Here is a 72,089-nt window from a genome sequence, read left to right as displayed (position 1 = left end):
GGTGTTTGTAAGCATAAAAGCACTGCACTTTGGCATTTATGATGCAATAGCAACCTACAACCAAGGGAACAGTGTGAAGTGTGAAGTTCTGAAGGCATTAGGATTTACAGCTAGGGTGAACACTGTACGAGCACTAAGAAATATTGACAGAGAAACGATAAGAGGGACAGAATGAAGAGAAAGGCATATGAAGTATGATGGAACAACAGGCCAGAAAAGAAGACAGAAGAGGAAGCTTTTGGAGGATGAAGAGGAAGACTCTGATAATCCATCCTATAGTGCAGGAATGTATTGAGAAACTTTGATAGCCATTTCCCGCAAATTAGAATTTTTCGAATATAAGGAACATTTTCTCAAAATCCACTCAAGCTAGAGAGATGAAATTTTTATACAGCACTCCTAGTGGTCAAACTTACATTGTAACACAGCAATTTGGCAATATGTTCAGTAGTTTCATTTCAGTTTAATTATAAAGCAATTATTTGTAGAAAAATTTGGGTCATTAATAAAAAGAAATTGGAAGGAAACTAGAAAAGATACTCCAAAATCCCTCTGTCATAACTGCAATACTAAACCACTCTATATGTAAAAAAAACTCAAATTTTTCTATTTGGTAGTTTATTCATAAATGTTCCTCAAACTTAGTGATTTTAACATGGGCAGCATAGGCACCTCCGGCTCCCCTTAAGCGATTTATGGAAAGCATGGTAAACCTAAATGGGAATGACCTGACCAGTATTTGAACCATCGTCCACCCAAACGCGAGCCTGTGTCTTACCACTGCATCAGCTCTTTCCGTGTGTTTCTAAATACAGGTTATTTGGGTCTGAGACTTGCATTCGTATCGTCGAAGCATTGATAGACTATAAAATAAAATTATCGAACTACATCTCTCCTAAACATAAAGTCTGATATTTTGCTTTAAATAATGAATCAAAAGCTTTTCTTCGAAAAGCATTATCCGTAAAAAGTACCACACAGCTGCACTTTTATTTTATTTATCAACAGTTCGACACGGTTCGAGATAAACCCACTATCAACTGTCTTATGTGAAAAATGTGCACAATAAATAGTGTTTATGTCATGGTAGAAATACTTCTTGACTGTAGTTCACTGAAAAACCAGACAATTTTTCACGTATTTATCACTGTGAGTTCGTTCCACAGTCGTACTGAACGAGAAATAAACTACGACCAAATGAAGTCATATTGCTCGTAAGACTACTTTCCAATGATCGCACTTTTATTCTATCATGCACTGATCAGCCCGTGACCTTACAAGCAGTATCAGCTCGTTCGATATCACTTTCAGTCTCCCATAGTATGAATTACTGATCGTTTGTAGACTGTTAATTATGTGGCAATTTATCTGGTTTTTCGATGTATGACGGATAACAAGTATTTGTAGCATGACGTCTGTATGTGAACGCTGTTAATTCTCCACAGTTTACAGCCTGTTTATTGATAACTTGTTTATCCAAAAACTTGTCGAAGTATTGATAAATATAATAGCGTTGCAAACTGGTGCTTGTGAATAAACCATTAAAAAACATTTTTAGCTGCAGCATATGGTACTCAGGGACAAAGGTAGTTCCATTGTTTGCTATATAAACTTTACCAGCGTTTCAATAAAAATAGTTAGCTGTATCTTGAACAGTTTTTAATCACATTACCCACTATGCTAATGTTATTTCGTGTCAATTTTGCGACTATCACGTCGTCTTTATCTACCGCTGGTCTCTCTAATTTTAAAATTATGTGGGTATGATATGTTGTAATGACGAACATATCAACTTGCTTATAGCTTTTTTGAGGTTACAGCAGAAATTTCGACGTAGCCCTGTGGATGTCATAATGATCCGCATCAGTTAGCTTTGCTGATAGTCAGATTGCTCCTCATGGATACACATGCATTTAATGAAAAAGGTGTCGCTCAACGGCTAGTTAATGAGGCAGGGATGGCCCTAGTAAACATAAGACCTGGGTGCTGTAGCTCACACTAGATAATAAAAAAGTGTCCATCTAACTACGAAATGTAACAGTGATTTACATTTATCTCTGTTTGTTACAATACTTTCTGCTGACGTACATGAATATCAAATTATTAATGGATCACTTCGATCACAAGCAATGCAGAGTATGAGATAATTATTAACTCTTTACATGGGTCACTGTAAATCCAACGCGTGGATACTTCGGCAAAAACTTGGTAATTCAGATGAATGGGACAAAGCTGGACTCTACATATGATTTAACGGTAGCTAAATCCACTGTGAAAGCGCAGTGGTTCCTGGTGTCTGCCGAAAGAAAGAGAGAATTACCGCCGGCCGGTGTGGCCGAGCGGTTCTAGGCGCTTCAGTCTGGAACCACGCGATCGCTACGGTCGCAGGTTCGAATCCTGCCCCGGGCGTGGGTGTTTGTGATGTCCTTAGGTTAGTTACAACCATTTGAACAATTTTTTGAAAGAATTACCCATAAAACTAACATTTAGGATTGATGTGTGATAAGCCATCAGACGCTCGCAGAAGTATTGGATTGTGAAATGTGCGTACTCCTAACAGTTTGCCAATAAACACACGTGTGTCTTACACCCTACTTGCCAACACTGTGACCTCTCACCCTCCTCCGCTTTCTGATGCGTGAAGCGAAGTGAGCACTTCAACTCAACTGCTGCAACCCATGACACACCAGCTGAAGTCTCTAAGTCAAGTGTTCTCTTTTGAGAACCAACGTGCAATGTTCCCTCTATCGAGAACCGCAATGAAGTGTCATGTGCTCTCTCAAAATGGTTCAAATGGCTCTGAGCACTATGGGACTTAACATCTGGGGTCATCAGTCCCCTAGAACTTAGAACTCCTTACACCTAACTAACCAAAGGACGTCACACACATCCAAGCCCGAAGCAGGATTCGAACCTGCGACCGTAGCAATCGCGCGGTTCCGGACTGAAGCGCCTAGAACCGCTCGGCCACCGTGGCTGGCCATGTGCTCTCTCCCCCAGGATCGTACGGAAGTTTGACCTACCAAGAGCGGGTATCTAGAGTCCTCTCTGTTATCTATCGCTATCTGAGTTCATTCTCTATTCTACAAGTCTGCACAGTTCTAGAGCGCCAATGGTAATGACTCTGCAAAGTTCCTGCCAATTGTATATTTGTTAGCGACTCAACAATCTCCCCTCCAAGCTAAAGTTTAATGAAATTAACCCATTGTTACACTCCTGCTCTTGGAGTTCTGAAAATATTCTAAGTTTCTTTCTCACTCTCCAGCCTGTTCGGTGTTTAAGCCAATGCGACTTCCTCCACATACACACTTCTTGAAAGTTGACATCTTGGCTTCCCCCACTCTGCGATTTGTTTAGGTTAGGCAATGAGGAGGCCTCTTACAACATTTTACGTCGGGGATCATCCATCTCTTGCGAGGTGCTGACAGAGACTTGGCCGAAGGAGAAAAGAATTTCTATTCACTAAGCAGACCAGCTACTTTTCACTGAGTGGCAGGATGTTTATCTGTATCTGACTGCTCCTCGCATAGCGTTCCAGGGACCAAGTCCTCGGCGCGAAACAAAGTTCCTTTGAAGTTTATCTGGTCTGGACCCCATTGCTCGTAAAAATCGCGACTTTCTACATAACGCAGCTGTTCGTCAGCCACATTAAGTATTTCTGACTACTGACTTGGGCCCATGCCACGCAGAGCACAAAGAATGGTGGGAAACCAGCAGGAAGGCACCTTGTCGTCACCAGCTTATAACAACAGCGAGGCCCAACGCCCAGTACCTGCTTCGTCGCGGTTGCTGTGGCTTACACAGTCCACTGAGCAGGCAGCGCTCGTTCCCTAGAGGGTCGTTCTAACGTTGGATCAGTGGTCTGGCCCGTCCAGCTTGGCTCATTATGCACTCAGCAGAAAAATTCATGCAAGACCTCCACCAGAGAAAAGAAAGTAATATAGAGTTAGTTGGGTTCGTTTGGCAGTCACGATGTTATTCGTTACAATTCTTAATTATATTTTTAACCTCCGATAATACTGATTATCAACCAAATTATGATTAGCATACGAGAAGCGCCATTCTGACAGTAGACTGTAATAATTGTTGATTAATAATTATTTTTGGTTCAAATGACTCTGAGCACTATGGGACTCAACTGCTGAGGTCATTAGTCCCCTAGAACTGAGAACTAGTTAAACCTAACTAACCTAAGGACATCACAAACATCCATGCCCGAGGCAGGATTCGAACCTGCGACCGTAGCGGTCTTGCGGTTCCAGACTGCAGCGCCTTTAACCGCACGGCCACTTCGGCCGGCAATTATTTTTGGCCTAGAAGTAAGTTGTCTAAACGTTTAGAAACTATTATGAAATCAAAACCTGATGTCGAGAATAAGTAAACTCTACATACACATTATTCTGATATGGATTCCTAAGAAGTTTTTATTTATTTATTGTCGTATTTATTAAGGGGCTCCGGAACGCCCTATACTTGCAATGTTAAAATAACGCTTATAAATTACATCTTTCCTCACAAAGTATTTGAGGTAGGAAGTTGAACTTTTTACAGATTATTTATTGGAATATGGGCTACAACTTAACACAGGAATTTTACAAAATTTTAGTTCAGTTATTAAAGATGATTTTTTTTCAATTGTAATGAAAATTCACAAATTTTTTTGCAATTTTTTATTTATATATTAAAAAATATACAGTTTTTTGGAAAAAGGCTGTGTTAAATTATGCAGAAGGTACTGTGTAACATTTACTGAAAGTTTGAAACAAATATGTTTGGAAGAGCCTTAGAAAACATGTAATTAGTATGAGAAAATAAAAGTTTTGGGAATCGAGCGACAAAGATTGGATTAACTTTTTAGTGCATTCCAGGTCCATAGGATGGATTATCTTCATCCTCTGCAAACTCCTCCTCCAGCTTCCTCTTGTTCCTCCTCCTGTTTACTCTTGCTTGTATTTCTAGACTCTTTACAGCCCTGTCTGCAGCCCGAAGGCGTTCCTTGTTTAAAGCAAGCATCGCTTTTACCATGTTAGAACCTATCTTCATTCCCATATTTCTAAATACCTTGCACCTTACAATGTTGCCATCATTGAAAGTCGCAACAGCATCATACACACCAAAGTGAAGTGTTTCTATTCCAACAAATACAGTCTTGGGGATTCTTGACCATATAACACTATTTACACTTTCATTGGGGTTTTGAGTTTTCCCGTGAATACACTTTTTCAACAGTTAAGGTGCTGCTAAGTCTCTGAAAATAGGTTTTATCGCCTCCATTATTGCATGAGGCAGACTATGCTTATGAGTGTACACTTCATCAGTTATCAATCCTTTGTTATATTTACACCAACTGTCTTCTTCTTTGGGACACAAGCTATGTTGGGGATTTTCATCGGTTGAAGAAGTATGAAAAAAAAAGAGCCCAAACAGCCTTCTTCGTTTCTTCGACACTTTGTGTATTTCTAATAACTTTACTTTTACTCATTATTATACTTCAACAAAACAGAGACTCAAGAAACAGAATTAATTACGAATATTTTCGAGATAACGACATAGTAAATAAACATGAAACAATCGACAATCACACCAGCGATATATATTGAACCATCACAGGTTAGCCACAACACCTACTTTATCTCACATCACTAAAATGTACCTGATGAACACGGACGTTAATAATAACACCATCTGACAGCAGTTTAACAGCGCCACAGTGGGTCACGCCCATGTAGAACACATTTCAAAAAAAAATTTAAAAATAGTTGTAGTCTTCGGAATTGAATAAATTATATATCTATTAAAAGGTAATAGTCTGCAGATTCAGAAAACGCAAAAAAGTAAAAATTGAACTTTTCATGATTTTGAGCCTTTCCGGAGCCCCTTAAACGGGTTACGTTGTTGTTTAAACCGAGTTGTTTTCTACACAGCGACCTTGAAAAATTTACATCGTAAACAATTTGGAGTCAACAGTGTTTAAAAACTCACAATGCTAAGAATTAAAGAAAACGAAATCAAAAACCAAAAACTGAAAACAGAAATTCAGAACACAAAAGAACAAGAAGCTAGCCTACACAGTTCCGCCACCGACCGACAGAATATGTGAATTTCCTGGAATCGGCTTCTCGTCTACATATTTGGCACCAGGGGCCTAGTATTAGTTCAAATGGCTCTGAGCACTATGGGACTCAACATCTTAGGTCATAAGTCCTCCTAGTATTAGTAGTAGTGACTACATTTAGTGTTAATACAGTCACCAGTGCACTGCCAACGGTATATATGTTAGCACTTAGCTCTAATTGTACTATTTGAGTGAACAAAGCTGTTGCTTTAAAAGTATTACATTGCATTGCAGACCTCAGCATTAAGATGAACATTTATATGCCATGGGTTACGCTGCTTATGCTGCCTGAGACCCCAGTGAACGACGACAGTGCTGCATGAGATGCTCATGATGATGTGGGTGACGCAGGTGAAGACGACACTGAGCTACGATGCTTTGAGTCTTTCGGCGTTACTGCAAGCAGGACTTCACTAATTCCATTGTATCTCTCACTGTCACTTCCATTGGTGCTTACATCGTGTATGCTGAATGCTCGGTTCTTATTTTGTGTATTTCCATGACCCTCATCGAAGCATTCGTTGTACACTCACGCTCATAAATTAAGGATAATGCTGATACATGGTGAAACAACTCTCTGGTGGGCGGTTTGTGGGTTTAAATCACCTCGGGGTATGATCATGCGGTGCATTTGACCTGCGATCGTACCACGGTGGTGCTTGCAGCAGTCCACATAAGCAGAGGTGTTTTGGTGCAGCGAGTAAGTGTGCAGACGTTCTCAGACGTGCTAATGGTGACTGTGTGATGAAAATGGCCCAAAGAACACATATTGGTGACGTTATGAGGGGTAGAATACTAGGGCGACTGGAGGACGGTCAAACACAGCAGGTCGTAGCACGGGCCCTCCGCGTGCCGCAAAGTGTGATCTCAAGATTATGGCAACGATTCCAGCAGACAGGAAACGTGTCCAGGCGCTACAGTACGGGACGTCCACAGTGTACAACACCACAAGAAGACCAGTATCTTACCATCAGTGACCGCAGTCGGCCACGGAGTACTGCAGGTAGCCTTGCTCGGGACCTTACCGCAGCCACTGGAACTGTTGTCTCCAGACACACAATCTACAGACGACTGAACAGGCATGATTTACTCGCCCAGAGACCTGCAAAGTACATTCCACTGACCCCTGCTCACAGGAGAGCCCGTAAAGCCTGGTGTCAAGAACACAGTACATGGTCATTGGTGCAATGGTCCCAGGTTATGTTCGCGGACGAGTCCAGGTATAGTCTGAACAGTGATTCTCGCCGGGTTTTCATCTGGCGTGAACCAGGAACCAGATACCAACCCCTTAATGTCCTTGAAAGGGACCTGTATGGAGGTCGTGGTTTGATGGTGTGGGGTGGGATTATGATTGGTGCACATACATCCCTGCATGTCTTTAACACAGGAACTGTAACAGGTCAGGTGTATCGGGACGTCATTTTGCACCAGTATGTCCGCCTTTTCAGCGGTGCAGTGGGTCCCACCTTCCTCCTCATGGATGATAACGCACAGCCCCACCGAGATGCCATCGTGGAGGAGTACCTTGAAACAGAAGATATCATGCGAACGGAGTGGCCTACCTGTTCTCCAGACCTAAACCCTATCGAGCACGCCTGGGAGGCCCTCGGTCGACGTATCGCTGCATGTCTTCAAAACCCTAGGACACTTCAGGAGCTCCGACAGGCACTGGTGCAGGAATGGGAGGCTATACCCCAGCAGCTGCTCGACCACCTGATCCAAAGTATGCCAACCTGTTGTGCGGCCTGTGTACGTGTGTATTGTCATCATATCCCATATTGATGTCGGGGTACATGCGCAGAAACAGTGGCGTTTTGTAGCACATGTGTTTCAGGTCGGTTTTCTCAACTTATCACCAATACCGTGGACTTAAAGATCTGTGTCGTGTGTGTTCCCTATGTGCCTATGCTATTAGCGCCAGTTTTGTGTAGTGTCACGTTGTGTGGCACCACATTCTGCAATTATCCTTAATTTATGAGCATGAGTCTAGATTGATACGAAACGGCATCTGTCACGCTGTTCACAATTTCCGACTGCTCTGTGTCTTTAGGTATTTCGTTTAATCATTAGCACTGTACAATCTATGGTCTATATGGTGTACAACAGACGGTAGAATACAAAGTGCTCTGAAGAACCAAAAATTCCTCCTTTACATACTCCTCCCTTCCGGTGCTGCATTCTGAAGAGAGGCTGAGGTTAACGGCCGTACACATTCACCCGAGGAACCATGGCTCGACTGACTGAAACATTTAGCTTTAGCCTTTCTCGGATGTTCTGGAAGATGTCTTAGACCAGCCAGTCCTTTCAGGTGAGTTATATAGTCACTTTTGCTGGTACCTACTGACAAGCACCTTAACTGAAGTTATTGCAAATTCAGTCAGTCGTTCGCATCTGTACATTAATACAGCTCGCCCTTCTTGACTCAATATCAAACAGGACGGTACATAGCGTCAATATGTATTGACAATAAACCTAAAATCACAAACTATTGGAATGATTTCAGAAGTTCCAGTATGCGTTACGAGTAGACCTCTCTGTACTTCCTGCAAGATATTCCTGTAGCAAGCATAGTAGAGCTGCTGAGCCCACACATTGGTCGCGAAACTGGTGATGACGTGAACTATTATCTGAGAAACGGGCTATTGTCTAAAAAGAAACGCACGGAGTATATGTGCGCCGTACAGAGTCGAGTTTACCGAGAGCAGTTACGACGAACGTAAGTATTTGAGGGCCCGGAAGTCGTAGTCGTGTTGGGAGCAGACGCCACACAAATTTGTCAGGAAGAACTGTGAGTTCATTCCAAATCAGTTCTTGCGTAAATTATTAAGAGTGGTCATAATTTCTTGGAAGAGAGACGATAGCTGTCGACATCTATTCGACAACTGAGGCGATACCTCAACAGACGCTATCGCTACCAATAGAGGATTTTTTACTAAACGGAAATTTAATTATGAATTTAGAAGTAAGTTCATGATTAGAAGCACTCAGATAGTGTCATTTGAAATGTCTGATGCAGAGATTTCTGAACGCCAAATACATGTTCTCATTGTCTGATTTTGCCTGAGTAATTGTCAATTTTCCTCTATTGCTGGATGATTTCAGTGTAATAATTACTATTAACAATACGCTTAAAATTCATTTACATGGCTATAGAACTCTTCATTTCCGTGCTAAACAGTGCCACATTGCACTACTATAACTTGCCAATTAATATGTATTGAAATTACTTTGATATTTGGTGTTAACCCTTTATTTGGAACTCACAAGTTTAATTACACCTAATCAGCAGAAGTTTAATGGCTGATGTTCAGGGGGTGACTATACATTTGTCACATTTCCCAGTATCATGCGCTACGGTCGCAGGTTCGAATCCTGCCTCGGGCATGGATGTGTGTGATGTCCTTAGGTTAGTTAGGTTTAAGTAGTTCTAAGTTCTAGGGGACTGATGACCTCAGAAGTTAAGTCCCATAGTGCTCAGAGCCATTTGAACCATTCTGAACCAGCATCATGTGCAGTTACTGCTGAGTTCCAGGTGGGATAAGTTCAGCAGAAAATAAGTACATAACAATCCGTGCAAATCCTCCAGGTCCAGGGCAACACTTAGCTGTACAGAATTGGAGTCTGCTAATACTCTTGCGTAAATACTTCTTAGTATCGAGACCACTAGCGACGTAAGTCCGAAACTTAGCTTTGCCCGAAAATTGTCAGTACCGAGTCAGAAAGCGACTGCTAGTTGCGCATTATCTATGTTCCGCTGGTCCTGTCTCATCAAGCCCTCAAGACCGACTGCCCCGAACAATATGACCGCATCCCTTTCATAACCTTCAATTTCTCATCTTAAAAAAATATAGAAGTGTTTTTTTTATCACAAATCAAAATCTTTTTCTAACTACATCAAACAACTTGCGCTGAAATACTGATCCATCTTTCATCGTAAAATATAATTTCAAAAAAGTTTGCTAGCAAAATGTCGGCTACAAGCTCTCGTCCATCACAACTGGACTTTTTAATTACTAAAACTTACAATAAATGTTTGAGTAACCCATGTTACACGGATGTATTTGAATGGGAATTTCACCAGATTTTATGTGGTTTTCACATTGGACTCTTGGTTTGTGAGTTATTTGTAGTAACTGGGTCAGCTTCAAATATGAGGATCGCATCGCACTAGAGCAAGCACTTAAATCTAAGGTCAGTTATGTGCATTTTTGTATCCTACCACCTGCTGGTGAGATAACTACGGTATTTCAGTACAGGTTGGCTTTAACTAGCTAATTAGTCATCAAAATCAGCATTAACTTTGTTAGTCCCAGTCGCAAGGTGCTTGGAAATTTTATATGTACAAAAGTAAGTCCACACATTTCGGCACTTCTAATTCATATGCTATACCACCTACATAGTGGATACTTATGTGTGCTTGCTTGCCACATCTTGCTCTTTCAGATAGTGATATTCTTCACATTGTATCTTCACTCGTTCGGTCTCTCGCCCGAGAAAATATTTATTTAACTATTTATTTATTTATTTCATGTTCCGTAGATCTCGTATTGTGAGCACGTCACATGAGATGTGGAACGAGTCAAACATACAAAACAACAAACATACAAAAAGATAAAAAACAGTCTTCATTAAATATATAAAAAATGTTCAACATAACTGCAATTAGTTAATACAAAGTTTAGAGGAAAAACAGATATTGTACAAATAACAGCAGATTTCTTTGAGTGTTAATACAAAATTTCATGTTTTAATTTGGAGAAAAATTGCAAGCACATTTCTTTGTTAACAAGATGGATAATTCTATCTAAATGCTATTTCCCTTTTTGCATCATAAAACTCTTCTAATGTATAAACAGACATATTTAACGAATATTCCTTTAGTTTTGCTTTAAAAAGAGATTCATTTTCTCTTAAACATTTTATCTGGTCAGGGAGATGGTTAAAATTTTTTGTTCCTGACCATTTGACACCTCTCTGAACAACTGTCAGGTTCTTGAGTTCAGAATGAGGATTTTCTTTCCCTCTTGTATTACATTTGTGATAGTTCTTATTTGATGGAAATTGTGCAGGGTTCTTAATTACAAAACACATCAGCGAATATATGTACTAGGATACAGTGGTCATTATTTGCAGCTTTTTGAAAAGGTTATGGCATGATGTCCTAGGGGGTACTCTGCACATAATTCTAATAGCCCTTTTCTGGGCCACAAAAATTTTCTTTGCCAAAGCTAAATTTCCCCAGAAGATAATTCCGTAACACATAACAAAGTGAAAATACACATAGCATGCGGACTTCATAGTGGTTAAATCTCCAATGGAATACATCATTGTGATAGCATACATAGCTGAGCTCAATTTTTTTTAGGGTCTGTTGTATATGGAAGGACCAGTTCATTTTGCTATCAATATGTACTCCAAGAAATTTAGACACATCCATTCTTTCTATTGGTTGATTTCCACATGTTTCATTTATTTTTTTACTTATTTTTTGTTTTTGTGTGGTACTGGATAAAATTTGTCTTACTTGAGTTTAGAGAGAGACCATTAACACTGAACCAGTTAATCACTTCAGACAGTATGTTGTTAACTGACTCCTCGATATTAACATCTGATTTTCCACTCATGAAGATGGTGGTATCATCAGCAAAAAGAGTAAATTTGCAAGGCAGGCTTGCACACAATGGTAAATCATTTATAAACATCAAAAACAACAGTGGCCCCAGAATTGAGCCTTGAGGCACACCATAACTAATAGAAGTCCATTCAGACTGAGCGGAGGTATCCCTTGACTCATCTGAGCTGTTTAAAATTACTTTCTGTTTTCTTCCCTTAAGATAAGATTGCAGCCAGTTACCTGCGACAGCCCTTATTCCAAGTAGTTTGGCTTTCTGCATGCGAATGTGGTGATCTACACAATCAAATGCCTTTGATAAGTCACAGAAAACACCAATTCCTATCATTTTTTGATTTAGACATTCAAGTACTTCATTTGTAAGTGCATACACTGCATCCTCAGTTGAACAGCCCCTTTGAAAGCCAAACTGGCTCTTGTTGATAAGTCTGTTCATTATGAGGTGTTCAGTAATTTTATTGTGCATTAATTTTTCTAGAATTTTAGAGAAGGCTGTTAACAGTGAAATAGGGTGGTAGTTAGTGAGCTCAGCTCTATCACCCTTCTTGTGTAAGGGCTTCACAATGGCATACTTGAGTCTTTCAGGAAAAATGCCTTGTTGAAATGAAGCATCAAAAATATGGCACAGAATATCACTAATCCATTTACATGAAAATTTCAATAAATTATTGGATATATTATCTACTCCTGCAGAGTTCTTACACTTTAAAGACCAGATGACTGTCTGAATTTCCTCTACAGTGATAGGATTAATGTACATTTCTGGTATTATGTTGGAGTATGCATCCTGACATAAAGTCATAGCTTCCTCAACAGAGGGCCTACAGCCAATTTGTTGGGTTGCTGACAGGAAATGTTTGTTAAAACTTTCAGCCATACTTTTTTGATTTTCTATTAAGTTACCCCCATGCCTGATTTTTAGGTCATCTGTGTCGCTTGTTTTTGTCTTTGTCTCACTTTTTATAATGTTCCAAATTGTTTTCATTTTATTATTAGATTTATCTATTTTCTCCTTATAGAAAAGGGCTTTTGACTTCTGTATTACTTTCTTTGAAATTTTTCAGTACAATCTATAATGATTCCATTTTTGTGTATCATTAGTTGTTCTGATTTTAGCATAAATTTCTCTCTTAGTTCTGCATGACTGTTTAATACCTTCTGTGATCCAAGGCTTACTTAGGGAATTTAGATTAATATTTTTGACGGATTTCTTTGGAAAAGATTCTTCGAAAAGGGCAGGAAAATCATTTATAAAATAGTTAAATTTGTCATTAGCATTATCAATGTTGTAAATAAAGGACCAGTCCATTAACAGCAACTTACAGTTGAAGGATTCTTTTGCCTCTTTGTTCATTATTCTTATACATTTCCACTGGGGAGATAGTTTAACAAGAGGGTTAACACTGTAAAGAGTGATTAATTGACCATCATGGTCTGTGAGACAATTTATAACCTGGTTTACATTAATGTTCTGGTATCTACTTACATTTAAAAATACATTGTCTATCATAGTTTGGGTATCTGGTGTGATTCTAGTGGGAAAATTGATTACTGAATTCAGATTATAAGTGGACATCACATTCTGGAAGTTACTTCTATTGTTATTATCAGTCTGACAGTCTACATTAAAATCACCTAAGGCTACAATATCCTTTGATTTTGAAAATAAAACTGACAATACCTGGTCCATGAGACTAAAAACATTTTTATATTTCCTGATGGTGCCCTGTAAACAGCCAGGACTATTAATGAACTGAAATTAGTTTTTATTTCAGTAGCACATGCTTCAAAATGTTGGTCCATACAGTATTTTGTAATGTCAATTACTTTGTAGTCAAAATTTTCCTTAACATATATTGCCACTCCCCCCCCCCCCCCATTTCTTTATTTACTCTACAGTATTGGGTTGCTAAGTTGTAACTTGGTAAAAAGGGCATGATGCAGTTGCTAGTAACATGGTGCTCAGTGAAGCACAATATCTGGGCATTATTTATACAGTCTTTCTCATTAATGTTGATAAGCAATTGGTCTATTTTGTTAGGGAGGCTTCTCATATTTTGATGAAAAATTGATAACCCTACCTTCTTTATTTTGTCAGTGCTGTTATTTCTTGACTGAGATTCCAGAGGAGTCTGCCTAAAGTCATGTGGTAGTAAACATTTGACGCTGTTTAGGGTATTGGCTTTTTCTTCTTCAGGCCCGCACATAAAAAATCATTGAAACGGGAAGGCGGCACGACATTTCTTCCACTAGACACCATTCTATCTGTTGTAGTTGTCTTCTCATTTGTGGTTGCTGCTGATACTATTGGCTGCCTGGGTGATTCTGTCATCGCTGGGACTGATGCTCCTGTTAATGTAGCTTTTGTTGACTTCACCTTTTCAGGTAGACCTACTGCTTCTGTCACTGTTCTCTCTGTTCACATGTTAGCAGGAGTTGTATTTACAGTACCATTGCTTTTGAAGTGGTAATCAACTGATACTGATAGCTGCTCGACTGTTTTTGGATACGTCATTGGGATGGCTGTATTGTGAAGACTGTTATCTTGCAAACTGAGTCTTTCTAGTGTACATACAATTTTTTCACTGAGTAACCTTTTGCCACTTCTGTGCAGATGAATTCGATGTTTTGTGTAGTAGCAACTTTGAAGAAAGTCCACACTAAGAAAATGTGCATTAGGGTACATTTTGCAGATCTTGTGGAACTGCCTGTTTGCCTTTTTAAGCTTGATGCTCGGAGTAACTCTCCAGTACACCTTTTGCTCTGCTAACAGCCGCAATAACTACATATACGGTGCATTCTACCAGCAACAGTATCTCTACCCTATATAGATCTGACAGCCTGGCTCACCAACTCCTCATCCCAGTTTTCTAACTTATGCTCCTTTCCATCTGACTAATTAGCGTGCACATGGACCTCTGTTATCTCACACTAGTTTAATATGCTGAGAAAACAATATTTTAGTATTTTTTCTCGAGTCAGTTAAAAGTTGTGAAGTATTTATATATAAATCATTTTGAAAAATATTGTAGCCTATTTATTGAAAGTAATTTAGGTTATTTCAGTGCTGAAGGTATCACTTCATTTTTATTTAAATCAATTTAAATACATCTATAAACAGAAGAAGATCATGTGTGGTTTGGAAGCTCACAGTTCTCGCTAAACGTGTCATAGATAAGCCATCCTGCGGCAAAATGCCAGAGCTGCAAAGATATACATAGCCAACTGCGGGTAAGCAGTGGTGACTGAGAGCAACAGTACCAGCTGAAGTGCATTGGAGTTTTTAGCGCACGTACAATGGCTACTGCAAATGTTTATAGAGCAGCATTGTCGATTAAAAGGTTAAAGCAATAACCTTTATTATAGGTACTGTATACTACCGTGAAATGCTTACGAAAATACGAGTGAGAGTGTGAATGCTTCATCTTTCATTTTAATTTTAACCTACTCCATATGTTTTTCACATGCCTTGCGGTGTCAGCTGAATTGCATGGGATATGAATTAATTAATTCAGAATAATCCGTGTGCTTAAAACTTTGTTAACAATTTCTAAATCCAGGGGGAATTGAATTCTGGATTTAGAAGTACATACGCTGCAAGTTCAATGCCCGATCCCATTTTAATTAATCCCGTCCATAATCATGTGATAGCTGTTAATGTCACAGATTAGGCCTACCGCACGGCGGGATTACACGTGTCTCTACACTTCAGTTCCATCAAAAAGAGATACATTTGAGTAATCAACACAGTTCGCTGCAGGACGAGCGTTATTACGACGCACGCACGACATCATAGTTGCTACATTACACAGTTTACGAAGAGCGGTCACTTGATGTAAGTTGCGGCTCTAGCATTTCTTTTTCTTAATTTTCTTGTCTAGTTATGTAGGTAGTCGGCTTTGACGGGCGCGGTAAAGTCTTGAGTGAAGATGGCATTGAAGCCGAGCTAGACTTTCCCAACTTCCAGGCTAGCTACAGCAGCGCACTGAAAAATGCCTTTCGAGTAGAAGGTACTGCCAGATTAAAGCTCTGTGAAACACAGGAGCGCTGTCAGAGATCACTGGATAGCTTCGTTAATAGGCCACTGTCCACAAAAGGCAAAGGAGTACTTCGAGTCTAGGTCCGACAAATTGTTTAGTTTCATATCCGTGTAATATCAGTTGCAGAGTGAAAGATTCGTTCTGGGGCGAATGTATAAATTAAGAAGCCTTTTAAAAGTGCAAGAAGTTGTGAAAGACGTGGTGCCCGAAACATGATTGACTGAAACTGCAACTGCAGGTGTTAGACAACGAAGAACACACATTTTTATTAAAGTGATTATTGATTTTCGTCCTCGTACATCATCCTTTGAATATAAAACTGTATGAATGGAAATTTGTGGTAAGTTCTGTGGGACCAAACTGCTAAGGTCATCGGTTTCCTAGGCTTACACACTACTTAATCTAACTTAAACTAACTTGCGCTATCGACAACACACACGCCCGTGCTCAAGGGAGGACTCGAACCTCCGACGGGGGAAGACGCTCCAACCGTGACAAGCGCCTTACATCGCACGGCTACCCTACGCTGCTAAAACTGTATGAGAGCGAGAAACTTTTATATTGCAGTTTCATCACGAAAGAACAAACGTCTGAAATGAACAAGCACGCCTCGCTGTGACACCGGAAAACCACAACGTTTCGCCTTTCGAGCAGACCTGGAAATAAATTGGTTTAAACATAGCGGGGCAAAGTCATGAGCGTTATCTTGTGCAATGCCAATCATATCACAAAAAATGTTTATGTCGCTGGAGAGCAAGTAGTGGAAGTTATGCCTTGTTTCAAGATAATGAACAGCATCAATACGGATTGACAGTACTAATCGGAGGCGAACTGAACTTCAGACATGACTATTTTGGGGAGGAATCTGTTCGCTACCGCAAATTAAAAATCAGGTTCTCAGCTTGACATAAACAGCATTACAGCCTTTCTTCTGAATCGGCCTTGGAAGCATTCCCCCAGAGATATTATGAAAATTATTCCTAGGCCAAGTGCAACGAATTTCCTTCATGTGAAAAAGAGTACAACTTGAATAAAGGATAACAGAAATAGATACAAGTTTCCACAAATCAAAGATAAATTTAGAAAATAGTAATAGCTGAAAAACTGTTTTCCAGTGTGAAGAAAATTTGAATACAGGAGGTGACGTGAATAAAGCATTAAGCCACAGTTTTCTTACAAAGAAATTGCGTTCCATCTTAGGACATATTTGAAATATTCGAAATGGCCGTTGTCAAGTTTAGTGAAGCACAAGCAACGGCAATAAAGAGTGTGATTACCACGAGCAGCAGTAAAGCGTATTAAGCGACGACTGGCGCTGTTAATGGTAATGCGCATTGGGTTCCAGTGTGACGCGCAAAAGGGTAATGATTTGAATAAAGCTTTAAGGAGAAAAACACACTGAATTAAAGTGTGAAATTTTGTTTCACGAATAAGTTGTTTACCAATACGTTAAAAAATTGGAATAATAGTTTTGTATGAGTTCCCGAGACGAGAGAGATGGAGAAAAGAGAAAGAGAGGGAGGAGAGAGAGAGAGAGAGAGAGAGAGAGAGAGAGAGAGAGACTTGAAAATTAGACAATGTCATCTTTAGGTACAAAAGTATTTTTGGATGATTTTAATTTTGATGTAACTCATTTCACTTTATAATCATTAATTGTCAGAAAGACGGCGGTAATAGATAGGTTTCTTTGTATGTCGGAGTATGCCAGGAGGTCAAGGCAACCTCTACTGGAATTAGCCTTTTGCACTATCCAGTTAATGACAACCCAACAGATCTGTATAGTTCCTGTAGAACTTGCTTGTGAAAGTGAACTCGGATTTTTTGTGGGACCATCCGAATAGGGTGGCAGTAGGAAATAGTGCCAACAACAGTAGTAGTATGCTATTTTCTTGCCTGGGACCGAATTTTTAAGGACCCAATAGAATCACTCAGCGTCAGTTTTTGTCGTTTTTCTGGTGTAGCCAAAACGTAACGTTCGCGTAATGTTGGCGATAGTCTTGTGCTACGAACTCGCGCACTCACTGGACTAGTAAGACCTCCTAAGCAAGTGTGACGTTTACGGTTCGCGATCAGTCAGCTCACTTAAATAACTGGGTGTAACAACTCGTAGGAATATTAAATGGAATGATCACGTAGCCTCAGTCTTATGTATAGCATGTGGCAGACATCGATTAATTGGTAGGATATTGGGAAAATGCAGTCAGTCTACAGAAGAGATTTCTTAAAAAACAGTGGAGTGGCCCAGATTCTTCGACCGCACACGCCGCGTCACCGAGAAGCAGAGGACGCTGAAGAAGGGATGGTATTTTTTTAAAATTTTTATTAAAAAAAAAAAAGAAATCACGTCGGTCGTACGGACGACAGTGTATTGAGAATCTTTCGAACCTATTATAACGTTAGTTAGAACTTTTACGAAACCAGTACGACACTATTGCTACTCCGACTGTTAGTGAATATTGATAAACAGTACTAATGAAAGAGAGAGAAAGATTTCAGAGAGACTACAGGATGCAAAGTTACATACTTGCAATACTGTATAATTTATAAATAAATACATTTGTTTTCATGATTCTACAGTGTTCGGTGTGTTCTGGAGTGTTCATCCATATCGCTACACCGACGGCCACAACATGTTCCATCCCAGAATACTGTCCAAATATGTGGGACACATACCAAACATATCAAAGAGTATTTAACCTTGACTGGCAGAGGACTGAAGATAGATTTTTTAATATTCCACGAAACCCTCCTTACAAAATTTCAAGAACTACTATTAAGTGAAGCATGTAGGAATATATTCGTCATAAATCCCCCTAAAATCGTAGATAATATTAGACTAATTACGTATCTGCTTCCTGTACAAACGAAACACTAGGAAACCGTAATATGTGGTACAATGAAAAGTACCATCGACTTCACAGGCGTTTCCAGAATATGTATAGAGATATAGATGTACGTCTAGATGCAAAAGCGTGAATTACCTTCGTGATTTACGCGAGCGGACAATGAACCGCCGGCTCCCAGTCTGCAGCTACATGCCGAATGCTTCCGCCGACAGGCTAGCTTACACGCCGTCCTGTTCCGCTGTCACTTCTCAGTGCTCCAGTTCCTGTTCGTTGTTCGTCTCAACCCCTGTACTGCGTTTGCAACTCTTAGAAAACTTGCGGAGTGTGCGACGCGGCGTGTGCGGACGGAGAATATACCGGTCGATACTCTGGGCCACTCCACTGTTTTTTAAGAAATCTCTTCTGTAGACTGACTGCATTTTCCCAATATCCTACCAATTAATCGATGTCTGCCACATGTTATAAATAGGAGTGAGGCTACGTGATCATTCCATTTAATATTCCTACGAACTGTAACACCCAGTTATTTATTTAAGTGAGCTGATTGATCGCGAACAGTAAACGTCACACTTGCTTAGGCGGTCTTACTAGTCCCGTGAGCGCGCGAGCTCGTAGCACAAGACTATCGCCAACATTACGCGAACGTTGCGTTTTGGCTACACCAGAAAAACGAGAAAAACTGACGCTGAGTGAGCCGGCCGAAGTGGCCGAGCGGTTCTAGGAACTTCAGTTTGGAACCGCGCGACCGCTACGGTCGCAGGTTCGAATCCTGCCTCGGGCATGGATGTGTGTGATGTCCTTAGGTTAGTTAGGTTTAAGTAATTCTAAGTTCTGGGAGACTGATGACCCCAGAAGTTAAGTCGCATAGTGCTCAGAGCCAATTGAACCATTGACGCTGAGTGTTTCTACTGGGTCCTTAAAAATTCGGTCCCAGGCAAGAAAACAGCATACAACTGATGTTGGCACTATTTCCTACTGTTACCCTATTCGGATGGTCCCACAAAAAATCCGAGTTCACTTTCGCAAGCAAGTTCTACGGGAACTATACAGATCTGTTAGGTTGTCATTAACTGGATAGTGCTGAACGCTAATTCCAGTAGAGGTTGCCTTAACCTCCTGGCGTACTCCGACATACAAAGAAACCCATCTATTACCGCCGTCTCTCTGACAATTAGTGATTATAAAGTAAAATGAGTTACATCAAAATTAAAATTATCCAAAAATACTTTTGTACCTAATGATAACATTGTCTAATTTTCGCATCTCTCTCTCTCCTTCTGTCTCTCTTTTCTTCATCTCTCTCGTCTCGGGAACTCATATAAAACCATTATCAAATTTTTGAACGTATTGTAATCAACTTATTCGTGAAACAAAATTTCACACTTTAATTCAGTGTGTTTTTCTCCTTAAAGCTTTATTCAAATCATTACCCTTTTGCGCGTCACACTAGAACCCAATGCGCATTATCATTAACAGCGCCAGTCGTCGCTTGATATGCTTTACTGCTGCTCATGGTAATCACACTTTTTATTGCCGTTGCTTGTGCTTCACTAAACTTGACAACGCCCATTTCGAATATTTCAAATATGTCCTAAGATGGAACGCAATTTCTTTGAAAAGAAAAAAAAAACTGTGGCTTAATGCTTAATTCACATCACCTCCTGTATTCCAATTTTCTTCACCCTGGAAAACAGATTTTTCAGCTATTATTATTTTCTATTTTTGGCATTTACCAACGTGATGTGTGATTTACGAGCAGCTGCTCGACCATGAAATTCAAGTTTTCTCACATCCCGCCTAACTATCATAGTACTTGCAGGGGATCCTGATGCAGTTTGGAATTCCTGTGTGATGGTCTAGAGAGATGTCTACCTATTACACATTACGACCCTCTTCAACTGCCGGCGGTCTCTGTCAGTCAACAGACGGGGTCGACCTGTATGTGGACCTGGGGATGTTTAGGAGCGTGGATATCTCACGTACAAATGTATGACAGAAGCGGCACTCAATCACCTGACCACGTTGGTAGTCCGTGAGTTCCGTGGAGCCCCCCATAGTGATTTCTCATGATGTCTAATGACTACTGAGTTCGCTGATATGGAGTGCCTGGTAGTAGGTGGCATCACAATGCACCTAACATGAAAAACGTATGTTTTTGGGGGTGTCTGGATACTTTTGATCACATAAAGTAGATATCTGTCGTGGTTTTGTACCAGCTTTCCAATATCCTCGTCATAGAAGGCAGCCGCCTTTTCTTTCCGTCGAACCTCTACGCTGGTCTAAAGCTCGTTATCTGTGCCAAAATGCTGCCTTCATAGCTAGCGGTTCATGTCAGCGTAGATGAAAGTGAGGGGGAACGAATTACAGGCTGTATAGTACGTGATCGAACACTTCCCATGGAAAACGTTACAGGAGCATTTTCATTGCCCCTGAAGAGTGCGGCCGAGAATCGCCATTAAAAAGGAAACGCATGCCAATTATGTTATGTGAGCTGCATGACATCAGGCGAAATCTCCACTAGGCTTGGCGGGAGACACAATTTACCTAGGCATCTTTACATGATCACTGTGCGCTCAGAACTAAAAAGAGCGATATGAAGGGATCGACGGACATACTAGAGACACTGCCCAACACATCTCTGCAAATCTTCATCGGATTTTCACTGTGGTTTCCGTTTCGAGCCCGATCGGACGTTGCGTTCCGAATAGCCCCCGTATATCAGTTTCATTAGTTAGATGTTAACTGCATCTGGAATAATTTAATCTGTAGCAACATATTAATCAGTTTTAAATGAAGAAAAGGCGAATAAATTGCCCCATTCAGTATATAATTAAATGAATGTGTAAAATGTTTATTTTAACTTTTTCTATACTTCCAAAACGTCTTCACTTACTGCCGTGGGTAGGTCTACCCACCAGCATAAGTGCACCCAGATAATATGCTATTGCTTTAATAGTTCAACTAATAAAAGTAGAGCTGACTGGTTTCAATCAGTAGAATGAATCGATAGCTCAGTCGACTAAAATACTGAAAAGGTGTTTCAGTTGGATAAACGAATGAATTGTTCAACCGACAGAACAACTTACAGACTGGTTTCACTTGAAAAGAAAGAATGAATAGTTCATTCATTGTGGAAAAGTAAAACGGACTGGATCGACTGTTTTGATTCGGTCCTCATATGGATTGGTTTCACTTGAAATGCGATTAATAATGCGACTGATACTTAAAACTACAACTGACTGACTAGACTGTTGTTATTCAGTTGCTCCCATTGACTGGTTTCACACAAAAGAATGAATGAGCAATTCAAGTGACACGTAAAACTACTTTCCAGCAACCGACTGAATCGATTGTTTTCCTTATGTTGTTCCCATCACTACTTTCAGGGATGCGTTTGATCCTGACTTAATTTTTGTGAATGACAATGCGCAACCTTATCGAACAGCGCAGGTGGGGAAGCTATTGGAAGGAGAGGATATGCAGCAAATGGACTGGCCTGCCCTCCCCCCCCCCCCCCCCTCCCACCGGTTTAAATCCCACAGAGCAAGGGAAGTTGCTGTGGGAAAACGTATTGCAGCCCGGTCACACGCACCATCGACCTTTCAGCAGACGTCAACCGTGCTGGTGGGGGAATAGAACGCCCTACCACAAAAACTCCGTACCAACCCGATGGGCAGCATGGGTGCAAGTTGCAGAGCACGCACTGCCGTCCGTGGTGATGCCAACATTATTAAGAAACATGTCTCGCTTTTTTTAATGTCCTGGGGACCACTGCTGTGACTTCAGTGTAGTTATTGACTTTGAATAAAAGTGTCAGTTCTGTTGGTCTCAGCTCTTTCTTTCAGCTAACTTCTACGCTATGTTGTAGCAGTTCTTTCTACGTACGGTCCATGTTTCATCGAGCTGTGTTACTTGGCAGTTAAGTTACTTTCGTTCTTAAGTTTTGCATACCAGTGTATTATTGCATTCCACATACATCTGTCGAAAGGACTTCGTAATGAAAAGCAGGCAATTTCGAGCTCTTATGAAGGCTTACCGACAGTTGATCTCCTCACGCAGTGTTCGCAAATTGAAGAGGCCAGGAGAGAACTGCACCACTTACCGTAATGACGTACTGTTACAGGACATGAAAACTTTCGTGGACGAAGAACTGGTGACGTCATTGCGTGGAATTCCATGCTCGAGTACATTGCGATGAATGAAAGGAAGAATCTACCAAGTCAGATGTTTTCATTGTGGGGAGGAACGTGGCCAGTGAGATGCTACATCGGTTTTACGTCAAAAGCAGGCCTTAGGAGACACCATATTGTATTAGGTTACATGAAGCTGAACTTCGTATTCTGTGGTTTTTGTATTACAGCGTGCTTGGTATCCAAATTAAAACGGAAAATTTGATCGAGATTCAGTTTCGTTTATGAATAACGTCTACTGGTCTGTATCTCAGATCGTTGTGCAGCATATGTGTTGTTCCTCTACCAGCAATTCGTTGTTCAAAGCCATCGACGACTTCAGACTGTTCTTCGCAACTTTCTCCGCTCTTCTTCGACGATAGCTAATAGATTTAATGGAACTATTTTGCTCGCGTCCATTTTCGTAAACTAACTGTGTGATTAGAGCGACAGATGCAGCCGACAACTACCTCTGGAGAACACAAAGGTCGCAAATCAAGATGATGAGCACATCCCGTGAGATGTACCAGGCCGGCAGCTGTGATCGAGTGGCTCTAGGCGATTCATTCCGGAACTACTCGGTTGCTATGGTCGCAGGTTCGAATTCTGCCTCGGGCATGGATGTGTGTGATGTCCTTAGGTTAGTTAGGTTTACTTAGTTCTAAGTCTAGGGGACTGATGTCCTGAAATGTTAAGTCCCATAGTGCTTGGCGCCATTTGAACCATTTGAAGATGTACCAGGTCGTTTCAAAGCCTGCAGCAACCACGATGGACATCCCATCTGGTGTCCTTCGCGATGAGAAACGCATTGCGTGTGTGGACGGTTTATGGATGCTTGTGTAGTACAAATGTACAGGCAGAATTATTGAAAATGTTTTAAGTAGGTTTATTGGAATTAGTGTTGATTAACATCATTACTGAAACATCGTTATCTTGAATAGAAGTTGAATACGAGTTGTGTGGCAGACTTCTGTTATGGACGAGGAAGAACATAAAATATCGCTAGGTTTCGAGTTGTGGACATCATTTGCCGTTCGACATACATTCCTAGCCTCATCTGCTACCACTTCGGCGTGAGACCAATAATGAACGAGCTCTCAGCACACTAAAATATTCTTTATATACACTCCTGGAAATTGAAATAAGAACACCGTGAATTCATTGTCCCAGGAAGGGGAAACTTTATTGACACATTCCTGGGGTCAGATACATCACATGATCACACTGACAGAACCACAGGCACATAGACACAGGCAACAGAGCATGCACAATGTCGGCACTAGTACAGTGTATATCCACCTTTCGCAGCAATGCAGGCTGCTATTCTCCCATGGAGACGATCGTAGAGATGCTGAATGTAGTCCTGTGGAACGGCTTGCCATGCCATTTCCACCTGGCGCCTCAGTTGGACCAGCGTTCGTGCTGGACGTGCAGACCGCGTGAGACGACGCTTCATCCAGTCCCAAACATGCTCAATGGGGGACAGATCCGGAGATCTTGCTGGCCAGGGTAGTTGACTTACACCTTCTAGAGCACGTTGGGTGGCACGGGATACATGCGGACGTGCATTGTCCTGTTGGAACAGCAAGTTCCCTTGCCGGTCTAGGAATGGTAGAACGATGGGTTCGATGACGGTTTGGATGTACCGTGCACTATTCAGTGTCCCCTCGACGATCACCAGAGGTGTACGGCCAGTGTAGGAGATCGCTCCCCACACCATGATGCCGGGTGTTGGCCCTGTGTGCCTCGGTCGTATGCAGTCCTGATTGTGGCGCTCACCTGCACGGCGCCAAACACGCATACGACCATCATTGGCACCAAGGCGGAAGCGACTCTCATCGCTGAAGACGACACGTCTCCATTCGTCCCTCCATTCACGCCTGTCGCGACACCACTGGAGGCGGGCTGCACGATGTTGGGGCGTGAGCGGAAGACGGCCTAACGGTGTGCGGGACCGTAGCCCAGCTTCATGGAGACGGTTGCGAATGGTCCTCGCCGATACCCCAGGAGCAACAGTGTCCCTAATTTGCTGGGAAGTGGCGGTGCGGTCCCCTACGGCACTGCGTAGGATCCTACGGTCTTGGCGTGCATCCGTGCGTCGCTGCGGTCCGGTCCCAGGTCGACGGGCACGTGCACCTTCCGCCGACCACTGGCGACAACATCGATGTACTGTGGAGACCTCACGCCCCACGTGTTGAGCAATTCGGCGGTACGTCCACCCGGCCTCCCGCATGCCCACTATACGCCCTCGCTCAAAGTCCGTCAACTGCACATACGGTTCACGTCCACGCTGTCGCGGCATGCTACCAGTGTTAAAGACTGCGATGGAGCTCCGTATGCCACGGCAAACTGGTTGACACTGACGGCGGCGGTGCACAAATGCTGCGCAGCTAGCGCCATTCGACGGCCAACACCGCGGTTCCCGGTGTGTCCGCTGTGCCGTGCGTGTGATCATTGCTTGTACGGCCCTCTCGCAGTGTCCGAAGCAAGTATGGTGGGTCTGACACACCGGTGTCAATGTGTTCTTTTTTCCATTTCCAGGAGTGTATATAATGCCTACTGCTGTCAAAATTACGAGATTAATAGTTATTCGAGCACACAGATTTATTCTGTAATCTGTAAGATTTATTTGAAATTGGCGCCGAGAAAACTATCACTTCTTATGTTAGCAAAACATTTTAAAATTTGCCATACACTACAGAAAGAAATTGAAACGTAATTACTGTGCTGTATTCGTGTGTTTATCATTTGTTCCTTATAGTCTTTCGCTAGTCATAAATCGGTTAAATATCTGTTTAAGTTCACACCGGGAATCACTTCCTTTGTCCATATTTTCAGCTTCCGTGACCTCTAACTGCGTAAGCGTGAGCGCGTCGAGGTCAGCAGACGAAGTATACGGTAAAATTCAATGAGAATTAATGAATTACACTACGTCCATCGTAAGAATAAACCTGATGTAAACATTATGTTATGTATTCTTCCGCGTTTTGATGGAATCTTGTTCGATTTTGTTTCAAGTGGAGCGGAAGCCAAGGTGTCTCGAGTACAGTGAAGTACGATAACAGGGATACGTTTTATGCTGCGCATTACGCGCACATCGACTCAGCGATGATACAAGCAACAGCTTAAACAAGATATTTAATTTGGGCACAACTGGCTAATCAAGTGGTCCAGCTAACCTGCAGTGATGTCAACAGTTTCTGTTAAGACGTAAAAAGAGACGAGCAGACGAACACTATAGCTTTAAAGGTCATTTGTTTCTAAAAAGAACGAAATAAAGTATGGAAAAACTCCGGAAATATGCTTTTTAGGTAACCACAGGGAAAACGTAGCATGCTCTCGCTCTCAGCTAACATCATTTTGTAATTAAAAACAAGAACAACGAAAATTTCTTATTTAAATACTGGGTCATTTTTCTGCGTGAGCTATGTGTGACACAGAAGTGTATTGCAGGGATTTCACCATGTAGTTAAATGTTGAAACCACTGAAGGCATTAGTTACACTCAGTTGCCTGGTAATCTCTGAACTCTTTCCATATTCGAATACGGAAAATGCTTTGCTGTTACGTTGATAACTGGGCGATAAACAGCAGAAGCCATGAAGCCACCCAAAATCCTCATTTTATTCTCTTCTTTTGTGACTCGCTGTCCTGCATTTCGCAAGCGGTCGGCAGTAACGTGTGACAAAGCTTCACGCATTGGTTCCAGTACGTACTACTACAGGCTGCAACTCTTCTCGTCTTAATATTATAAATGTAATATCCTTTGCATATGGTGTGGCTGGACCTCGAGATATTCACTCTCTGAAATAACTGCCTATTACAAGAATCATACTAAATACCATTTCCGTGAATAATGTATGCACAACTTCGGAACAGCAGTGTCTTGAGGGGCAAGGGAAGATTAACAATGATCCAGTCCCGTGAGGCTGGAAACTCGCAGGCAGTCTCCTGATGAGCAGCAGGTGCTGTGACGACACGGTCCTACGAGGCTGGGAGTTCGTAGGCAGTCACATAGAAGACTGCAGGCAGGGTCCATAGTGGGGACTCTAGCGGAGTCTGGAGGCGGCTGCTGGTTGCTCGGCGCTCGGCACGTAATTGGTCCACCCGGACGGTGCGCCGGACTAAGCACATGCATATGGAAGTTGTACTTGCGCGGTATCACGCGAGCAGGTGACCGAGCGGACGTAACTAAGCACCCGCGATTTCAGCGCTGTGTGCTGTGACTGGTGCCTCCGGATTCTGTAGCGGCTGCTGGCGGCTTCACTATACGCAGTACCTTGCTTCTTCTGTGTGCAAAAAACCTCTGTGGTGAGGCAGGGATCGTACGTGGCCCGCGGCACACATACGGAATTGTGGTGGCCGAAACGTGCAGGGGGGCAGAGCGTGGTAGCCACTGATGTAAGGAAGCAAAAATCAATTATTTTCGATTATTTCTATTAATTTTTAGGAATGGAGATTTTATCAGCAAGATAATGCACTTCTTTTGATACAGCAAAAAGTTTAGAGTTTATAGCTAGATGTTGTATTTGGGGAAAAGTTTGCAGAAGCCAACGTTGGCGAAGATGAGTTTCAGTTATGAGTCGAGGGACATGAACGATATGCAGTAGATGAGGATCGAATGAGACACGGTTGTAGCATATCCCTGATGTTCTTCAATCTGTACATTTCAGCATCGTATACAACCGTCTCCACATAGGCAGCGTAGCCTCTAATCTTACATTACGAACAAGAGTACAAATCCATCAGCACTGTGAGGTGCGAAGGACACCTGGAATGGAATCTGGATAAAAGTTGAACGCCTCGTATCGCTATCGAGAGTTATGTGAGGATTTTGTAATATCGGGGTAGTTTATTCAACGTATTGTGTAGTTCTATGGTAAAAAATTCGATAATGAGTTCATCTTTTAAGACGAAAATGGATTATCACACATCGCCTATCTCGTGAACACCTTCCTCAAGAGGCAGGAATTAATGAATGGAACATCCTGCGATACCTGGTGATGAGAACCAGATCTAGAGCACTTGGGATTAGTTGCAGCTCAAAGTGAAATGTCGTAGTAACTCTCCTTGTGCACCGGCTGATCTGAGGAAGGCAGGTGTTGAAAAGTGGGACAAGATTGAGAACAGTAACGTCTCTACTACTTTGTACATTAGTATTTCCCAACCTCTCCGAGATCATTACCCCCCCCCCCCCTCCGCCCCCAAGTCTCCAAGTGTAATCAGATATTATATATTAAGGGTCCCTCCCCCCTCCCCCCCCCCCCCGGCTCCACCACCATCAAAATAATTAGCGCGTAACTAAACCTTAGAATGAAATCGAACTTTTTTAGAAGATCATTATTTTTTAAATGACGAAAGATAAATGTTATTCAGTTTTTGTGTCTTATTAAACCACGAACTAATAGCCAGTGGTAGTGGTACTGTCTATTGCTAACAATTTTTTTTATAGAATGATGAAGCAGCTCTCAGTGCATCGCGAGTGCTACCTACAGCACTTTCTGAGAAAAGAAAGAGAGCTAACTGTCCACATTATCCACATTGAGAGCAGACACTTGTTACAACCGTGCTCCCAGTGCACTACTCCTCTTCCTAACGACGCTTGCTTTGTCCTCACCTTACGCCCTCAATTAAAATCAACCAAGTTAAAACATGTGCAGTATACTTACTGTTTCCGAATTACATTTGCTCTTTCAACGTTTAGACACTCATTCGAGCTGGAAGAATACATAAGCTCACAACAGAACTTATGAAGCATAAAATCAAAATTCTCGCCCTGCGAGAAACGTGCTTCGCAGATTCAGAAACGTTAGATCACAATGTTTACAGAATCTTCAAAAGTGGAACAAACTAGAAAAGTGAAGGGACAGCACTATTTGGCATGGTCTTCACTGTAGACAAATGGTTTTGGATTCAGTAAAAGCAGCCTACTTATGATCCTAAGAATCAAACATACAAACAAAGACTACATCCTGATTTAACGCACGGGCACAAACAATTTGTGACAATAAAAAATATCCCGAAAAAACAGAAAGGTTCTGGGAAGAACTTGAAACAGAGATGTCCAAAATTCCAAAAGATGGTCTGAAAATTCTACTCGGTAATTTTAATGCCCAAATTGCTAGGGAACGCAAATACAAGAGGACAGTGGGAGGTTACCCTGCTCACAGTAAGGACGGCACACGACTCGTTGAGTTATGCCAACCAAACAATCTAAAATTTATGTCAACCACACTTCGGAAAAAAAACTTGGCGATCACCCCTCTATCATTGATGAGAATTTTAGGAGAATTTCAAATTGTTCATTTGGCAATACCGTACGACTACCAAAAAGGAATTCACGGTGTGCAAATACGCAGAGGTGCACACATCGATTCGGATCTTTATTTAGCTAGAATCAAAATTAAATTCACATAAAAAAATACAACAGGAAAACACCGGTGGTCCCAAAATTTCATCTGCGCTCTAAAGTAACAGAAAAATGGGAAGAACAACCTGCACAAGGCTGGGACGAATTTCAAACTAAAATCGTGGAAAGGCAGTGAAAGATCTGATACCCCTCCACATAAAACCAAAACATCCTTGGTGGAGTCAAGAATGTGAAAATGCACTAGAAGAAAAAAAGGCATTTCCTAATTGCAATTGCAACAGTGAGAAGACACACAGAAGAAATTTCTCAAATTCGCAAATAAACATCCAAGATTTTAAGACAAAATAAACGGAAATGTAACAGTGACCAACTGGAGTCAATTGAAGACAACATTAAGGATTACAACGCACACGATTTCTACAAGACCTTTGCGAATCAAATCACAGGGTACTCACCACAGAACTTCTGCTTTTCGAAAACAAGGTGGTAAATTAGCCTTGACAGATAAAGAAAATTGGTAGGAACTAGCCACATATTTTTCACAGCTTTTAAATTGTCCGGAACCCAAGGAGAGGTCCCCGAAAAATACACCCTGAAATCACAACAGAAAGTTCGTTGGCACCAACACAAGAAGAAGTTTGTTCACATATCAAGTGAAGTAAAAATATCAAAGCATCAGGGGAGGACAGCTGTAGCTGAAGTATTTAAAAAATTAAGCCAAAACTTATTCAAATAAATTACACAACTAATCCAAAGCATTTGCCAACAAGAAAAAAATCCTGGAAGATTGCTCTGATCCATCCACTACACAACAGAGGCAACAAATCAGATGTAAACAACTATAGAGATATCTCCCTCTTACCAGTCATCTAAAAAATCCTATCAGCTTGTCTCTTCAATAGAGCACAAAAGCATTCAGAACCGAAATTGTCAGAATATCAAGCAGGACTGAGGTCGGAGAGGTCATATACAAAACAAATTTTTAACCTCAAAACCGTACTCAAAATGCGAGCCTTCAGACAAAAACCTCTAGTATGCACATTTGTAGATTTGAAAAGGCATAGGACTCGGTAGACAGGCTCTCACTATTCCAAATTTTAGGAGAGAGGGGATAAGATGCCAAAACACAAGAATTCATAACACTAACTGGCATGAAATCTAAAGTAAAATTTGTGGGGGAAATCTCAGAACCCTTTGACATTCAAACGTCAAGCAGTTCGAGACACTTAAAGAATATGCAGAATAAGTAGGATTATACATCTCATTTGAGAAAACTGAATTCTTATGTTCAAAGACAGAAATCACGAACCTGAAAACAAAATACGATAAAATTAACAGGGTCCCGTACTTTAAATACGACGCAGAATTCATCGAACCGACAGGCCTTGAAAAAAATCTCACAGCAAAAGCGCCTCCAAAAAGTAAAAAAAGTACTAGGGTTAACCCGAAACATCTACTACAAAAAATCTACGTCAAAACAGACAGAAATTCGGCACTACAACAGAGTCATAAAACCAACAGTCCTCTACACAAGTGAAACGTTGATTCTTAACAGAAAACACGAACTTGAAGAAATCAAAAAAGAAGAAAGAAAGGTCATTAGGAAAATTTTAGGAGCAAGGCATACCCAAGGTGGTTACAGGCTACAGTCAATCAAAACAACAGAAAATTTTTCAAACATTGAAACTGGCATTAAGGAAAGGCGAATGAAACCCTTTGGTCATCTCAACAGACAACCAGAAAAGCGATTGACAAAAAGGATAATAGACTATGTAACATAACTTAAGAACTCAACGGTTTTGTTGTATTAAAACCGAAAGGACGTCAACAGCGCGAACATAAGATCTACCGATATTTTAGAAAAATATACTTTCAGGCGCAAAGTAGACAAATGGGAAGTTACATCAGAGGAACCAAAAGAAAAACAGTACAGACCAAAGTGGTCGGAAGAACGTAAGCAAGCCTTCTCGGAAAGAATGAAAGCCTATTGGAACAACAAGGAGAATCTAAAGAAAAGTTGCTTGAGTTATTTGCTTAACGTCTTCCATTTAATACTGGTAATGATAGTAATATCTTGTAGGGCATACAACAGTTTAGTATCCATTACATAGTTACTGTTGGGTTGTGCTGTACTTAGTTTACTGTTGCGAAGTGAATAATAATGCATTTACTAATTCAGTGCAGCAATCACTAAAACTCGGAGCAGGCACTTTCACCCGATATTTAAGCATATGTGACGTGTGTGACTCAATTGTACTGTCATAGCTGCATTCTACAAAGTGCTGAGCATGTGTGTAGCAGATGAACTATGTGCGGGAGATGATGTCATGCATTCGTTTCACAAGCTGTAACCTCCATCACATTGTCTCACGCTTTAACGCTAGTTTTTGAAAAAAGATGTTCTTATTGGTAAATTATGTAATTAGTATTACAGTGTTATGGAAAAATTATAACAGTAATGATCTATAGAAAATAAGAAAATAGTTTCGTGACCGAAACACGTTCGAATCTTTATGGTTTTGCTCCTCAGAAAATCTCGTTTTACTCCTCAGGGAGTAATTACCCTTAGGTTGGAAATCACTGTTGTAGACATAATACCAAGGAACGTCCAAGTACGTTGCTATGGAACACGATAGTGAATTCTACCAATTAGGATACTTTGAGTGCACTTTCGAACAGACTGAGTTTATTTTAGTAATTATTTTGTCCTTATTTCACAACAAAGTTATTTTCATAGTTTTATTAGGCTCATTCTGCCACTCCCTTTTCTCCTAGACAATCAGGTGGTGAAAAGATTTTTGTGCAATTTGTTTTTGCTCCGAAATAAACAAAGGAAAAACATGAAATGCCACTACAGTGTGTGGCAGTTTTGCATTTGTTTAAGACTGACGCACTTATATGATGTACGAAAGCCACAAAATGAACCTGCCGTCTTACTCCCGCATATAAGCTAGTTCTTCAACTCTAATGAACACGATGCGGTGGAAATCTGTAAGCTTGATAACAAATTCCATTCATGAATGTGTTCAGGGTTGTTTCCGAAAGGAGTCTGTATTTAACACAAAGGTATGGAAAGCAAACGTTTACAAACTGATTAACTCGTTGCTCCAATCATTTGACTGTTTACATCCAACCTCTCTGTTTATAGAGTGATAATTTCGCGGTAACATTGATATCTGCATGCTAGTGACAGAGTTCTTTGATGGGAAATCGATTTTTTTTGTTTATTCCCACTGACACAGTGTTCCGAAAACCGCTTTTACTAGTAATAATGTGTGAAACAGCTGCCTACTGCAAACAACACATTATCCGTTTTTAATAAGGGTTCTCAATGCTAATTCCCGTTACGCCGATATCATCCAATCAGCGCGCTGGGCGTCCTAATTTAGGACATTACGTAATCTGCGACAATCCTCTTAGAGGTAGCTGTTAACTTATCTGCAAAATGGGAAGTTCCTCGCGTGGAAATGAAGTGTTATAGTGATTATCTGGTAGATTGTCTCCCATAACGAAACGGGATAATCGTGTTTGGGGGCATAGTCATTGAATCACAAGCCATCCCCGTTCTTTCTTTGTACGATCTATGGTTCACCTGCGTTAAGCAAGTCACATTCAAATGCGATTATTGGCAATGAATAAATGTGTACCTTTTTACACAAGGCTGTGGCTCTTGCGAAATAGTGGAAGTCCTCCAGTTTATGAAAAAGAAACTGAATATTGTTCGTTTACATTAAAAAATCGATAGTGACATTGATGACGTTTATGGAGACATCTCGGCCTTTGTTATGTATCAGTTACAGATGATCAGCAATATACAGTATACAGTGCGTCCCAGGAAGAATGGTCAGTATTCAAGAATATGGCAGAAACGATCATTCCAAGTAAAACTATTTATGAAACATGGGCTCTAAAGTGCACACATTAAGAGCTATGAACACTTGTTCATTTTCGCTTCAGTGGAACATACCGCTTCTACTGAACAAGTGCTCATAATTATTAAGGTATACAGTTTGGAGTCCGCGTTCATTAGACAATTTGATCTTGTATTGATCAATACTACCTCTTCCGAAAATATGGAAAGCAAAGAACTTCCGTAGAATAGATTAGGGTCACAGCATCAACGATGGAGAAGTGCTCATGTCTACCAGACTTTTTTGCTTCGAATCATGATTACTTTCGTATCCCTGAATATTGACCATTCCTCCTGGGACACAATATATGCGAGATGTTAGGGGTGTAAGTGCAGCTACTTTTATTGGTGAGCGAGGACCAAGTACCGAACAGCATTATATTAATATTTAAATTTGCACACTAATAATTATAGCTGGTTGGAGTAGTATGTTTCAAAGTTGTTTAGTACCTCCAAGTACTTACGGAAAGAGCAAGTCATTAATGTTTATTTTCCCTGGACAGCAGCATAGGTGCTGAAGTGTGGACACGTGGACCCACGATGGTTAGTCCATTCTGAAAGGCGTAGTCCACTTCGTGGTGCAGTTATGACCATGTAGAAAACTCCAGGTAGTAAATTATGTGAAGTGTTTGCGGGAAGATTGTTAGACGCGGGGAAAAAAACAACTAACAGGCAGAAGTGGGTACATATTAAGGTACCAATGATCACATTATCTGCAATCATACACCTAAACGGACGGTTAGAAACAGTCTGAAAAGCTTGTAAGGTTGTTGCAGGATAGGTTGTACTGAGAAATAATAGTTACGAAAAAATTTCGATACGTTGCGCTGTTTCCGAGTTAATTAACATTAAAGTTAGCCAATCACTCCGTTACGTGCACCAGTTCAAGAGGACCGCCAGATACAATTAGTGTCAATACTTCTCATGACGTAGATGATAGTGCATGGAACTGCCCAGCATTTGGCTCGGATTCGATAACCTATTGCTGTCCTACGTCCAATTGTTGTATCACTCTCTTGATTGTTTTTGATTAACCGAACGAAGTAATCTTTTGGCGACACCGTCATTGGCGGGACGCTTGAGTTTGTGCGCGCAACGGTATGATTCTTCAACTTCAGAACTAATTAACTCGGAAACGGTGCAATGTATCGAATGTTCTCAACAATTATTTTTCATCACTTCATACAATGCAATATCCTTACAAGAATTTCGGACTGTTTCTGACCAGACTGAATATACAAGGTGAGCCAGAACACCACAGACAAAATTTGAGACGTTGTTCAGAAATGCTTTCAGTATTTTGTTGTTAGGGACCGGTGGTCCCCGGTGGTAATAAGGAACTTACGATCTGTTCAGTAGTTCACAACAGTTAATAAATCTGTAATATGGAATCACAAAAACGTCCAACAAAAAACTGACGTGCTTGTAGTCGCTGTTGGGACAACTCAGCGTAGCGTCGTTGTACCGTTCTGTCATCGAATTCATTGACAACACAAACGAGGTGCACATTGCAAACAACACCGAATAAATCATAACTTCATTATTAGTCTGTAACGAGCCCTGATACCAAAATGCTTAGAAGGTATCCCTGAAGAACTTCTGAAAGTTTATTGGTGAAGTTCTGGTTCACCCTGTATATACACTGTAGACATACTAATTATCCTATAAGCTGATCACAGTAACTTTAATAGGTATATAATTAGCGACAAACTGATGCTGACTTGTGAAAAAGTCTGTAACACTTTCTTCTCAATGTATGTAGCATGCGGTATGCATTTGACAACGGAACTTTACGTTCTGAAAGCGGTCACATTCTCATAAATGAGACAATATATACAGCAGATCCGGGAATATTTTTCCGATTCATCCAAGTACAAAATTTGTTTATTGATTTATTTCTGTGAAGCTGAATTTCTAACTATAGGCGTTGACGAAATGCTACGAAGTTCCGAACGATTTCAGTGTACGCGTACGGTAGTAACATTCATATATAAGCAAAAACTTGCTTTTGATCGAGTCTTCCACGTTTTAACAGGAACTAGTTTAATCACTTCATAAGTCAGTTAATGGCTAGAAACTTAAAGCGCTGTCTCTAATGTGGGGCACAAAAATTGTAGTTACATTCGATACAAACGTTGCGGCAACATAACAAAAGACGTGAAATCAAGATCATCGATAGAAGTGCAACACATTCAGTAATGCAACACGTCGTCTGCATTGAGTCCTGCGTTTATGAATTTAAAATATTTTATCAATAGAAAATACAGACTTGCAACACAACTAAAAGTAAAAATATGTATTTTTATGTAAAATTGAATTATACTCTAGCAGAATTAGAATCGTAAATGAAGAGGGCAACAAATGTAAACTTTTTTAAATAACTATTTCTAGTGTGTTTGCAAATTTTTATTCTAAGCGGGTTAAGAATATCATTAGCTTAAAATTTAATCATGGTGCGCTTGTATAAAAGCTGTGATAGGTCAATTTTACATACCTGCAAACATTCACAAAATAGTCTGTATTCAGACTCTCCTAGATAACTGCTAATTTCATTATCAATTACTCGAGCGATCAGCTTTTTTGCATATGCTTTCATATGCTCACTGTAACACGATTTCCTTCAGTTAGTATATTTATCTGTTGAGATTTTTTTACATCAGAAACTCTCCACGTCTTTCCTCTCACAAAATTTGGCACTCCACTTCATATTATTCGTTTCATATCTACATCATCGTCGTCAATCATCTGTCATTTGACATCCTATATTGGATAAAGTCCTTTTTTATATAGCTCCATCAATTACGATGTTGTACCATATGTATTCATGCTGGTCCTGGATGCTTTATAGTGCTGTCTACCACCTTCCGTTAGATCGTCATCTCGGTCTTTTCTTATTTTTTGGACTCCAGCATAGAACTTCCTTAGTGCTACTACTATCTATTCGCCTAGTAAGCGTCCATCTCATCTCCATTTCATTTACATCAAAATCATAATTATGTCTGTCATTTCCGTCTGTTCACTAACCCCTTATTCTCCTATCCCTGTTAGTAATTCACATCATGGATCTCGCCATTGCTCGCAGAGCAAACCCAGATGTTTGTGTGGTTTTCGCACTACATCCCCTTATTCCACCACCCACAAATAAAAACAGGTAACATGCACTTATTGTAAAGTTTTCGTTCCAAACAAGTCGCAAGTCGGAAGTCTATTTTTCAAAACTGTACTTTGTTTGCTAAAAGCACTCCACCAGATTTTAGTTTACTGATCATTTTTTCTTCTCGTTCTAGTCGTTGTCCTGATTACAGAATCTCGTCAGCTAGTTCAATGACCTCATTTTTAATTTGAACTCTTCTTACGTCGTGTTCGTAATAAATTACTTCAGTCTTCATTATAATTAATTTTCTAACTTCCTTGGGAAATTTTCTTGCCTCAATTTATTAGAAGACAACTTCCAAAACACAAATTCTAATTGTACAGCTCTGTTAAGAATTTCATGTGTATGCATTAGCTGGCCATCCGCCAACTTCTTTTCTGAGATGCATCTTAAAACAGATTCTTAATAAATGGAAATATGTTTGAAGTGTTTCAACAACTTCTTTTAATTTACAGACATTGATGAACTGGAGGCGAGTATGAAATACATGGATACAGAACTATATATCCTCGAATCGGAAGTAATCAGTGAGGCTGAGATACGTTTTATTCATGAAAACCCATCTCACCTTGTTTCTAATGGAATTAAAAAGTAAAGAGAAACTCAATACTAAATGGCTGCCTCGTGGCGGTTCGTTTCCAGTTTAATTTCGTAAGCTATACAAAAGCACACTGGAAATCGTGTCAGTATGTCATTTCCAAATTGTGTCGATCCAACAACATTTTAAAACAACTACAAGACAGCCCTTGGTTAGGCAGTTTTAAGCTAGTTGTAATTCTTACAAAAAATCTTTCGATAGTCGATAATTTTGTGGATCCGGGAAGACGATTTTTATAGAACCCCCATAAAAGATTTTGATTTTATATTGTGTTAACTAAAAGTACATTCTTGTCCACTGAAATTCCTTAGTTGCATGAGAGCAGCATTAAATTATAAATGGATCTGAATCATCTGCTTGCAGTCTTGAAGAAATCTGTTTTTAGCATGTCCTAATATCTTCAAGATTTCTTCGTATTTCTGTAAAATGTTTGTGGTAAGAGATGTATGTGGTTGAATATTTGAATGAGTGGGGTATGTACTGTGTTAATTTTAATTTACGTGCTTATGAAGAGCTTCGTTTTGTTATTTCAGTGAGTAAGAGCAAATGGGTTAGAGTGAAATTTACAGAGTTTCATTCTGTTTGACATAAACATTTATATTCACCTCCTGCAATTCATTGATGGTATCGTTGCTTGTCATTTTCTTTCCTTGATTCACTCGCAATTAGAGCAAGGCAAAAATACGGTTTGTATGCCTCTGTACGAGCTTTAATCTGTCTTACCTTTTCCTTGCAGTCCTAACATTAGGTGTATGTTTGAGGTCCCAGGTGCTTTCTGTAGTCTGTCGAAATACTGGTTTAAGATTCTTCAATAGCACTTAGCGAAAAGAACATTTTATTCCCTCCAAGGATTTTTATTTAAGTTTCCGGAGCATTTGTATAATACTCTAGTTCTGACCTAACCGACCACTAAAAGGTATAGCAGTACGTTTCTGAACTGTTTCGATATCTTTCTTTAATACCACCTGGTGGGGACCCCATAAACTGGAACAGTATTTGAGAAAAGGTTGCAAAAGCGTTCTGCACGCCGTGTCCTTTATAAGTGCGTTAGAATTTCCCAGATCTCTCCAGCATAACTGTAGTCGGCCATTTGCCTCCCCGTACAACTAACCTTCGGTGATCGTTCCAGCTTATCTCGTTTTACTGCATAGCGCCTAGATATTTAGTTAACGTGACTATGTCAAGCAGCATACCATTAATTCTGTATTAGAATAATACAGAAAAGCTTCTGGTATCCATCCGTTATTTACATTTATTCATAATTAAGGCAAGTTACTATTCATCGCACGAAATAGAACGTCTGTTAGAGTCACCTTGAATCCCTCTACAGTCACTTATGAAAGACACTACCCCATATACCATAGTGTCATCAGCAACCTATCTCAGTTTGGTGATCACGCTATGTAACAGACGGTCTATGTGCTTGGAGAAGGGAGCGGTTCTGCTACACTTCCCTGGGGCAGTCCTGTCGTTACCTTCCTGTCGTTACCTCTGTCTCTGATGAGGACTCGGTGTCCAGCACATGAAGCACTGATCCACTCAGCGGTGCGAGTTGGAGAACAGCCCGTCGATATATGAAGCAATCCGTAAGGATCGTTAGCTGACGGGTCGCGGATACTGAGAGCTACACATGGCCAACAGCCTACATTTGGACAATGGACTCTAAAGTTGGTAATGATACTTTCGTGAACGCAATTATGGATTGCGGCAATGAGCATGAATTACCATTTTGTCTAGGATCAATGCTTTTGAGAAAATTCTTAATTAAATTTCACCGAAATCTGTACCACCCTCTCTTGAGAAACAAGAATATGTACATCACTAATACAGATTTCAGTAGCCTTGATCAGGGCAATGAGAAATTGAGAAATGAGGCAACAGTCAATAACAATAAATAGAACTATTTTCAGCATTCCTAGAGCAATCTTTAAGAGCCCAAATTGGGAAAAATAAGGTATAATAAGGTATATGTGTTAATGGAATATACTAGCACCGCTTTTGACTTATCGGATGGACTGAATAATATTGCTCCAGTGCAGATAAACTTCAATAATGATGGAAATACTTAACAGCGCAAGTCTAAGAAGCAACTGTAACAATAGTAAAGTAATGTACTAGGAACTCACAGGAAAGAAAATAGTTAAAGTGTTGTCACAGAACTAACTAATAGATCTGTCTGTTTAGACAATCGAAGACAAGTATCTACATCTACGTCATGCTCTGCAAGCCACCTAATGGTATGTGGCGGAGGGTACTTCTGGTACCTCTAACTGATCCCCCACGCCATTTTCCATTCGCGAATGGTGCGTATGAAGAACGATTGTCGGTAAGCGCCTGTACTGGCTCTAATTTCTCAAAGAAATTTTCTAGTCTTTGTCATTACTCTACATGTGTGGGGCAGGAGGTAATGTATTGTCTGACTCTTACCGGAAAGTGTTCTTTGGAAATTTCAATAAAAAACGTTTCTTAGATGCACAACACCTCTCTTGTGTTGTCTGCCAGTTGAGTTTCTTGAGCGTTTCGCTAACATTCTCGCGTCGGCTAAACGATCCCGTGACGAAACGTGCCACTCTTCTCTTTATCTTCTCTATCTCTTCTATCAGTCGTAAGGAACCCATATTGATGAACAACACTCAATAATTGGCGAACAAGCTCGTTATAAGTCACTCCTTCGTAAATGAGTTACATTTCCTTAAGATTCTTCCTATGAATTTCAGTCTGGCATCTGCATTTCCTATTACTTATTTTATGTGGTCTTTTCAGGGGAGTTGGAACGCCCCATCCCGACAAACTTAGTGACTGGGCTTCCCCGTATTTCAGGAACCATAGGAGCCATTGACATGAAACATTTACAGGACATTACAAGCCACTGCTTTTGGAAATACAATTGTTAACTACACGGTTAAAATTTTGTGTACTTTTTGTACGTCATCCTAAATAATTTTAATTATACGTAACATTATGTTCTTCTTTTAGTTCAGTAGATTTAGGATATGTATGTAATTACTCCCTGAAAATTTGAATACTCTACTCGAAGTGGTTTCTGAGATTTAGGGAAAAATGCAACAGAAAATCTAAATTTTCAGGCACGGCTTCTAAAGATTCAAAAGACTGCAACTCATTTAATATATGCAGTGTTTTCTTCTTTGTTTTATTTTTCTGGACTCCATAGTAGCCAACTGTGGCGCATACTCTGCTTTATCAATGCGAACCTTGTACATCCGTTCAAGTTCTCTGATGCAATTTGCTCCAGGATTAATTCCCATATGCTGTAGGACTTTAACCCTACCAACGTTGCCATCATTAAAAGCAAGAACAGTATCACTGACCTCTCCCCCCACTTTAGTGTCTTCATTCCAACAAAAACATTTTTTGGTAAGCGAGCCCATATAAGATTATTGAACGACTCATGGGATTTTGAGTCTGACCATGCAGACAATCCTCAGTAATTTTGGATTTACCAGGTCTCTGTAAACAGGTTTTATGACATCCATGACTGCTGCTGGGATTGAATGTTTATGGCTGCATGAACTGTTTGAGTACTGGGCATTGCGGTAATTGCACCATAAATCAGGTGCAGGAGGGCAAAGGTGGTGTACTGGTTTTTCATCACTTGACAGTCTGTGAAAAAAGGTAGCCCATACTGTCTGCTTAATTTTCAACAAATCCTCAGTATTTTTTCTAATGACCATCCCATAATACTGCTGTAGTTCATCAATCATTTTGTCTGCCAGCCTGCCTCTTATGGTTTTACCATTAGAAGTTTCTTGTCTCTCAAACTTTGTTTCAACTTCGTCAACCTGGTACCCATCCTAATCTGGACATGACCAACACTGTTAACATTTATAACACAGCAATCCACAGCCTTCTATATAAAAAATTACCGATTTTATTAGATCTTGAAGTAATGCACGTAAAAATTTTAACATTTACAACCGGTGTAGATTATATTTTAAAAAATAAGATAAAGTACTTCCCATGTGATATATATATATATATCGTTTTTTTTTTAAACTGCAAATTTTATAATGAGATAAAAATCCGAAAATGTGAAAAAATAATTTTTTCCGTTGTCACTCCCCTAAAGATCGCTCTGGACATTTTACGGTTGTACCGTTTTCAGCAATTTGTCATCAGTAGCGTAGTCGTACAGTAGTGGAATTCTTTTCCTCTGTATGTGCAATATGTTATATTCATTTACGTTCAGAGTCAACTGCCAGAGCCTGAACTATTGATCAGTCCTCTGCAGGTCATTCTGCAAATCGATACTCTCTTCTGGCGTTGCTACCAATCGCATCATCTGCAAACAGTCTTAAAGAGCTCCGACGCTTTCTGCTAGATTATTTATATACAGTTGAATTAGTAACGGTCCTACCACACTTCATTGGGGTACTTCGCAAATTACCTACACATCTGTCGATTTTGTTCCATTATGGGAGAGATGTTGAGTTTTGTCTACAAGGAGGTCTTGAATCCAGTTGCAAATCTGGTCCGATACTCTATAAGCTCATATTTTTTTCACTAAAAGGCAGTGCGGGACGGTGGCAAATGTTTTCCTGAAGTCAAAGAACACGGCATCAACCTGAGCGCCGTTGGATCTCATGAAGGAACTGAGTGAGTTGAGTTTCGGGATCCATGAAGATTTTTATAGAGAAGATTTCGTTCTCCAAAAAGTCATAATTCTTGAGTACAGAACATGTACCGGAATTCTACAACAGGTAGGTGTATAATTATGTGCATCTGTCCTCTGGCCCTTCTTGAAAATGAGAATAATTTGTATTTTTTTGCAGTCGCTAGATACCCTTCGTTCTCCAGCTACCTGCGATAAACTGCCGCTATAAGGGGAGGAAGATCTTTCGCATAATCTTTGTAGAATCTTATACGTATCTCGTCTGGAAAATTGGAAATTTATGGTAAGTTCCTATGGGACCAAACTGCGAAGGTCATCGTTCCCTAGGCTTACACACTACTTGCTTTAACTTGAACTAACTTACGCTAAGGGCAACAGACATACCCATGCCCGAGGGAGGACTCGAACCTCCGACGCTGGGGCCGCGCAATCCGTGCCAAGGAGCCCAAGACCGTGCGGCTACCCAGCGCGGCTATCTCGTCTGGTCCTGACGCCTTTTCACTGCTTACCGATTTTGCATAAGACCAACACCTCTTAGACTTTGTACTCAGATCAGATGACGTCATTTTACTTTCAAAATAACTGAACGCTTTTCTCATTGATCTTCTTGCTCATTTCCGCTTCGTTCAGCTTTTGTTTGTCAGCTGGGTTTTAACTTCTCTTGAATCTGAGATGAAGCTCTTTTTGTTTAGGGAGCATTTTTCTATCACGGTTATTAAACCATCGCTCAAGACCTTGCGCGGAACATAATTCTCTATGGCATACTGAACGATGTTTTAGAATTTTTTCCAGTAGTGCTCCACATTTTCGGCCTCATCACTGAATATTTGATACTGACTACTCAGGTACTCTGCAATTTGTAGCCTGTCATTATGCTGAGTAAAAGTACCTACCTGCCTTTCTTTACCATATCCGATGACATCAAATGTAGGTTCTTTGATTGCTCTGGGAGAAGGCTCATCAGACTAGAACATATGCAATATTAGTTCACTTTATTACATATACCGATAAGCCAAAATATTTTGACTACCTGCCTAGTAGCGAATTTTTCAACCTTTCAAACACAGTACAACAGAGATTCTGCTTGGCATGGGTTCTACAAGTCCTTGACAGGATTCTAGAGGCATGTGCCACCAGACGTCTACGCACAGTTCACGCAATTCCCGCAAATTACGCGATGGTGGTTTATCGGCATGCAGCTGACGCCCGATATGTGTTCCAATGGGTACAGATCAGGCACATCTGCAGGCCAAGACGTCAATGTGAGTTCACTACAATGCGCCTCAAACCAGCCGGCCGGTGTGGCCAAGCGGTTCTAGGCGCTTCAGTCTGGAACCGCGTGACCGCTACGGTCGCAGGTTCGAATCCTGCCTTGGGCATGGATGTGTGTGATGTCCTTAGGTTAGTTAGGTTTAAGTAGTTCTAAGTTCTAGGGGACTGATGACCTCAGATGTTAAGCCCCATAGTGCTCAGAGCCATTTGAACCAAGCCTCAAACCACTTTTGAGGTCCTCAGTCCCCTAGAACTTAGAACTACTTGAACCTAACTAACCTAAGGACATCACACACATTCATGCTCGAGGCAGGATTCGAACCTGCGACCGTAGGGGTCAAGCGGTTCCAGACTGAAGCGCCTAGAACCGCTCGGCCACTCCGGCCGGTGCCCATGGAAGTTGTTGTTGTTGTTGTCTTCAGTCCTGAGACTGGTTTGATGCAGCTCTCCATGCTACTCTATCCTGTGCAAGCTTCTTCATCTCCCAGTACCTACTGCAACCTACATCCTTCTGAATCTGCTTAGTGTATTCATCTCTTGGTCTCCCCCTACGATTTTTACCCTCCACGCTGCCTTCCAATACTAAATTGGTGATCCCTTGATGCCTCAGAACATGTCCTACCAACCGATCCCTCCTTCTGGTCAAGTTGTGCCAGAAACTTCTCTTCTCCCCAATCCTATTCAATACTTCCTCATTAGTTATGTGATCTACCCATCTAATCTTCAGCATTCTTCTGTAGCACCACATTTCAAAAGCTTCTATTCTCTTCTTGTCCAAACTATTTACCGTCCATGTTTCACTTCCATACATGGCTACACTCCATACAAATACTTTCAGAAATGACTTCCTGACACTTAAATCTATACTCGATGTTAACAAATTTCTCTTCTTCAGAAACGCTTTCACTACAATGCGCCTCAAACCAGCCGGCCGGTGTGGCCAAGCGGTTCTAGGCGCTTCAGTCTGGAACCGCGTGACCGCTACGGTCGCAGGTTCGAATCCTGCCTTGGGCATGGATGTGTGTGATGTCCTTATGTTAGTTAGGTTTAAGTAGTTCTAAGTTCTAGGGGACTGATGACCTCAGATGTTAAGCCCCATAGTGCTCAGAGCCACTTGAACCAAGCCTCAAACCAAGCCTCAACCCATGGAAGTACAACTCAATATACTCATAGCATAAATCTGTCCCCACCGGCCTGCACCTGTGGTGTGGTGCATGTTTCACCCAGCCATCCATCTTCTGACAGCGTGTAAGGATCCAGCCACCGACATGGTGCAACAATAAATGCAATTCATTCGACAGGTGACTAGTTTCTACTGATGCATGTGAGAACTCAGTGATGCTGTGCTCACTACAATCATAACTGACGATGCCGTTGGGTCAACACAGAAACACGTAGGGGTCGTGTGATGTGGCGCCCCCTGTTCAACTACGTGCGCTGAACGTTGTGCTCCGATACACCTGTGCTTGCACGAGCGTTGCACTCTGTCGTCAGATGTGCCACAGATCGCTACTTATCCTGGATTGTATAGTCGATGATCCTCCGACCTCGACGTTTTGTGATGAGACGTGGTCGTCCAATACCGTACCCCTACTTGTTATTTCACCATCCTTCAACCACTTTCCGTAAGTGCTCACAACAGTAGTATGGCAACAGGCGATCAGCTTCGTCGTTTCAGAGATTCTCGTTTACAGCCACAGCGCCGCAACGATGTACCCTTTGCAAAAACCGCTTATATCAGTGGATTTTCGCATTTGCAGCCCGTATCTCCCTTATAATGGTCGCCCTTTTGTCTCTCTTCCGCTTACATTCCATCCTTACTGCGTCACATGTCCACTACACCACCAGGAGGCATTCATCCTCGCGGTGATAAAAGATTTACTAACTCTGACACAGTTCTTTGCTGTAGGACTGTTTGATAATTTACAGCTGTCACTAACTATGAAAGCATCACCTGATACAGGGATTAACAAATTGTTCTCTTGCAGTACAAAATGCTACATTTACGTAACTACGTCTCAACAAAAGCTTTAACTGTCACTGTGGTACACTATGATGTTGACTGCTGTAGTTTAGATTTCGAACTGAGGTGAGCTTTTGCCTGCTCGACACTGTAATGACCTCAGCGCGAGGGCGCTGATATGCCGAAAAGGAGGCGTGCTCTTCTAAGTACCTCCCTTTGCGCGTTGTGGGTTGCAGCGTCTGTGGTATCGATTCACGGTGCCGACTTTGGTATCGATTCACGGTGCCGACTTTGGTGTGGCACTGCGACCTCTAGACGGCACCACATCTAATACAGGCAGACGAAAATATACTTTTGTTTCTTTTTTTAATTAATAATTTTGTGGTGTTTTTGGGCATGGAATCCTTACCTCACTTCAACTTTTTATATCACATACAGTTTTGTCATAACCTACATTCGTTATACGCAGGAAAATTAGCAAAAGCGTGTACTTCGAATGAAAATTAATTATATTTTTCAGTATGAACTAAGGTTTTATTGAAGTATAAATTTGAAAACACCACTTCATTACATAGGAATTATGCAAGCATTAGTTTTTTATTTTCTCTCTGTCTCCTCCTTACAACATCTCACATAGCTTTTTCTCTGATGAATTGCCTGTAGTACGTCTAGGTGTAATGAGAACACCAGAAGTCTCCCATAACATCGGTGTTTCAGTGGCCCTGATACCGTCTTTCCAACACTTTGATATCTTGATGAAAGCTCTCATCTTGTTCCTTACTGACATGCCCATATTTTGAGGGATAAACTCAAGATGACGGCACAGAAAGTGAATTTTGAGTCTCATCAAACAACTCAACTTCTTGAAGTTTTCCAGCATGTTGGCTACAACTGAAATTCGATGAGGGTGCTTTCTGCTGCGTAAGAAACTAATAACAACATCATTGCATGATACAAATCTCCTCTCTCGCTCAATCGTTGATTCCCAATTGGGCTCGAATACCATTTCTTTTTATAATTTTAGGTCCTGTAAACAAGCCTGCTTTCAGTTTTGCTTCTGACTGTTCAGCAAACCCCTAACAGAGATAACTGAAACATTTTCTTTGCCCTACTATACAATTCACATAAGAAACAGAGCATTTAGTAAGAAAGCCACTTCGCTTGCCAAGGAGCATACATTACAGTTTTAATCCGTCACTTACATTTCAGCAACGAACAGAATAGTTTATTTTATTTAAAACTGCATCTAGGTTTTCGTAAACTTCCTTCCTGTATAGACAACTGGCAACAGGTACTGATGAGAATGGCGTGAAACAGGATTTTAGTCTATTCTCGATGTTATTCACTTTGAACATTGAGCAAGCAGTAAAGGAAATCAGAGAAATATCTGGAGAAGAAATTTAAGTTCAGTAAGAAGAAATAAAAGTTTTAAAGTTTGCCAACGACGTTATACACTGAAGAGCCAAAGAAACTGGTATACGTGCCTAATATCGTGTAGGGCCCCCCCAAGCACGCAGAAGTGCCGCAACACGACGTGGCATGGACTCGACTAATGTCTGCAGTAGTGTTCAAGGGAATTGACACCATCAATCCTGCAGGGCTGTCCACAAATCCGTAAGAGTACGAGGGGGTCGAGATCTATTCCGAACAGCACGTTGCAAGGCATCCCAGATGTGCTCAATAATGTTCATGTCTGGGGAGTCTGCTGGCCAGCGGAAGTGTTTAAACTCAGAAGAGTGTTCCTGGAGCTACTCTGTGGGGTGTCGCATGGTCCTGCTGGAACTGGTCACGTCCGTCGGAATGCATAATGGACATGAATGGATGCAGGCGATCAGACAGGATGCTTACGTACGTGTCATCTGTCAGATTCATATCTAGACGTATCAGGGTTCCCATATCACTCCAACTGCACACGCCCCACACCATTACAGAGCCTCCACCAGCTTGAAAAGTCCACTGCTGACATGCAGGCTCCATGGATTCATGAGGTTGTCTCCATACCCGTATACGTCCATCCTCTCAATACAATTTGAAACGAGACTCGTCCGACCATACAACATGTTTCCAGTCATCTACAGTCCAATGTCGGTGTTGACGGACATTGTGTCGTGCAGTCAGCAAGGGTACACGAGTGGGCCTTCGGCTCCGAAAGCCCATATCGATGATATTTCGTTGATTGGTTCGCACGCTGACACTTGTTGATGGCCGAGCACTGAAATCTGCAGGTATTTGCGGTACGGTTCCACTTCTCTCATGTTGAACGATTCTTTTCAGTCGTCGTTAGTCTCGTTCTTGCAGGACCTATTTTCGGCCGCAGTGATGTCGGAGATTTGATGTTTTTCCGGATTCCTGATGTTCACGGTACACTCGTGAACTGGTCGTACGGGAAAATTCCCATTTCATCGCTACCTCGAAGATGCCGTGTCCATCGCGCACGCGCCAACTATAACACCACGTTCGAACTTTCTTAAAACTTGACAACCTGCCACTGTAGCAGCAGTAACGGATCTAACATCTGCGCCAGACACTTGTCTTACATAGTCATTGCGGACCGCAGCGCCGTATTCTGCCTGTTGACGTATCTCTGTATTTGAATACGCATGCCTATACTAGTTTCTTTGGCACTTCAGCGTAGTTCTGCCACAGATAGTAAAGGACTTGGAAGAGCAGCTGAATGGAATGGACGGTGTCTTGAAAGGAGAATGTAAAGCGAAGAGTAAAACCAGGGTAATGGAGTGTAGTCGAATGAAATCAGACGCTGCTGAGGCAATTAGATAACGAAACGAGGCTCTAAAAGCTCATCAAGATGAGTCATGGTATTTGTGTAGTAAAATAACTTATAATGGTCGAAGTAGGAAGGATATGATATGTAGACTCGGAATGGCAAGGAAAGGAGGGTTCTGAAATGTGGTACTAGAGAAGACTGCTGAAAATGAGATGGGTAGACTGTATAAATGATGGGGAGGTACTGAAGAGAACTGAAGAGAAAATAAATTTATGGCACAACTTTGCTAAAAGGAGGGTTCGGTTGATAGATGTATCCTATAGAATCTAGGAATCGTCAGTTATGCCATGAAGGCAAGTGTGAGGGATAAAAATCGTAGAGGGAGGCCAAGGCTTATGTACAGTAAGCCGGTTTAAATGGATGTGGGATACAATAACTATGCGAAGATGAAGAGGCTTGTATTGGACAGAGCAATGGCAAGAGCCACATCGAAACAGTATTCGTACTGAAGACAACAAGAACAACAACAACAAATGATGAGTAGTTTTTAAAACACTTCTGAAACAATCTATAAACAGTCTCGTTTGATCATTTGTATATTCAGTTGCAAGTACATTCATGAAAATGGCAATAGCTGAGCATCACGTTAATTTAGCTTCTTCTCTGAAACATTTATTGCTAATAGAAGTTTTTTTTTGCGGCTGAAACCAAGCAGTTTAGTTTTTCCCTTCGTTAGACCCAAATATCTAAACAAATTGCTTAGTTAGATTGTGTAAAACACGCTTAGTACTAAATTATACATTGTAAAGTGAGCCTCGTCATAAGCTGTTTCATCCGCGTTATCAAGCTACCTGTCAGCCAAGAAGGAACGGTTTTTAGTTTGTGGACATTTCATTATAGATTTCTTAAAAGATACGGATAGAAAAAAATTGACTGGATTCATTATTTGGGTGTTTCCATCCAGTTTCAGTAATCAGTTCCCCAACCCGTGCGCAGCAAGTTAGGCTTTATTACAATCTACATATTTGCTAATGAAATTCGTCGTAAATAATCGTTCACAATTTGAGAATAAAAGTGATGTCCATACGCACAAAATAGAAGGAAAAAATTACCTTTATTACCTATCATTAAACCTGTCAGTGACTCAGAAAGGAGCTCAATGTGCAGCAACAAAAATTTTTTGATCATTTGCCCAATAACTTAGAATGTCTGTTTTTTTTGTTGTAACCCATATCACCGGCACTAGAAAAGTAACAATTATTAGAATCGTTTTTGACTCGCTTCGTATCATTGGAGTAGGAAAGACAAAGGCCTCTGTTTCTTTTTGTGACCATTTTCTGTGATTCTTAACAAGAAAGAGAGGAAGTCATGAAGTTTTAACTATCTTCGAAGAAATTAGTCTGCGACGATCCGAAGTGGTGATACTGTTAGCCTTAGCTACATACTCAGCGTTCAAGCGACGCATTTCCGCAACGATGTGTGACCTGGCGGACCTTAGTTGTAGAGGTCTGCATTTTGGTTGTTCACGAAACGCTGCACCTCGAAAATCACTTCGGTGTCATTCTGGAAGTGCCTACCACGCAGTGGTTTTTTTATCCGTGGAAAGAGGAAGAAACCAAGCCACTAAGTGCTAAACCAGCAGCGTGTGGGGGGTAAGACAATATTCCGGCGTGATTGTGTCTCAGCGATCGCACCTGAAGTTGGTGGCCAGATGGACCGCCGAAATATCGTGTATTGAAGACGATTATATCCGGCAGCATACCCGTGAAGAACATAGACATATAACACGCCGGGAAAATCTACGGGATTACATAAGACAATGTTTTAATAGCACAATGAAGCGGCATTTGTGACAGTGTCCTGCGCGAAAAAAGCTGGAGCGTCGTCATGTAGCAAAAACATCGTTGGGCGGCTCACGTCTTAGCAGCCGCCCGTAACCTTGTCGGGAAATGTCAGCAGATTGTTCTTGTGACATTTGGCCCTCTTACGAACGTAAAATGTCTCAACGCATAGTGGTAGTCCCAATAACACTCACAAGGGGAGGTCACGACCGTTCGGATTACGGATTTACTTCAGACTTCGTACACTTTTAATAGTCCATTAGGGCAACACGGTGTGCAGGTAGTAAGGGGTACTATTTAGGCGATTTAGAGAAAGTCGCACGAGAAGTTTTACGCGTTACTGATGTACCGCTGGGTTGCGACCCTTAGCACGAGCTGGTGACTGTCATATGGTTACGTTCAAGCGTCCCCTGAGTGAAGGAATCAACGATGAACAGGAACGGGTATCATGTGACGTTCGCGCAGACCAATTGCACGAACAATGAGGAACTAAATGAAGTGAAAAAAAAGAGGTCTGTAAACGGTGGATCACTAGATCGTGTCCCGTTCACGTCCTTTTTTTTAATTTGTATTTTTTTAACACTATTCACATTGTTTCATACGTATTACATTTGAAAGATAATGTGATGAAAATAAACGTGTGTTTGCATGAATGCATATTTAATTTCCAATGCTGTTTGGCTGTTTACCAGTTTCCATTATTACAATGAATATTATGCGACTTTTATTTCTATTGGCAAGTTAAAAGCTTTATCAATCGCCTTCAGACTTATTCATATTTGTCTGACAACGAACGAGAAATTGCTTCTTGTGATCATGCTGTTAAAAGACATTCAATCATACATCACAAATTTTCGGAACCGATATTTAAGAAAATGTTACGTTACGCATAGTTTGCATCAAAATTGTCGGGAAAAAGAGAAATTTTTCAAATTATCAGCGAGCTTTGTGTTTCCTTAGAAAATCTGAAGATTTCTTACGCATGCGGGAAAATTGCGTTAATTCGATGTAGTAGATGCCGTTTTTATTTATGTTTTCCGTGTCTGTGTTCAGCTTGTAATGTCGAAGCACATCCGATGATTAACCGTAAATTAACCTCGTATTCTGGTATATTGTAGCTCATAGTGTTAGTGAATAAAGTTATTAACACCTTTATTTATCGATATTTGAGTTGGGCTTCCCAAGCCTGGCCCGCATCCTTGAAATTACTTGTCGACAGTTATAGATATAATAATCGTTGTGATGATAAAAATTGACATGCAGCGAAACAGCATTGGAAGTTCAACAAACTTTCATGCAAATACACGTGTCTTTTCATCATATTACCTTTCAAATGTAATATGTATGAAATAATATGACTAGTGTTGGAACAAATATACGTTAAAAAAGGACATGAGCGGCATTTGACCCAGCTATGTACAGATTACAGAGCTTGAAAGCTAACCACATGCCTGCCGCCATCTCGTGGATAGGGCTGCAACACACCGGTAAATCATTGACGCATAAAACTTCTCTTCCTATTTCCTCGAATTCGCCTAAGTAGTACGTCTTACTACTTGCACAATGTATCGTGCTAATGGACTACTGAAAGTTCACAAAGTTTGAAGTAAGTCCGTGATCCGAACGTCGTAGCCTTCTTTTGTCAGTATAACCTTGCCTGATGATGCTGGGGTCTTCGCCTTTCTCAGCAGTGGTGAAGCCCCGTTTTTCCACCTCTCGCTTTGATCATTTGTCTCTACCCATAGTGACACATCCAACACTCGTTCATGATGATTAAACGGTTAAAGAAGTTGTATGGATTACACAGATGCAAAATTTCCGCTGCTGTGTTGGTTCGGGGGCTTTTTGAATGGAAGTTTCGCCGAACCCAGCGGGCGGCGACCTTTTCTTTTCAGTATCAAGTGTTTATGTGGAAACTGATCCACGAATGACTTCTACTTTTTGCACAATTGTTTCGATTGTGATAAGCCTGTCTTCGAGCACCAAGGCCCTCGCTTCTACTGACATTCCTGGTTCCTCAAAGAGAGATGGTCTGTCGCTCCGTTATTCGCCATTGAGACTTGTTTACCATAGTGGAAGCGTCTGATCCACCTAGCGACTGTGTCATACGATGGAGCATCGTTGTCATAGACTTCCAGGAACTCAGCATGGACTGTTGCAGCGTTATTCCCCTTCAAATCAGGAAAGGGATTACCGCAGGGTAGTCCACTTTGTTACTGGGCTGCGCAATTTGTTTTAGCTCGTCTATTTCAATGCGCAACAGTACTGCAGACATGTATCTACAGACCAACAATTACAGTCTAATGTTCTTCTCATATTTATTAATGAAAAAGTCACCAAAATGTAAAAGATTCCGTCAGGTGAAATTTTTCAACCAAGACAAGTCATTGAACTAACCCCACCTTCTAAAAGGTAGTATTGTGAGGTTATATTGTTCCAAAACGAACAGCTTTAAATAAAGAAAAGCAGCTGAAGAGGTTGTATAGTAGTTATGATAGTGTCTAACAACTGCAACCACTACCACTGAAATTTCAGCTTCATATTATTAATTGAAATAGTATATGAAGTATATACAGGGTGGTCAGAAAGAGTCTGAAAAGCTTGTGAGGGTGTTGCAGAATAGGTTGGGCTGAGAAACCATTGTTAAGGTAAAAATTCGATACGTTGTGCTATTTCCGAGATAATTAGCAATGAAGTTAACCAATTAGGCCGTTGCGCGTGGAAATTTAAGTGGCCCCCTAGATATAATTAGCGTCAGTTGTTCTTATGGCTTGGATGATAGCGCACGAGACTGCTCTGCCTTTGGCTCGTGTTTGATCCGTACTACCGTCCCATGTCCTGTTTTTGTGTCGCTGTCCTTGTTAGGTTTTAGGAAACCAAATGAAGTACACGCTTAGCGACACGGTCTCTGGCGGTGCTTGAATTTGCGTGCTCAGCGGTCGGCTTGGCTAACTTTAATGCTGAAACTTCGTGGCAGATTAAAACTGTGTGCCGGACCGAGACTCGAACTCAGGACCTTTGCCTTCGCTGCTGTGAGGACGGGGCGTGAGTCGTGCTTGGGTAGCTCAGTTCGTAGAGTACTTGCCCGCGAAGGCAAAGGTCCCGAGTTGGAATCTCGGTCCGGCACACAGTTTTAATCTGCCAGGAAGTTTCATGTCAGCTTACACTCCGCTGTAGAGTGAAAATTTCATTCTAGGTACTTTAATTCTAATTAACTCGGAAACGGCGTAATGTATCGAATTCTTTTCTTAACAGTTATTTCTTAGCACAACATACCTTGCAACATCCTTACAAGTTTTTCAGACTGTTTCTGACCACCACGTATAGTTAAAATCGCTGACTAATCCGTTTCAATCATCGAGCATTAATTGTAAACGTATGGTATGTAATAAGGCCTTATTGTTATCATATCAGAATACTGCACGACGCGCCTGGATAGAGGCACGCGTTAGCACGCCACTTCCGGGATTCGGGGACAAGCGCCGGCCCCAGAACGAATCCGTCCAGCAAGTTAACGACGAGGGCCAGTGCGCCGGCTAGCATGGATGTGCTCACTCTTTCACATGGGATAACGGTAGACGCAACCGGATGGGAAAAACAAATTCTGGTCCGTGGGGGAGGGGGTCCGGAGGGGGTAGAATAAGCAAATTTCATGAAAAAGGACTTTTCATCGTTGTCTCGTGTAAGTAGTGGACGAAAGATCTTCGATATAATAGTGTTTTAAAAACTTTTTCCGATTAAGATCGGTTTGTATTACTAGTTTCTGTATTATAAAACACAAATGAGAAACACCGGTGCATACCGCTGAAGACTATTATGCTTCGGGAATTCGGAAAAAGGCCTTTATGAAGCCTTAGAGATCAAATCGCTGTTCTGTATGATCATGATGGCTAACAGAAATTCCTATAAAGATCTTTTGTGTTTGCAGTGGTCCCCAAATAAAACACTTGTTACACTTGTTGAATAATATAGAAAACCTAAAGCACATCAATTATTTATATCTCTTGTTTCTGCTAAGTTAGCGCACAGTATATATTTTTGGAATTCCAACGACGAAATATTTGTTTGACTCGTTTGTGGTAGATTAGTTCATTCAAGGTGGCTCACTAACTCCTTCATCTCTTACGATCTGACGCCATTTCGGTGGCTTGCATTTCAAACGTGAACTATTTTAGCCGATAAGTGCGTCTAGTACGTAGTGTAGTATGATGTGAGACACGGGAGAGGGTGAGGCCCTGTGCCGGTATATAGCTTAGTCCTTTTGGACAGCTGGAAGGGAGCGCCGAGCATAACGTCCCAACAGATATTCAACAGAGCCCCATAACCTCCCAAAATCAAACACAGCGAAGAGGTTATGAACGTAATCCAGAGTCGAAGGTCAGAAACTTTACTTTGATGTCTTTCTTTCTCATATGATGTGATAATAATAATAATGATAACTTAACATACGTCAACATTGCCTGGATCTCCACCTCCTCTAAATTCTGCAAGTCGGTTTAAATCCTGGAAAGATACGCACTTCGTTTAGCCTTCCACATCCTCCTGTCATCACCAACCTACATCCTATATCAACTCATCCACTTCCCACACATCCGTATCTTCTTAGAAGACTTTTGAATTCGATACATCAATCCCAAAACCCAACCGCAGCATCCAATAACCCATACAAAGTTAACCAATCCTGGTGCCATGCTGCCTCAAATGGTTCAAATGGCTCTGAGCACTATGGGACTTAACTGCTGTGGTCATCAGTCCGCTAGAACTTAGAACTACTTAAACCTAACTAACCTAAGCACATCACACACATCCATGCCCGAGGCAGGATTCGAACCTGTGACCGTAGCGGTCGCGCGGTTCCAGACTGAAGCGCCTAGAACCGTTCGGCCTCTCCGGCCGGCTATGCTGCCTCAATACATCCAAATTCCACCACCTGTGCATCTACGTTCCTCATCTATCGTTTCCTGTTGGAACTTCAGCCAACTCCCATTACCCAAGGATGAAATACATCGCGAGATATACCCCTCTTTCCTTCTCTAGACACAACGCTGCACATCACACCATCTTCCATTTTTCTGTCTCCCCCTTCCTTTACCTCACTGACTTTTCGTAGATACTTACAGTTCCAGAGGACCCAATAGTCCTAGTCATCATTTCATCTCCATCATGGCCGTGATCATTTTATGCGCCACCCGCATCACCATTATACCGTAGCACCATTAACGTCACCTGTGCTTATATTTTAAATGTAATGTAAAATCGTCTAAAAAGTTTTAAACATCATAAAAACTGTTCACAATGTGCCTCTAAAAACATTTATTTTCATCTGTTATTAAGTAGTTCAAAACTTGTTTTAACTGTGTGTAACTATTCGCTGAAGAGATGCTTTTGTCTGTTGCACCCCTTCATTTCCTGGTAAACTGAAATAACAACAAAGAAAAAAGAAGGGACATCAAGGCCTTAGTTAAATTTAATGTGAGAAGTGTGGAGTCACGTAATCGTTTTGTTGATATTTAACTGGGAAAGGGAAACGCATCGTATGCAGACGTGAGCCTTTTTAGAAATGTTGACTAGTCAATGGTCATTACGAGTCCCACATATTTGTATTGGGGATTTAGAATTTCTCATTATAACTGAACAGCTACTTGTCAGGGTTATTAAACTTGTTAGAAACTGAAATTAAATAAAGTGTTGTACATAAATATATGTTAACAGGCAATTTGTTTCTAGTGTAATATGTAATAACGATTAGTAATAAGTCTGTTGTGGCGTAAATTGGTGTTGCAGATTGAAAATATAGGTGTTGCAAAAATGTGTCAATGATTTACATGAAAATGGTGACAAATAATGATTCCAGAATGACACAAACAAATCAGCGTTGACAACAAGGAAGCAGTATGTAGACAAAGGCTCTCGCTCTCGGAATTTTGCGTTTTACGGTGATGTACACCCACTTCTTATACATATTTTTCTCGGTGTGTGAACATAACTGCCGCAACAGTGAGTACAAATGTAGAAATTTTTAGCAGGGAAGTTATCAGATAATTCTTTTGTAATGGACATTTTTCGCAAATTAGAACTGTGTGCAGGACCCGGATAGGCAAAGGGCAACCAGAATTTGCGACCGTTCGAAAGTTCCTTTCCATACTTGGCTCGCGAATGGTAGCGGTACTGGTTCACCCCTTCCCCCGGACTACAGTTTAAATTTGCCACACCTGTTCAGTAAAACGCGCAAATATTCAGCTAAATAGTAAAAATACGTCTCATTATTTTATACTTCATTCCTTCTGTAGGTAACGCTTGCATTTAGAACGTGTCGACTGTCGCTCTTATTCAAAAACATAACGTGACTCCTCTTGCAGACCAACAAAAACGGGAAAGTTTCTTTGTGAAAACACAGTTACTGTTGCTCATATTCCTCTCGAGTTACAAGCGTTCTAAATCTGGAAACTCCTGAGAACGTACCAAGTGGGATGCGTCTTTCTGACAGCCACAAGATCGTATGCATTACTTGCTTCTGCCGAGGTCAAGCCAAGCCCGTCGAAAGCAGGTATGTTCTGATCTCCATGAGTATGCGTCCCGTCTTACGCACGGTGAAGCAGCTCAGACAGGCCACTCAAAATCTATTTAGATCAAGTGATTATATCGAAGAGAAGTTTTCGTTAACCTATAATGGACATTGTGGTTAATACTATGACGTATGCAACTAATTTGTAACGTTCATGGCATGTATCGAAGCTTAAGATCAACTCTCTGAACAGTTCGTATGACAATTATAAAAATAAATACAAAAAGATATCTGATTTATGTGTCTCATTCCAGGTGGTAAACAGTTTTTGATGTTGCTGAACAACAATCATACAATAATTTATTAATGATCACACCGCCATTTGACTATATTGTTGTTTATTTAATTACGACCCTGGTTTAGGCTTTTTATGCCATTTTCAAGTGATTGACTTTATGTCATTAAGATATATTGCAGGATATCAAGCTCAAAATTGACCATAAATTATGAAAAATAATCGCTTTCCACGAAATGCCAGATGCAAAATCATAATCTTGTAAAAAGATCAATAAATAGCCATGGGAGCACGTCATATTTATTAAATATGTATAATAGTGGGAGCATGTCATATTTAATAAATATTAATACATATAAATAAAATAATTATTTAAAAAATAAAATATATAAAATAAATATTAATAAATATGACGTGCTCCCACTATTATTTATTGATCTTTTTACAAGATGATGATTTTACATCTGACATTTCGTGGAGAGCAATATTTTTCTTAATTTATGGCCTGACTTGAGCTTTATGACGTGCAACATATGTTAATGATACAAACTCAATCACCTGAAAACGACATAGAAGGCCGAAACCTGGGTCGTAATTAAATAAACGACAATACAGTCAAATGGTGGCTTGTTCATTTAAAAATTACAGTTGATAAAGTTGGGCAAACGCGACGTCTTCTCCGGACGGCGAGATAGTTCAAAAATGGCTCTGAGCACTATGGGACTTAACTTCTGAGGTCATCAGCCCCCTAGAACTAAAAACTACTTAAACCTAACTAACCTAAGGACATCATACACATCCATGCCAGAGGCAGGATTGGAACCTGCGACCGTAGCGGTCGCGCGGTTCCAGACAGTAGCGCCTAGAACCGCTCGGTCACCCCGGCCGGCGGCGAGGTAGTAGTTTCGGCACTGTTGTCTAGTTATTGTTTCATGAAGTTTCACATATGTCCTGTCATTGAAGTCATCTTCAAAAGGTTTTCGAATTTGACAGATAAACGTACAGAGTTCCATTTAAAAAGACGGTGTCGTAATTTAGAAGTTGTGAACATTAAAAATTACTTTCGTACGTAAGATAATTCGTCGTATCGTGCGCTTTAATTCAACGAAGAACCAACAACGATAAACTCTTAGTGGTTTCGCAGGACTTTTAAATAGATATCTTTCAGATTTATGGGATTCGATCATTGTAGAAGCAACCGAAATTCCGTTTTCAGAAGATGTCATCATGAGTGACCGTAGTTTTCGACTGAAAAATGTGTGAAACTAACTAATCTCTATACAGCATCAGAAGCTGTCGGAGCCAGATGTGTCAATTATACACTATACCAACAAGAATTTTATACTCAACGGCAATTTAATCTAGTTTGAAATTCGTATTGGTTTCTCAGTACTGGATGCAGAGTGGTCTAATGAAAATTATCAATGTGTAAAAATGGAGAAGAATAAATATGTAAATAGTATATCTACGTATATACAGGGTACCATGCATTGGACAGTGTGTGTCAGAGGTTACTCTTTATTGTACCACACGCTAAGGTTTCTCCCAGTTCCGAAGAATGACTGATTTTACGCCTCAGTGCGAGCTGTTATTTTCATAATTCGATCTGCATGATTTGTACGGAATGTGTACGTAGGTGGGCGAGGGATATTTTCAGTTTATGTTCTGAAAGAGTATGTACGGCGTCTGTCTTCGAATGTCTGCCTGTTGCGACTCCTTAACATTTTTGTTGCACCCTGTAGCCAGGCGAACAAATATGTGACCGCATCCATCGACCTTCTCTGTGTATGTTCGAAGGCCCCTGATATGGGTTTCATACACACCAGCAGTATTCATTTACAGGCAGTACAAAGGTTCTGTATGCAGTCTATTCTGGAGACAGATTATACTGTCCCAGAATTTTAGCAATGAATCGTAGCCTACCATCTATTTTATCTACAACTGAGCCCATTTTGTCGTTCGGCTTCATACCCTTACACATTGTTACTCCCAAATGTTTGTTTGACATGATTGTCTAGTTGTAACTCATTAATCTTGTAGTAAAAAACAATTACACTTTTATGTTTGATGAAGAGACCATCTTCATATTCCCCACATTAAAATCTTTGGCCAGTTTTTGCGTGAGACATAGACAAGGAAATGAAAAGTGTCACACCATGAAGAACCTGTCCGATATTTTAAAAAGTGTGTTGAGATGTACACCATATAACTGGTATTAAAGAATTAAACTTTTATTCCATTCGGAACTGATGTCCATCTTCTGCATAAGCATGAGGTGCGACCCCTTATGACACGAATACACTCTTCTGTTCGTTGTACCATTCAAGAAAACAGCCGTCGATTATCATCTTGAGGAATTTTTAGCTGTGCCTCTAACACATTCTGAGTCACCTGATTTCTCGCTGGAGGCTGAAAATACGCGTCTACCCATCGAATCCCGGATATGCTTTATAGGTGACAAATCAGGAGAGCAGATAGGCCAGTCAAGAATCTGTACATTCCTCAAGTCGTTTGTGGCTTTCGCTGCAGTGTGGGTTCTTGCATTATTCTGCCAGACTTTCGCACCCTCATTACGAAGGGTATGCCAACAGGGTTTATTGTTCTTGTCAAATACTGAGATGCATTCAGTCTCTCTTTGACAGTTAATAAATTAGTCCAGTTGTCATATCCGATTGCCCCCACACTATGATTCTAGGAGTTGGAGAGGTATGGGTATTGAGAATCGCTGCTTCCTGTGGCCTTTCACCAGGTCGTCTACGGACACGTTGGCGAGGATCTGATCGCCACAAACAGAAGCGAGCATCATGGATGAACGCCACAGATTGCCACTCAGTACCACAGTTAACTCTGGCTCTATATAATGCACGTTTTTGTCGGCTATAGTAGGGTGTTAGTGGTAAGCGACGCTTGACAACTCGAGATTTAAGCCGAGCTTCGAGTAATGTTACCCGACGGTTCCTGGTGAGACTCTGCCTCGATTTCAACTGTTGTCATCCGTCGATTCGTTAGAGCCCGTCGTACACTCCTACGATCTTCTCGTGCTGTAGTCCTTCTGGAAGGTCCCGAGTCTACCCTTCTTTCCACCGCTTGTTACAGAGTCATTCAATTACAGCCAATTGTTTGTGCGATCTGTCGGTATGATGCTCACAAGTCTTACATAAATAATTTGTCATTTCTCAAAGTCCGAAAGATGGTGATAAGGAGCACGTGCAAGTTCTCTGGGCATGCTGTGTTGCGATCTCCACCTAAAAACTTCCAGTAATGTTCGACACATTGAAAAGCTACTACGAGGGCATATTGAAAAATAATGTCTCCGAATTTTTTATGTGAAAACTCTTAAAGCTTTTTAAATAACATGATCGTTATTAACGTTCTACATCTTTAGTCTTCGTGCCTAAAATTTATTTCTCAGCATAGTCACGCTGTCAACGAACACATACCTCCCGACAAGAGGGAAGTTTGTTGACACCGTCACGAATGGTTCAAATGGCTCTGAGCACTACGGGACTCAACTTCTGAGGTCATTAGTCCCCTAGAACTTAGAACTAGTTAAACCTAACTAACCTGAGGACACCACACCCATCCATGCCCGAGGCAGGATTCGAACCTGCGAGCGTAGCGGTCTCGCGGTTCCAGACTGTAGCGCCTAGAACCGTACGGCCACTTCGGCCGGCTAAAGACACCGTCATGGTAGAATGTTTTACTTCAACGGAGCCAGAACCTCCACTCTACTTGCAGTGCTTCGTCACCATCAAAGTGAAATGCTAGAAGATGTTCTTTAAGTTTTAGAAACAGCTGAAAATCAGATGGGGACAAGTCGAAACTATGTGGTGGATGATCCATGACAGTGAGCACAAGGCGTCGGATTGTTGCAGATGTCGCAGCGCTCGTGTATGGTGTGGCATTGTCACGCTGAAGAAGGGGGTGCTCCTTGTGTGGAAGAACTCTTCGAATACGAAACTCGATAACACCACGCTGTTTCGCACGCACCGACGTAGTTAGATCACACACCATCATGTTACATGCTACAATTTGGAGCCCTCTATCGGCAGAGGGTGCAGATACGTAGATATAAAGAATAATGCTGTAGGATGTTAATACCGTTTTTTTTAAAGCTTTAAGAGTTTTCAGATAAAAAATTCAGAAGAACTACTTGTCTGCTCGCCCTCGTAACATCAGTTCTCATCGTCGGAATGGCGATTTCCATATCGAAAATACAGAAAATAAGTTTGCATAAGGATGAAATTGTAATCAAACTATACGGCAGGCATTAAAATACTAGATTATCTCTGTGGTAACGCTAGGTGAAACTGTCCATGGTGTGACACCTTACGTTTTCGTCAGTTTATTACGCCGAGACTTAACTGGGTAGTACTGCAATTCTTACCGGACAGAATTTACTCACGGATAACTGAATCTTTTGTGAAAAGCTTGAAATTACAACTAGCGCTATCCTTTATATCATTGACGTAAAACATGAACAGCGATAGTCATATTACACGCTCCTGGGGTACACCAGACGCTACTTTAGTGTTTGGAGATTACACATTATACAGGACAACGTGCTGCGTCTCGTCCGTGAGAATGCTTCTGATCGGGTACAGACCTGGATAAATATATCACACGAACGTATTTTATTTAGACACCTTTGATGTGGCACTGAATCAAAAGCATTCGGAAGTCTGTAAGTTCGGTTATAATAATATTTACACTAATAAATTCTCTATATTTCGATCTAAGATGTGCAGAACATACTGTTTTTATATAGTACGCAGGCATGGACAGAGATGATGTAGCAAAACAACTGAATACCGTTAAGCAAAATATACAGGTTGATCAGAAAGAGTTTGAAAACCTTGTAAAGGTGTTGCAGGGTAGCTGGTTCTGACAAATAATTGTTAAGGAAAAAATTCGATATGTTGCGCTGTTGCTCAGCTAATTACCCCCGAAGTGAGCCAATTACGCCGTTGCACCTGAAATAGAAGCGGCCCGCCAGATACAATTAGTAACAGTTGTTCTCATAGCGTAGTTGCTAGCGCACGAGATTGTTCAGCCCAAAGCCCGGGCTCGGTACTTACTACCCTCACATGTAGAATTTTTGTATCGCTCTCTTGTTCAGTTTTAGGAAGTCAAACGAAGCACACGTTTGGCAACACCGTCTTTGGCGGGACGCTTGAATTTGATTGGCTAACTCCAGTGCTAATTAACTCGGAAACGGCGCAAAGTATCGATGTTTTCCTTACCTATTATTTCTCAGTGCAACCTAACCTGCAATAACCTTAAAAGCTTTTCAGACTGTTTCTGAGCACAATATATGTTTACATACTCTCCAACTATGAAGTACTGTGATTAGAACAGAAATTCAGCTCTAACCAGTGACCTTAATCCGAGAAATTTGTAACTTTCTAGACGGAAGGATCGCCGCAAGGTGACATGTCGACTGCCGAGTAGTGGGAGGAAGAGGGGTTGGGTTGTTTGGGGAAGGAGACCAGACATCGAGGTCATCGGTCTCATCGGATTAGGGAAGGATGGGGAAGGAAGTCGGCCGTGCCCTTTCAAAGGAACCATCCCAGCATTTGCCCGGAGCGATTTAGGGAAATCATGGAAAACCTAAATCAGGATGGCCAGACGCGGGATTGAACCGTCGGGGGGGAAGAGGTTTAAGCGTCTGTGTGTACAGATCGTCCCGGACAACACCATCTTGAAAGACGTTCATGCCCATCTTGTCAGCATCAGACGCTGCATACAGTCTGATCAGAAGGGGCCCTACTGAGTGACAAAGATTGCCGACGATATACAATGAGCAGTTCAGTCAACTTCTTTATACATTTATGTTTGCATGTATACTCTTTAAATCAGTGTACCGTGCGAGACGAACTTCGTGCTGATACTGGCGAATAAATGTGTTATTTCATCGCAGTACTGATTGAGACATGAACCATGGACCTTGCCGTTGGTGGGGAGGCTTGCGTGCCTCAACGATACAGATAGCCGTACCGTAGGTGCAACCACAACGGAGGGGTATCTGTTGAGAGGCCAGACAAACGTGTGGTTCCTGAAGATGGGCAGCAGCTTTTTCAGTAGTTGCAGGGGCAACAGTCTGGATGATTGACTGATCTGGCCTTGTAACATTAACCAAAACGGCCTTGCTGTGCTGGTACTGCGAACGGCTGAAAGCAAGGGGAAACTACAGCCGTAATTTTTCCCGAGGACATGCAGCTCTACTGTATGATTAAATGATGATGGCGTCCTCTTGGGTAAAATATTCCGGAGGTAAAATAGTCCCCCATTCGGATCTCCGGGCGGGGACTACTCAAGAGGATGTCGTTATCAGGAGAAAGAAAACTGGCATTCTACGGATCGGAGCGTGGAATGTCAGATCCCTTAATCGGGCAGGTAGGTTAGAAAATTTAAAAAGGGAAATGGATAGGTTAAAGTTAGATATAGTGGGAATTAGCGAAGTTCGGTGGCAGGAGGAACAAGACTTCTGGTCAGGTGAATACAGGGTTAAAAATACAAAATCAAATAGGGGTAATGCAGGAGTAGGTTTAATAATGAATAAAAAATAGGAGTGCGGGTAAGCTACTACAGACAGCATAGTGAGCGTATTATAGTGGCCAAGATAGACACGAAGCCCATGCCTACTACAGTAGTACAAGTTTATATGCCAACTAGCTCTGCAGATGACGAAGAAATTGAAGAAATGTATGATGAGATAAAAGAAATTATTCAGGTAGTGAAGGGAGACGAAAAATTAATAGTCATGGATGACTGGAATTCGACAGTAGGAAAAGGGAGAGAAGGAAACATGGTAGGTGAATATGGATTGGGGCTAAGAAATGAAAGAGGAAGCCGTCTGGTAGAATTTTGCACTGAGCATAACTTAATCATAGCTGACACTTGGTTCAAGAATCATAAAAGAAGGTTGTATACATGGAAGAATCCTGGAGATACTAAAAGGTATCAGATAGATTATATAATGGTAAGACAGAGATTTAGGAACTAGGTTTTAAATTGTAGGACATTTCCAGGGGCAGATGTGGACTCTGACCACAATCTATTGGTTATGAACTGTAGATTAAAACTGAAGAAATTGCAAAAAGGTGGGAATTTAAGGAGACGGGACCTGGATAAACTGACTAAACCAGAGGTTGTACAGAGTTTCAGGGAGAGCATAAGGGAACAATTGACAAGAATGGGGGAAAGAAATACAGCAGAAGAAGAATGGGTAGCTTTGAGGGATGAAGTAGTGAGGGCAGCAGAGGATCGAGTAAGTAAAAAGACGAGGGCTAGTAGAAATCCTTAGGTGACAGAAGAAATATTGCATTTAATTATGAAAGGAGAAAATATAAAAATGCAGAAAATGAAGCAGGCAAAAAGGAATACAAACGTCTCAAAAATTAGATCGACAGGAAGTGCAAAATGGCTAAGCAGGGATGGTTAGAGGACAAATGTAAGGATGTAGAGGCTTATCTCACTAGGGGTAAAATACATACTGCCTACAGAAAAATTAAAGAGACCTTTGGAGATAAGAGAACCACTTTCATGAATATCAAGAGCTCAGATGGAAACCCAGTTCTAAGCAAAGAGGGGAAAGCAGAAAGGTGGAAGGAGTATATAGCGGGTCTATACAAGGGCGATGTACCTGAGGACAATATTATGGAAATGGAAGAGGATGTAGATGAAGATGAAATGAGAGATACGATACTGCGTGAAGAGTTTGACAGAGCACTGAAAGACCTGAGTCGAAACAAGGCTCCGGGAATAGACAACATTCCATTAGAACTACTGACGGCCTTGGGAGAGCCAGTCCTGACAAAACTCTACCATCTGGTGAGCAAGATGTACGAGACAGGCGAAATACCCTCAGACTTCAAGAAGACTATAATGATTCCAATCCCAAAGAATGCAGGTGTTGACAGATGTGAAAATTACCGAACTATCAGTTTAATAAGTCACAGCTGCAAGATACTAACTCGAATTATTTACAGACGAATGGAAAAACTGGTAGAAGCCGACCTCGGGGAAGATCAGTTTGGATTCCGTAGAAATGTTGGAACACGTGAGGCAATACTGACCTTACGACTTATCTTAGAAGGAAGATTAAGGAAAGGCAATCCTACATTTCTAGCATTTGTAGACTTAGAGAAAGCTTTTGACAATGTTGACTGGACTACTCTCTTTCAAATTCTAAAGGTAGCAGGGGTAAAACACAGGGAGCGATAGGCTATTTACAGTTTGTACAGAAACCAGATGACAGTTATAAGAGTCGAGGGGCATGAAAGGGAAGCAGTGGTTGGGAAAGGAGTGAGACAGGGTTGTAGCCTCTCCCCGATGTTATTCAATCTGTATATTGAGCAAGCAGTAAAGGAAACAAAAGAAAAATTTGGAGTAGGTATTAAAATCCAGGGAGAAGAAATAAAAACTTTAAGGTTCGCCGATGACATTGTAATTCTGTCAGAGACAGCAAAGGACTTGGAAGAGCAGTTGAACGGAATGGACAGTGTCTTGAAAGGAGGATATAAGATGAACATCAAAAAAAGGAAAACGAGGATAATGGGATGTAGTCGAATTAAGTCGGGTGATGCTGAGGGAATTAGATTAGGAAATGAGACACTTAAAGTAGTAAAGGAGTTTTACTATTTGGGGAGCAAAATAACTGATGATTGTCGAAGTAGAGAGGATATAAAATGTAGACTGGCAATGGCAAGGAAAGCGTTTCTGAAGAAGAGAAATTTGTTAACGTCGAGTATAGATTTAAGTGTCAGGAAGTCGTTTTTGAAAGTATTTGTATGGAGTGTAGCCATGTATGGAAGTGAAACATGGACGATAAACAGTTTGGACAAGAAGAGAATAGAAGCTTTCGAAATGTGGTGCTACAGAAGAATGCTGAAGATTAGGTGGGTAGATCACGTAACTAATGAGGAGGTATTGAATAGGATTGGGGAGAAGAGAAGTTTGTGGCACAACTTGACCAGAAGAAGGGACCGGTTGGTAGGACATGTTCTGAGGCATCAAGGGATCACAAATTTAGCATTGGAGGGCAGTGTGGAGGGTAAAAATCGTAGAGGAAGACCAAGAGATGAATACACTAAGCAGATTCAGAAGGGTGTAGGTTGCAGTAGGTACTGGGGGATGAAGGAGCTTTCACAGTATAGAGTAGCATGGAGGGCTGCATCAAACCAGTCTCAGGACTGAAGACCACAACAACAACAACAACTGATTGAGAATAAAATTTCGGTATGCCTCTGTACGCGCCGTCATTCTGTTACCTTAATCTCAGAGGCACTTTGCGAAACGTACTGCTGATTCCTAACTGATTCCGAAACGGACGTCTTGATTCCCATTAGCCGCCATCTTATTTATCCAACAGCGGGCGTATTAATTCCAATTAGTTACCATATTATTTTTCCATAGCTGCGTGTGGAGTCCCAAAAACTATCAGCAATGCCATACCATTTTCCTTCCCATTTTACACAGACTTAGGACTGTCTACACGCAATAGGTAGTATTTAAAAAAATGTTCAAGTGTGTGTGAAATCTTATGGGACTTAACTGCTAAGGTCATCAGTCCCTAAGCTTACACACTACTTAACCTAAATTATGCTAATGACAAACACACACACCCTTGCCCGAGAGAGGACTCGAATCTCCGCCGGGACCAGCCGCACAGTCCATGACTGCAGCGTCCTAGACCGCTCGGCTAATCCTGCGCGGCGGGTAGTATTAAAGATGTTTGGCTTCTTGATATTGTCATAATGTACATACAGAGCAAGCAAAGTTGCAGTTTTCAACCATAAGCAATGAAATTATGTAGGTGGGAAAAACTTGTAGCAGATGTTTTGAAGATATTCATACCGCATAATGGTTGAATTAGACAGTGTTTTCATTTCCAGAATTAGATTTTCACTCTGCAGCGGAGTGTGCGCTGATATGCAACTTTCTGGCAGATTAAAACTGTGAGCCGGACCGAGACTCGAACTCGGGACCTTTCATTTGTTATTTTGTGTAGTTTTGTTTGTCACGTATTTTTTTGGGAGTAGTTTCCTTCTCGCTTCTCATTTAACGTAAGTTTAATGTCTCTTACAGATGAAATATGCTGGGATGGAAGAGTGAAATTGAGCGTTCAGTTTAGAGTGGAATGCCTCTTAGAAGTCAGTAGTCTATTCAGTACTAAAGTCGGCTGACTTTTTTTTGAGTCATCAGTCTTCTGTCTGTTTCGATGCAGCCAGCCACGAAGTCCTCATCGGTGACAAACTTTTCATCTCAGAGTAGCACTTGCGATCGACGTCCTTAAATACACTCTAACACAAAAAAATCGACGCACCACAAAGGCATTATTCGAATAGGACGGAAATCTGTAGATGTGATGTGCATATACAGACAAACTAATAATTACATTTCAAGAAAAATTCCGTTATTTATTCAAGAGAGAGAGCTTCAGAAACCGAGGAAGTCAATAACGCGTTGGTCCATCTCTGGATAGCAAGCAGTTATTCGGCTTGACCTTGATTGACAGAGGGGTTGGATGTGCTCCTGAGGGATATCATGCCAAATTCCGTCCAATTGGTTCGGTAGATCGTCAAAATACCGAGCAGATTTGAGGCCCTGCCCGTAATGTCCAAAAAAATGATTCAAATGGCTCTGAGCACTATGGGACTTAACATCTTAGGTCATCAGTCCCCTAGAACTTAGAACTACTTAAACGTAACTAACCTAAGCACAACTCACACATCCACGCCCGAGGCAGGATTCTAACTTGCGACCATAGCAGTCCCACGGTTCCGAACTGAAGCGCCTAGAACCGCACGGCCACCGCGGCCGGCCCGTAATGTTCCAAATGTTATCCATTGGGGAGAGATCCAGCGACCTCGCTGGCCGAGATAGTGGCAAAAGTAAGGAAAAGCAGTGGAAACTCTCGCCATGTGCGGGTGTGCATTATCTTGCTGAACTGTAGGCCCAGAATGGCTTGCAATGAAGGATAACAAAACGGGGCGTAGAATGCCGTCGGTATACCGTTGTGTTCGGAGGGTGGCGCAGATGACAACCAAAGGGGCCCTGCTATGAAAAGAAATGTTACCTCAGACCATCACTCATGGTTGTAGGGCCGTATGGCGGGCGACAGTCAGGTTGGTATCCCAACGCTGCCTCGAGCGTCTCCAGACACGTCTTCGCTGGAGTGCGGCTGGTTCCGGCGGAGATTCGAGTCCTCCCTCGGGCATGGGTGTGTGTGTTTGTCCTTAGGATAATTTAGATTAAGCAGTGTGTAAGCTTAGGGACTGATGACATTAGCAGTTAAGCCCTATAAAATTTCACACACGTCTGAACATTTTTTCCTTCGCTGGTCATCGGGGCTCAGTTCCAAGCAAGACCCATCACTTAAGACAATTCTACTCCAGTCAATGAGATTTCAGATCAAAGATGTGTGTGGATACGTCCCTAGACAGCGGTGGGATACCAACCTGACTGGCGCCCGGCATACGGCCCGACAACCATGAGTGATGGTCTGGGGTGCCATTTCTTTTCATAACAAGACCCATTTGTTTGTCATCTGTGTCACACTTACCGCACAACGCTATGTCGACGATATTCTATGGCCAGTTTTATTGGCCGTTATGCCAAGACACACTGGTCTTACATTTCAGCAAGGTAATGCCCGCTCGCACATGGCGAGAGGTTCTACTGCTTATCTTCATGCTTGTCAAACCCTACCTTGGCCAGAAAGGTCGCTGGATGTCTTCCCAATAGAGAAGTTTTGGAGCATTATGGCTAGGACCCTCCAACTCGGGATTCTGACGCTCTAACGCGTCAATTGGACAGTATTTAGCACAATATCCCTGAGTAGGACGCCCAACAACAGTCTCAATCAATGCCAAGCTGAATAACCGTTTGCATTAGGGCCAGAGGTGGACCAGCACGTTATTGACTTGCTCTATTTGTGAAGCCCTTTCCCCTGAATAAATAATACAACTTTTCTGAAATTCTAATCATTTGTTTGACTGTGCATATACATCACATGTGCCGATTTCCTCCAATTCGGGTAATTGCTCCGTGGTGCGTCATATTTTTTGTATTTGCTGAATGTATTTGCTGAGTATAACCCAAGGTCTGTCTTTCCTTAGAGTTTTTACCCTCTACAGCTCTCTCTAGCACCACGGAGGTTATTCCCTGATGTCCTATCTTCCTGTCCCTTCTTCTTTTAAGTGTTTTCCACTTATTCCTTTTTCTCGACGATTCTGCGAAGAGCTTCTTACCTTATCAATTCACTTAATTTTAAACATTCTTCTATAGCATCACATCTACAATGCCTTCATTCTCTTCTGTTCCGATTTTCCCACAGTCCATTTTTCCGACCATACATTGGTGTGTTCCATACGTACATTCTCAGAAATTTCTTCCTGGAATTAAGGCCTACGTTTCATACCAGCAGATCCTTCTTGGCCAGAAATGTCCTCTTTGACAGTGCTAGTCTGCTTTTTATGTCCTCTTGGCTCTGTCCATCCTGAGCTATTTTGCTGCCTAGTTAACAGAATTACATAACTTCGTCTACATCGGGCCCCCAATTCTGATGTTAAGTTTCTCGCTGTTCTCATTTCTGCTACTACTCATTACTTTCATCTTTCTTCGATTTACTATGGTTCAAATGGTTCAAATGGCTCTGAGCACCATGGGACTTAACATCTATGGTCATCAGTCCCCTAGAACTTAGATCTACTTAAACCTAACTAACCTAAGGACAGCGCACAACACCCAGCCATCACGAGGCAGAGAAAATCCCTGACCCCGCCGGGAATCGAACCCGGGAACCCGGGCGTGGGAAGCGAGAACGCTACCGCACGACCACGAGATGCGGGCGCTTCGATTTACTCTCAGTCCATATTCTGCATTCATTAGACTGTTCATTCCATTCATCAGATCCAGTAATTCTTCTTCACTTTCACTGTGGATAACAGTGTCATCCACGAATCTTATCATTGATAGCCTTTCACCTTGAATTTTAATTCCACTCTTGAACGTTTGTTTTATTTCCGTTATTGCTTCTTCGAGATATAGATTGAACAGTAGGGGCGAAAGACTGCATCCCTGCCTGACAGCCGACAGCTGTGGCCGAGCGGTTCTAGGCTCATCAGTCTGGAACCGCGCGACCGCTACGGTAGCAGGTTCGAATCCTGCCTCGGGCATGGATGTCTGTGATGTCCTTAGGTTAGTTAGGTTTAAGTAGTTCTAAGTTATAGGGGACTGATGACCTCAGATGTTAAGTGCCATAGTGTTCAGAGCCACTTGAACAATACTACGCCGTCAATAAACGGCCACTGCGTAGTGCACTAGGCGCGTGCGTTGAGCAGCAGTATGCTATACCATCTTCGTTCCCAACAGTCAGATGTTCCAAGTTATTTTAAAGTACTGTAATTGAGGTTCTCGGGAAACTTAAACCAGAATGTTTGGAAAAAACGCGACGTTCTACTCACTAAACAGTGTCGGATAGATTAAGAGAGCCGGTAATCGAGGTAGACCATACGACAAATATTCTGTCACCATCGTAAATTTCGTTTTTTCGGCTTTACTCTCTTCTGCGGTCGAATAGTGAACGACTTGATTCCCTCTTTCAATAATTTCGCCGAACAGTAACATCCGTCTGGCTTCTGCTAACTTTCAGTTGGCGGCGCTTCGCTACGCAATTCCAATGCCGCACAGACAGGTCGGTCAGGCTTGTAAGTAGTCACTGCACCTTGTGTTGGCGATAGAGGTTGAAGAAACTGTTGGTGATAGACGGTTATAAATTCTGTTTCCGTAAGTGCATCGTCGATGGCGTTGATATCTCCACTCTATCCTCCAGTGAGTTCCCGCTTGAGGCCAGTGAAGTCGCAAATGACGGTGATTTGAGGTCGGTGGAATACACGCTGCTGGGCCTCTGGCTCGGAGCTCTCCTTGAAGTAACCGACATGTAACAGTTCGTTGTGTCACTGTGGTCCCAACTTGATCAAATTGATACTGTAGATGGCGTACGACGCGCCAGAACCATACACCGAATACGATGGTCTTTTGTCTCGGTAGTGCCACGTGGCCGCCCGAAGCCCGGCCTCCACGCGACCATACATTCTCGTGACCACCGCTGCAGCAATCATGTACAGCCGCTACATTCCTGCCACAATATTGCAGAAGGAATATCCGGCTTCTTATAGCCCTATTACGACCTCATTCAAACTCAGTGAGGTGTTGATAATGGCGTCTTTTTCGCCTTAAACGCATTCTTGACTAAACATCAGCTCACCACGCCCAACCTCAAGGTAACTAACGCTCACGAGCATTACAACGCGTATTTAAAGCAAACCTGATTTACAAAAACGGTTCAAATGGCTCTGAGTACTATGGGACTTAACGTCTGAGGTCATCAGTCCCCTAGAACTTAGAACTACTTAAACCTAACTGACCTAAGGACATCACACACATCCATGCCCGAGGGAGGATTCGAACCTGCGCCGTAGCGGTCGAGCGGTTCCAGACTGTAGCGCCTAGAACTGCTCGGCCACGTCGGCCGGCACTTGATTTGCAGTCTCATAGTGACGCTACAAATGCTCCTCTTTTTCAGACGCCACGAAAATTGAATAGACTTCATCTTACAGATGTAGAAACACGTCTACCAACTTTCGTTTATGTCGCACAACTCCTTGATGTTGTGATTTTTTTTTTCCATCCGTGTACTTTTAAATACGCCTGTTAATTTCTCAACATCGCGTCTCTGCATTCGCCCCATTCTGCTATCGCACTTACTTGATAATAAAGCTAAACACTGGCACAGTACTGTAGAATTGGTCGCATTATCGTTTTACATGGGATTTCCAATATAAGCACCACAATTTTCTAGCACAACCAGTCCAGAAAATGTAAGTTTTGCATTCGACTTCCCCTCCACACGTTTTACATGTTCGGCTCATTTCGTATCTTTTATTAACACTCCCTCAAAATCTTTACAAGTTGTGACATGCTCCAAATGTTCAGCACTATTTCTCTTAGTTATAGACACTATCTTGAACTTACTCGCATTGATGAAACATATCATTTGTTACACCAAGTGGGGAAATTTGTCCAAATCTTTCTTCATTTCCTTACGATCGCGATCGTCCAACGACGGTTCTTTCTCATGCAGACAACGGAGAGAGAGAGAGAGAGAGAGAGAGAGAGAGAGAGACATAGTGAGAGAGAGGGGGAGGGCCGGCCGCGGTGGTCTAGCGGTTCTAGGCGCTCAGTCCGGAATCGCGCGTCTGCTACGGTCGCAGGTTCGAATCCTGCCTCGGGCATGGATGTATGCGATGTCCGTAGGTTAGTTAGGTTTAAGTAGTTCTAAGTTCTAGGGGACTAATGACCACAGATGTTAAGTCCCATAGTGCTCAGAGCCATTTGAACCATTTAGAGAGGGGGAGGGGAGAAGACGGAAAGAGGGAGGGAGGGAGGGAGCGAGAGAGAGAGAGAGAGAGAGAGAGAGAGAGAGAGAGTGAGGCAGGGGAGAAATTCTACGACCAGCTACTATGAACGTGCGATGTTTGTATTAATTCTAGAATGTTCGATGTTCGTATAAATAGCTGCACGCTTTTTCTGGGGAGTCAGTTCTGTTCTTGCTGTACGTTGGCGTCGGTAATAGACGTCCATTCATTTGTTAGTGTTGTACTTTGTTGAGACCTTACCTTCGGATGTGAATGTGATTGTAATTTAAATGTGACATTGTTTGGTGTGTAAGTAGGCTGTTTATGTTTTCTTATTGGCAACGTTACGTAGCGCTCTGTATGAAAATCACTGGCTGTGCTGTATGCAGTCTGTGGCTAGTTTGCATTGTTGTCTGCCATTGTAGTGTTGGGCAACGGCAGCTGGATGTGAACAGCGCGTAGCGTTGCGCAGTAGGAGGTGAGCCGCCAGCAGTGGTGGATGTGGGGAGAGAGATGGCGGAGTTTTGAAATTTGTTAGACTGGATGTCATGAACTGATATATATATTATGACTATTAAGGTAAATACATTGTTTGTTCTCTAC

The sequence above is a fragment of the Schistocerca cancellata genome, chromosome 4 (genome assembly GCF_023864275.1).
Source record: "Schistocerca cancellata isolate TAMUIC-IGC-003103 chromosome 4, iqSchCanc2.1, whole genome shotgun sequence".
In the NCBI taxonomy this organism is placed as follows: domain Eukaryota; kingdom Metazoa; phylum Arthropoda; class Insecta; order Orthoptera; family Acrididae; genus Schistocerca; species Schistocerca cancellata.
Note: the sequence above shows the minus strand (reverse complement) of the source record.